At 42.9% G+C, this 60,948-nt stretch overlaps 1 protein-coding gene across 1 annotated transcript; it reads left to right on the top strand.

Moving 5' to 3' along the window:
* The first annotated feature begins 318 nt into the window (after positions 1–318).
* clic4 (chloride intracellular channel 4) lies at positions 319–31,532 on the top strand. The gene is made up of 6 exons (XM_020488172.2): positions 319–870; positions 22,037–22,146; positions 26,196–26,321; positions 26,492–26,598; positions 27,862–28,043; positions 28,782–31,532. The coding sequence occupies exons 1-6, from the start codon at positions 802–804 to the stop codon at positions 28,944–28,946; spliced, it is 759 nt and encodes a 252-aa protein (XP_020343761.1). The 5' UTR covers positions 319–801; the 3' UTR covers positions 28,947–31,532.
* Positions 31,533–60,948: the final 29,416 nt, after the last annotated feature.

Below are 60,948 nucleotides of genomic sequence, written 5' to 3'. Positions count from 1 at the left end.
GACACAGCCCTTAGCCATGGTATCCCCGAGGTGCCTTATTGCTGTTATGAACAGGTTTCCAACGTAATTAGAGCAGTAAAAATAAACATTTTGTCATACCCGTGATATACAAGAACAACCCTCAGCCGTGGTATATTGGCCATATACCACACCCTTGCCAAAGCATAAATGCTGAACAAAATTGCTTGGCTACAGTTGTTTAGATTGGTCTGCTAATACTAGTAAAGGCCCAGTGCACTACTTTTGTGCTAAAAAAATATTTTGGTTTATTGCAAGCACCCTCAGCACCCCTGCTTCCCGCGGCTGTGGATGCAAGGCTCTGCACTTTGCCCAAAGGCGCATGCCGCACAGAGAGCGCAGCAGGCATCCTTCCTCCATCAAGACTCCTCTCTGAAACCCTGCCCACATTTGTATTGTTTGCTCTGCAGAGGACATCACGCCTTTAAATATTCTTCCCTCCCGTCCTCCTCTCTTCATCCTACTCCAGCACTCAAGCAATCAAAAATACTGAAGAGTCAAAGGGATCAACGATCGCTGAACACCGAGGAAAGCGGTCAGTTTTGTAGACTGGCTGCACCAATAGCACATTGCTATATTCGTGGTCGACTTTCTCCTCCCAGCACCTCAGCACTCTTGTGTGAGAATTGCAGCGATTGTCCAGCTGGTCACTAGCCTTGGAAAAGCTGTTATCCGAATACTGCGCGGAAAGAGGGTGGCGAAGAAGAGCGAGTAGGCTCAAGATACCAGTTTGTTGGAAAATAATATATATTTCATTTGGAACATTTTTAAGTTTAGTTCACAATGTCTCTGTCTGTACCCCATAATGGAATCAAGGCGGATAACGAACCAGTTATCGAGCTCTTTGTGAAGGTACGTCCCTGAATAGATTGTCCAGTAGCAGGCTCTCTTTCGGGCCGTCGCATTCGGCATTGAGAAAAGTTTAGTTTGTTAATGATCAATATTCTTCTGAATAATAAGTTAGCATAATTATTATTAAGCCTAAATTGACAAATATGTTTAGTAGTTTGTGGATTTATCAGTAGAAAAATATATACTTGTATTTATTGGAGTGCGTAGGACAGTTACAAAAGTGGGCTGTCCTTATTTATGTACCATTTGGTTTTAGTTATATTGCTGCCATTTGCTTGCAAAAACGGTTGCCTGGAGAAGCGTAGTTTACTGTACATAGGTCTACACAAGTCAACGAGTCTTGCAAATAACATGGTGATAAGTTTGCCCAAGCGTTTTAAGATTTGTCACAATTTCAGTAGGTTCATTTTTTTTTTAAAGAAACTTCTCAATGTGTGGCCATGTGGTTTTATGTCAGACGTGTAGGGCGGATACCACGGCCCTCTTCTCCCATCATAAGAGGGAGAGGAAGAAAAAAGCATCTCCCCTTTCAAGTGTGTCTTGATTTGGTACACTTTTTTTAATGAATAAGCTTGAATTGTAAATGTAATTGAAAGTTCAGCAATAGCCCTTAAATCAGCGGAACATTGTTGATTTCAATCAATCGATAAACCATACATTGTAGCACGGTTTGGTCGCATTGTGGTCAAAATAATTGCTGCCCTAGACTTAAATACAAGATTCCGGTCGTGGGATATCTGGGAGCTTAGTTGTTATTTTGTCATGTCGAGGCATACTTGAAAGGGGGATGAAACTTGTGATATTTGTCAATTGGAGAGAGAATGAATATCTATACAACTACTGTCATATGTTTATTATTAGGTCCTGCTTAGGCTGATAGTGATGGTGTTGTGGTGCAAATAAATGCAACAAAACAGACTTTCCCCTCCTCAAGTTTATAAGAAGTCGGAGAGTAAACTTCTGAAATTTACACAGGAAAGGGAAAGAAGCATTTGGCCCCCACAATATTCTCCCTCACCAAGTCTGCCAGAATGAGGATACCTCCCCCTTCTTAGTTGGCATACATTAGCGATGAAGTAATACAGCTTGTAGTGTATGTGAGGAAGCTCTTTGAACTTGCATTTCGATCAATCTAAAGTTACTCATTTAAAAAAAGGTATATGAACTAGACTAGAAAGTTTGGGACATCAGACTGATATCTGACATATTTTATAAACTCCCATTAACCCTGTTTGTGATCTGTAAATGCTTTTAATTTTCTTCTGCCAGTTGCTTGGCAGAGCGGGAAACGAGCGGGAGAGGGAAAACAGGACGAGGGGGTGTGACCCCGGGGGAATGGAGGGGTGAGAGGGTTTGGGGGCCTGAATTCAATTAGGGGAAAAACGTCAGAGGCCTTTTGCCTGCAAACAAGCTTTAATGGTGATGTAAACTCACTGCCCCCCTCCAAGCAGTGTTTCACTAGTGATTATGATCATCACTGGTTATGATGCTGCTGACAGTGAGATCTTGATACATGTGTCTATTTTCTGCATGAAATGGGTGAATGGCAATAGACAGACTCACGATCTGTCAGATCGTTAACATTTTGTAACATGACTGCAGTTATGGCGGACACAGGATCTGGCAGTCTGCCTTCTTCATCGGCATGTGTGAGAAAGGAGACGGAGACAACTCTAGACCTAATTGTTATCACAGATTGGTCAAAAACTCTTTGCCCAGTTCTGTTCTGTGCTTGGCTTCAGTAGACAGATGGGATCTCTCTCTTTCTCTCTCTTTATCCTCCTTTGTTCCCATCTACTGACACAGAGGTGATCTTCAGCGTCCAGGAGAGAGGCCTTTGTTGAGGGAGGATGAGTGTTTTGTATTGATAATGCTGGACTGTTTGCCTTTGGCCACTGGGCTTTCACTGCATAACAGAAGACAGGGTGGTGTTAGCGACAGCCAGCTACGGCTAGCTAGCTACCTCAGAGTGAGCCACCCCTCGTATTCAGGAGCAGTTACATCATCCCTGGTGACGCCACACATGTGGCTATAACCACTCTCCCGCACCTCTCCCTCTGTTACTGTGTTGTGTGATCTTTCTCTGCTGCACTTGTGTACACAAGATCTTCCCCCATTGTCCGGGTGTGTGAAACATAGTAAACTAAAATCCAAATGCTAATTTGAGTGTCTGGGATTTTCTACTCACACTGTTTACTGTTGGTTTAGCGAGGAGTCTATGGAAATCGTTTGGATTGTAGAAGTGAGTTCAGACCTCAAGGCTTTATAGATGCGGAATTGCAGAATTAACCTGACGTCAATTTAAACCTTGATCCCCTGCAGATTAATTATTATTTTACAGTAGGCCTACACATACAAGGAGCAGTAGTGCTAGCTGGCATGTTGAGGAGTGTGAATTCTAAGTAAATGGTGTTCATCTCAGTTGGCTCTTGATTCCTCCTCATAGCAGTCAAATAGGTAGTTAGCAATGTCTGCCATCTGTTTGCTCATATGAGACAGTTGGTTTGCAAACTGTAATTGGGATATCTGGCCAAGAGAAAGTTGAACCCCACGTGGTTATGCAGAATGATACCCAGCCTGAGATTTTAATGAAGGCTTGAAGACTCCATTGGTGTCATTTTGATGGCTCAAATCCCATCTGACCCCTACTGTACCCATCCAGCCCTACCACACCTCAGGCTGAATCATCCCTCCTGACTACCCTCCCTGGAAGTGTGGTCACTTTTCCTTGATGACTCATATTATCTCGAGACTCAGGGCATCGGCCATTTATAGGCAGACAAATGCACAATGGCCTCTCAATCACCCAACACCCATATACCTTAGTTACTGAATGAAACATGAAGCAATACAGATGACTCCACAGATGAAACCAGAAATGACATGCTTTCAATCTTTAGTTTGTATGTTACATTTGTATGCTGTCTCTCTGCCAGCAAGTTTGCCAAGGGCAAAGCTATTTCATGCTGGGATAAAGGCACAACTCCACCGCCTATCAATAATGACAACAGTGACAATACACATCGGAAGTAATCTGCTATGTCCCTGTCTGTGTTATGTGCTGCTGGAGAGAGTCACACGGACACCATGGCAACAGAGCCCAATAATGTACCATTCACTGCTTTTTAAAGAACACCTGCAGGGATGTCTTCCCAGGATAACATCCTGAAGGTCAGCACACTTCTCCCTCAGTCTCAGACCAGAGAGATGTCACGGAAAGAGCTGCTCATGTCCTGCACTTCTCTCCCAGTACTGTCTCCGTGTCTGAAATGTCTCTGTATTTGTAAACTCAGAAAAAAACAAAAGTCCCTTTTTCAGGACCCTGTCTTTCAAAGATATTTAGTAAAAATCTAAATAACTTCACAGATCTTCATTGTAAAGGGTTTAAATACTGTTTCCCATGCTTGTTCAATGAACCATGAACAATTAATGAACATGCACCTGTGAAATGGTCGTTAAGACACTAACAGCTTACAGATGGTAGTCAATTAAGGTCACAGTTATGAAAACCTAGGACACTAAAGAGGCCTTTCTACTGACTCTGAAAAACACCAAAAGAAAGATGCCTAGGGTCCCTGCTCATCCGCGTGAACGTGCCTTAGTCATGCTGCAAGGAGGCATGAGGACTGCAGATGTGGCCAGGGCAATGAATTGCAATGTCCGTACAGGGAGACAGGACGGACAGCTGATCATCCTCGTAGTGACAGACCACGTGTAACAACACCTGCACAGGATCGGTACATCCGAACATCACACCTGCGGGGCAGGTACAGGATGGCAACAACAACTGCCCGAGTTACACCAGGAACGCACAATCCCTCCATCAGTGCTCAGACTGTACGCAATAGGCTGAGAGATGCAGGACTGAGTGATTATAGGCTTGTTGTAAGGCAGGTCCTCACCAAACATCAACGGCAATAACGTTGCCTATGGGCACAAACCCACCGTCGCTGGACCAGACAGGACTGGCAAGAAGTGCTCTTCACTGACGAGTCGCGGTTTTGTTTCATCAGGGGTGATGGTCGGATTCGTTTATCGTCGAAGGAAAGAGCGTTACACCGAGGCCTCTACTCTGGAGCAGGATCGATGTGGAGGTGGAGGGTTTGTCATGGTCTGGGGCGGTGTGTCACAGCATCATCGGACTGAGCTTGTTGTCATTGCAGGCAATCTCAACGCTGTGCGTTACAGGGAAGACATCCTCCTCCCTTATGTGGTACCCTTCCTGCAGGCTCATCCTGACATTACCCTCCAGCATGACAATGCCACCAGCCATACTGCTCATTCTGTGTGTGATTTCATGCAAGACAGGAATATCAGTGTTCTACCATGGCCAGTAAAGAGCCCAGATCTCAATCCCATTGAGCACGTCTGGGACCTGTTGGATCGGAGGGTGAGGGCTAGGGCCATTCCCCCCAGAAATGTCCGGAAACTTGCAGGTACCTTGGTGGAAGAGTGACGGTAACATCTCACAGCAAGAATTGGCAAATCTGGTGCAGTCCATGAGGAGCAGATGCACTGCAGTACTTAATGCAGCTGGTGGCCACACCAGATACTGACTGTTACTTTTGATTTTGACCCCCCCTTTGTTAAGGGACACATTGTTCAATTTCTGTTAGTCACATGTCTGTGGAACTTGTTCAGTTTATGTCTCTGTTGTTGAATCTTGTTATGTTCATACAAATATTTACACATGTTAAGTTTGCTGAAAATTAACGCAGTTGACAGTGAGAGGACATTTCTTTTCTTGCTGAGTTTATTTGTATTTCTCATGGTTCCCCATTAGCTGCTGCCAAAGCAGCAGATACTCTTCCTGGGGTCCAGTAAAATTAAGGCAGTTTATACAATTTTAAAAACATTACAATACATTCACAGATTTCACAACACACTGCGTGCCCTCAGGCCCCTACTCCACCACTAAAACGTATCTACAGTGCTAAATCCATGTGTATGTATAGTGTGTATGTTATCCTGTGTGTGTGTGTGTGTGTGTGTGTGTGTGTATGCATGGGTGTCCGAGCTGTGTGCCAGTAGTTTAGACAGACAGCTCGGTGCATTCAACATGTCAGTACCTCTCATAAATAAAAGTAGTGATGAAGTCAATCTCTCCTCCACTTTCAGCCAGGAGAGATTGATATGCATATTATTAATATTAGCTCTCTGTGTGCATCCAAGGGCCAGCCGTGCTGCCCTGTTCTGAGCCAATTGCAATTTTCCTAAGTCCTTTTCTGTGGCACTTGACCACACGACTGAACCGTAGTCAAGGTGCGACAAAACTAGGGCCTGTAGGACCTGCCTTGTTGATGGTGTTTTTAAGAAGGCAGATCATCGCTTTATTATAGACAGACTTCTCCCCATCTTAGCTACTAATGCATCAATATGTTTTGACCATGACAGTTTACAATCTAGGGTTACTCCAAGCAGTCATCTCAACTTCCTCAATTTCAAAAAAAAATTGTACAAGATTTTTTTGAGGTTTAGGGTTTGGTGAGTGTTTTGTTCCAAATACAATGTTTTTAGTTTTATAAATATTTAGGGTTAACTTGTTCCTTGCCACCCACTCTGAAACTAACTGCAGCTCTTTGTTGAGTGTTGCAGTCATTTCAGTCTCTGTAGTAGCTGATGTGTATAGTGTTGAGTCATTCTCATACATAGACACTATCTATGGCTTTACTCAAAGTCAGTGGCATGTCGTTAGTAAAAATTGATAAAAGCAAGGGGCCTGAACAGCTACCCTGGGGAATTCCTGACTCTAACTTGATTATATTTGAGAGGCTTCATTAAAGAACACCCTCTGTGTTCTGTTAGACAAGTAACTCTTTATCTACATTACAGTAGGGGGTGTAAAGCCATTACACATACATTTTTTTTCCAGCAGCAGACTATGATCGATAATGTCAAAAGCTGCACTGAAGTCTAACAAGACAGCCCCCACAATCATTTTGTCATCAACTTCTCTCAGCCAATCATCAGTCATTTGTGTAAGTGCTGTGCTTGTTGAGTGTCCTATAAGCATGCTGAAATTATGTTGTCAATTTGTTTACTGTTAAATAGCACATTGCATGTGACTCCATGTAATGTGAGATCTTCCATCAAAGGTTAATAATAGTTTGGCATGAGAATTATTAGGAACATATTTGAATAGCTTGAATATGTTTTGTTTAATCATTGCCTCTGCTTAGTCATGTCATTATGTTGTAAGATCCAGTTAAAACACCATCAATAAACGGAACTGTTTTTTGGCCTCACAAGTATATTCTAGTATTAACTTGCCCTCAACCTTTTTTTCTGCATGTCAATCTTAATTTGCCCCTGAATCTTTCAGCGTAAAGACAGTCTTTCTACCCCGGGGTGACAATTTGAAGCCAATTGAGAGTAGCCAGTTTTTATAGTCAAATCAATATAGCAGTTTATTCTCCCCAAGCACTATTGTACTGCTGCAGTCAGCATCATGAGTTAGGGGACAAAGATTAATGGTCTGTTGTTGTGTAGCGCTGCTGTTAACTGTGAGCAGTAGCTCTTCTCTGCACTATGGACTTGCTCCTCCAGCATCTGGGCTTCAAAATGCTTCATCAATGAAACTGTCAGGACTGGGCCTTGGCCAAATGGACCCAGCAATGTACCACAACACAAGATTAGGGGGATTTCTTATGATACTGTGTGTCTGTGTGCTCATGCCATCCTGTTCAGAGGAAAGGCTTGGTGCCTGTTGGGAGGAAGTTGCCATTTTAATCCTTCTGGTCCCAAGCAAGCCCTCTGCTAATGAGGCATTTCTCTTGTAGACCAATGACAGGAAACAAGATTGACTTAGAACAACAAGAAATGAGGGAGAATGATGGATAGGGAGTGAGAAAATGGAGAAGAGAGGGGGGAACATAGCAAAGGGTTTAGGATGTGTTGGGAAAGGGCAGGCAACAATTTGGACAGAAATACAACTTTATAGATCAGATTTAAACAAGTTTACAAATAGACATGGCCTCTGACATCTTTAGCTCTCTGTTACATCAACTTCGTTAAGAGGGTGCTCGAGTGCTCAACCTCAGAGATGAGGGGAATCTACCCTCGGGGCAGGCAGTGTAACCCAATCTGTCACTACCCGATCCCCTCTGCTCATGTTTCACATGCTGCCTGCATCCTCACAGCAACACACTAGTAAAATGAGCGACAGTGAGCCATGCCTAGTGTAGATAACCCTTAGTGAGCTATCCAAACAGAGAGTAGAGTAGCAAGGGACCAACCGGACCCATCCCTCCAACTCCCTCCTTCACTCTATCCACATCAATTTCTCTGTAATTTAAAACCATGTTTGGTTTTCAGTGTCAGTGGGTGAACTGTTCTAGCCACTAGGTCCATAGTATGGTAATTATACAATTGACCTTATACTTCTACACCTTTTACAATCGTGTGGATGGGCTACTCAAGTCAACCACTTACAGTACTTGGCATTGTTACTGTAAGAATGAGCTCATAAGCTTTGGGACATCTTTGTGTGTGTGCCAGACTCTGGATCAGAATGAAACGCTACAGTAGGTGAAAGGTGGGTTGTCTGGTGTTCTGGCCAGTTGGACCAAATGCTTAAAATGAGCAATGAGGCTAGTGTTTGTTTGTGTGTCCATGGTGCAGGCTTAGCTGCCATGTCAAACTGGCTAACCCCCATAGTACAATGTTTGAGCCAAAGGGTGGTTCTTTAAAGTGGTCTAGACTAGCCATCTTTTCAGGGAACCACCATATTTTGTATTGATGTTGCCTCTATCATATGCATGTTGAACAGTGGAGGCTGCTGATGGGAGGATGGCTCATAATAATGGCCGGAATGGAGTGAATGGAATGGTATCAAACACAGTGTTTTCATCTGTTTTATACCACGCCATTTCAGCCATTATTATGAACCATCCTCCCCTCCCCAGCCTCTATTAATGTTGAAGACTACATGTAGTGTTTTAATGATGTGTGTGTACAGAGTGAGTGGGACTGGGATGGTCGGTGAGGAATGCAGTGTGTGTCTCGGAGTCATCTGTCTGGGGTCTGTTATTTTGTAAGGCGGTGGGGAGTCACAGCACAGCCTGACCTCAGTGTTTGTGTTGGAACAAACTCTTTAAACGACAGTCACAGGGAGATGAGCAGAACGGTTTCATCTTCACATCTCCTGCACCTGTCTCTTGCTTTTTCTCCCTCCCCTGTTTCTGTCTTATTCTTTGCTTCTTACTTTACTTGAGTCATGTTTCACTCAACTTCATCCCTGACTTTCAGTTATAATTTCATACTGTGTTATTATTCTTAACCTGGAGAGAGTAATGGGTCATATTACTGATAACTCAGTCAGCTAAATTTGATCCCTCTCCACCCCTCGGTCAGTGTCCCAATTAACCTTTCATGTTGCAAGCCTAACCTCCACTACCTCTGTAGGCCTGTCTGTCTGGGAGACGTTAGGTTCTGTCTGTGAGATGTTTGGTTTCCACTCCATGACGTCCACATGATTCAGAGGCACACCAGGGTGTGTTGCATTTCCTTCCCTTAGGGTCTGACTCCTCCACACTCTCATCCTTTGGACCACAGACCTAGCCACAGCCACCCAGCCATAGCCAAGTCCGCCTTTGTCCCAGCCCTTCCCTTCCAAGTAACAGGCCCACCTCAGCCTACTCTGCCGATACCAGTCCACCAAACCAAGCCCAACTTCAGCCAGCCCAGTCCTCCCAGGCCAGCCCAGTCTGCATGCTTGTCCAGCCCAGAGTAGACGTGACATAACATGATGTGGCCCTTCCCAGAGGAAATTCCTCCCGTGTCACTGGGAGAGAGACGAGAGGAGAGCAGCAGAGCACTTGTTGGCCAGCCGGCCAGCTCCATATTTGGTAAAAGTGTGGCTTGAATTTGAGCCCACCCAATTTAGAATGTTAAGTGTGAGTGAAGGGGAGGATATGACCGTCATTTTACTAAAATTAGGCCTGGAGCAGACTGGGCAGAACTCTCCAAAGGAAAAACAACAGACATGCTACCAGTCCCGGTCTAAAGCTTTGATCTCCCACCACTTTGGTTGAGTGGAGTATTTTGGCCTCAATGATGAGGACTTTTTAAAAGGTTAGGTGGATGATCGTTATTACAAAGGCACTGATGAAAATGACCTGACTGGTAATTTATACAATCCCTAAAGTGAGTTGCTGAGAGAGAAGGAGGCGGAGTGGGACATCTCATGATTTTCTTGCTGATGTTCCTAGCCATAAAATGTTATGGGGCGTGAGAAAAATACACTGTTTGTGTATACCAGTTAAAGGGCTGAGTTGCCAGTTTATTAAAATATCCTGAAGCTAACTACAGTGCATTCAGAAACTATTCAGACCCCTTCCCTTTTTCCAAATTTTGTTACGTTACAGCCTTGTTCTAAAATGTTATAAAAAATGTTTTATCCTCATCAATCTACACAAAATACCCCATAATGACAAAGCCAAAACTAGTACATTTTTAAAAATATATTTTATTACAAATAAAAAACAGATACCTTATTTACATAAGAATTCACAACTTTTGCTATGATACTCGAAATTGAGCTCCAGTGCATCCTGTTTCCATTGATCAAATATTTTAATTTTTTATTTCACCTTTATTTAACCAGGCAGGCTAGTTGACAACAAGTTCTCATTTACAACTGCGACCAGGCCAAGATAAAGCAAAGCAGTGTGACACAGACAACAACACAGAGTTACACATGGAATAAACAATAAACAAGCCAATAACACAAAACAAGTCAATGACACAGTAGAAAAAAATAGTCTATAAACAGTGTGTGCAAAAGGCATGAGGAGGTAGGCAATAAATAGGCCATAGTAGCGAAGAATTGCAATTTAGCAGATTAACACTGGAGTGATAAATGAGCAGATGATGATGTGAAAGTAGAGATACTGGTGTGCAAAAGAGCAGAAAAGTAAATAAAAACAGTATGGGGATGAGGTAGGTAGATTGGGTGGACTATTTACAGATGGACTATGTACAGCTGCAGCGATCGGTTAGCTGCTCAGATAGCTGGTGTTTAAAGTTGGTGAGGGAAATATAAGTCTCCAGCTTCAGCGATTTTTGCAATTCGTTTCAGTCACTGGCAGCAGAGAACTGGATGGAAAGGCAGCCAAATTAGGTGTTGGCTTTGGGGATGATCAGTGAGATATACCTGCAGGAAGGTGCGCTACGGGTGGGTGTTATAATCGTGACCAGTGAACTGAGATAAGGCGGAGCTTTACCTAGCGTAGACTTATAGATGACCTGGAGACAGTGGGTCTGGCGACGAATATGTAGCAAGGGCCAGCCCACTAGAGCATACAGGTCGCAGTGGTGGGTGGTATAAGGTGATTTGGTAACAAAATGGATGGCACTGTGATAGACTGCACCCAGTTTCCTGAGTAGAGTATTGGAAGCTATTTTGTAGATGACATCGCCGAAGTCGAGGTTCGGTAGGATAGTCAGTTTTACGAGGGTAAGTTTGGCGGTGTGAGTGAAGGAGGCTTTGTTACGAAATAGAAAGCCGATTCTAGATTTGATTTTGGATTGGAGATATTTAATATGAGTCTGGAAGGAGAGTTTACAGTCTAGCCAGACACCTACGTATCTATAGTTGTCCACATATTCTAGGTCAGAACCGTCCAGGGTGGTGATGTTAGTCGGGCAGGCGGGTGCGAGCAGCGAACTGTTGAAAGGCATGCATTTGGTTTTACTAGCGTTTAAGAGCAGTTAGAGGCCACGGAAGGAGTGTTGTATGGCATTGAACATCATTTGGAGGTTAGTTAGCACAGTGTCCAAGGAAGGGCCTGAAGTATACAGAATGGTGTCGCCTGCGTAGAGGTGGATCAGGGAATCACCCGCAGCAAGTGTGACATCATTGATATATATACAGAGAAAAGAGTCGGCCCGAGGATTGAACCCTGTGGTACCCCCATAGAGACTGCCAGAGGTCCAGACAACAGGCCCTCCGATTTGACACACTGAACTCTGTCTGCAAAGTAGTTGGTGAACCAGGCGAGGCAGTCATTAGAGAAACCAAGGATATTAAGTCTGCCAATAAGAATTCGGTGATTGACAGAGTCATAAGCCTTGGCCAGGTCAATGAAGACGGCTGCACTGTACTGTCTTTTATCGATGGCGGTTATGATATTGTTTAGTACCTTGAGCGTGGCTGAGGTGCACCTGTGACTGGCTCGGAAACCGGACTGCACAGTGGAGAAGGTACGGTGGGATTCAAAATGGTCAGTGATCTGTTTATTAACTTGGCTTTCGAAGACTTTAGAGAGGCAGGGCAGGATAGATATAAACCTATAGCAGTTTGGGTCTAGAGTGTTACCCCCTTTGAAGAGGGGGATGACCACGGCAGCTTTCCACTCTTTAGGGATCTCGGACGATACGAAAGAGGTTGAACAGGCTGGTAATAGGGGTTGCAACAATTGCGGTGGATAGTTTTAGAAAGAGAGGGTCCAGATTGTCTAGCCCCGCTGATTTGTACGGGTCCAGGTTTTGCAGCTCTTTCAGAACATCTGCTATCTGGATTTGGGTGAAGGAGAAGCTGGAGAGGCTTGAGCGAGTAGCTGCGGGGAGGGGGGGGGGGAGCTGTTGGCCGGGGTTGGCGTAGCCAGGAGGAAAGCATGGCCAGCCATAGAGAAATGCTTATTGAAATGTTCGATTATCATGGATTTATCGGTGGTGACCGTGTTACCTAGCCTCAGTGCAGTGGGCAGCTGGGAGGAGGTGCTCTTGTTCTCCATGGACTTTACAGTATCCCAATTCTTTTGGAGTTAGAGCTACAGGATGCAAATTTCTGCTTGGAAAAACTAGCCTTTGCTCTCCTGACTGACTGCATGTATTGGTTACCTGACTTCCCTGAACAGTGGCATATCGTGAGGACTATTCGATGCTATTGCAGTCCGCCACAGGATGTTTTTGTGCTGGTCAAGGGCAGTCAGGTCTGGAGTGGACCAAGGGATATATCTGTTCTTAGTTCTGCATTTTTTGAAAGGGGCATGCAGAGATGGTGAGGTAATTACTTTTAAAGAACGACCAGGCTTCCTCGACTGATGGGATGAGGTCAATATCCTTCCAGGATACCCGGGCCTCCCACTTGGTAGCCAGACCCAGCCAATAAGAATCTGTTTTTCCCCACTTAAGTGCCCCTTCCAGATGATTCCACATGTGAAGAAGCCAGACGTGGAGGTCCTGGGATGGTGTGGTTACACATGGTCTGCGGTAATGAGGACGTTTGGACATACGGCCAAATACTCTAAAACTATGGTACAATTCTCTGGCAACAGCTCTGGAGGACATTCCTGCAGTTAGCATGCCAATTGCACGCTCCCTAAAAACTTGAGACCTGTGGCATTGTGCTGTGTGACAAAACTGCACATTTTACAGTGGCCTTTTATTGTCCCCAGCAATGTTCCCTCAAATTGTTTTCAGCACTGAGCAAACTTGAACATTGTAAAAATTCTGTGCAACTTCCAGCGCGCGTTTACTGTGAACACTTGAGGCTGTACCTGCTTTAAGTCAGTTTTAACAGTGGCCAAGTGGGCTACTGTGGCTATTTGGTCATAATGTAGGCCTACCAGAGTGGGCTACCATCAAAAACTATGGAGAAAATGTATCCCATAACATTTTAACATGGGAATAGCGGTTCTGTCATTCAGCCTACAGTAGCAGCCAATGTGGGATGTTCAATGTAGGCCTACATAAAAAAAACATTTGAAAAAAACATGCTTGGCTTGACATTAACCTGTTTATCTACTTGTCCTTCAGAGGTGACTGAACATGTTTTTTGTGTTGTTTAATGCAAGAAACCAGTTAACAAAATAAAATGCATTATTATTCCCATACCATTATTACAGAGAATCAGACAAATTCTGCTACCCTCTGACTATTGGCTACTTAGTTTATTAAAGCCTGTCTCAAAATACAACACTGCCCATTCAAGACAAAAAAAACTCTTTACTTGACTCGCTTTTCAAAGAAGTCTATAAATGTACACGTTTTGTGCTCTTGTAGGAAGCAATCACTCCCCTATTGCTGACTACAAATGATCTATAACTGGGCTAATAACTCACTAACTAGCAAAATATGAACAAAATGTGCACACGTGTCTACATGCATCTCTGCCTTTGATCTCAAAACAAAGGCATCTACTCACGACTACAGCTGTAAATACAGTCCAGTTCAAAGTAAATGGCACATATCCATATATGGCAAAGGTCTATTTGCATATAGACTTGCTGCAGCTCTGATTGGTTATTCTGCACTGGTCTGTGTAGAGTATTCAATAGAATCCTACTCTGATGCGTTCTGCCTACAACATTATCTCTTGCATAGTTTGTTTTGTTTCAGTATGTTGCATTGAAAGTGGCTAATTTTGCGTTGATTCGATCACAGTAAAGGGAAACATGAATAGTGTTAAATAACAGGGAAAACTCAAGAAAGTTGATTTGAGTTCAATCTCGTGCTTCTCTCAGTCTTGGGCCACTGTGTGCCTGCACACGCAAGCAGCTTAGAGGGAACGTAAGCCCCCAGCACAAGGTGCACCTGTGTAATGATCATGTTATTTAATCAGCTTCTTGATATGCATCACCTGTCAGGTGGATCGATTAACTTGGCAAAGGAGAAATGCTCACTAACAGGAATGCAACCAAATTTGTCCACCAAATTTGAGAGAAATAAGCTTTTTGTGCGATTAGAAAAATGCTGGCACTTTTTATTTCAGCTCATGAAACATGGGAACAACACTTTACATGTTGCGTTTATATTTTTGTTCAATATAGTTGTGACCTACTGTACCATCAGTCTTGACATGGCTCAAGATGGTCTTTACACCAGTAGCCCTACCATCAGACCGTGTCAGGGGGGAAGTGATATCATGATCTATGACCTCTCCACTGGTGACATGGCAGTATGTGTGTCTCCTGTAGATGGGGGACTGACTGAGGTCTCATTGTGCGCCGGTGGGCGTCCCTGGAAATTCTGTGACTTCGGCATGAGTCATCCTCTCCAACGGACAGACAGCTGTGTGTGTGTGTGTGACGTGACTGTTTATGAGCGTGTGTGTGCATACACGTGTCGATCCGTGTCTCTGTTGATTCAGGTTCTCTCATTACTTTGATATCAAAAGCCTAACGTTCATTGGTAATTGCCAGCTGTTGTAGCACGTGTTGCTTGCTGTAAGTGAAATGGGCCTATTCAAACCAAAAGAACATTGGGACAATGTGTAATCTCTGAGGAGTTTATGTGGAATATGATGCAATCATCAGCAACTCCTGACTAATTTTAACATGAAAAGTAAGAAGATAAATGGATAGTGCTAGGCTATTTCATGTAGTGAATGATACTTGTTCAGTAATATTTCGAAATAAGTACTGTGGGATTGATATATTTTTTTACCACATAACATGTGAAATTATGATTACTGTTGAATCCCAGATTCTGGTTTGTTTTCTGGAAACTGTGTGATCTCATGACCATATTAGGTGCTGGCCCAAAATAATTTCTTGCCTCACTTCAAATTGTATTGGTCTGTTTTTTTATCCATTGACACCCACAGAACTGTCCAACGAACAAAAGAGCTCTGTGCCTTTCCTCCATATTCCTGCTTGTTATTCCCCACAAGGACCTCTGTATTCACACTGGTGAATGTAACGGTTCTGAGACACTGCTCAGAGCAATGGAAACTTGAGAGAGAACAGTGTTAAGATGGCCTGTTTCAGCACTCAGAGAGACAGAACTAAGCCATGATTCATTGACAATTAAGGGCTTCAGACAGGGGTTACAGTGAAACTGAACTGTCTCATTACGCACGCCTGATTCCAATTCCCCTGATTAGTAATTGTATACATGTGCTCTCTTTTCACAATTGTCTTGTCGGTTATTGTTCCCAAATCTGTTGGTCTTGTCAGTACCTGTGGTTTTGGTTTTCGTGCTGAGTGTATTGTGTACTCGTTATTATGGGTCTAGTCCCGTGTATTGTTGTGCACTTGTTATTATGGGTCTCATCCTGTGTGGTTTTACCTCGCTCTTTTGTTTGGGTTACAGCCCTGTGCTTTTGTGTACGTGTTTATTTTGGGCTTCATCCCAGTGCCTTTCATGGCATGTTGTATTTTTGGGGCGAATATTAAAATCCCCTCTTACGTATTCCTGCTCCTTTCTCCAATCATTTATACAGCGTGACATTTAATGTGACATGTAGACTATTTGAAATTATGTGCGCTTCTTACATTCACCTTAATGTTTATTCAAATCATATGGTTTGGTTTCAATACTTCAAACCCAAATGACAGGTCCAGGTAGGCACAAAAACGTTGGTTAAATTGTGATTTTAATGAACGGTGCGAATTTGGAGCGGTATTTTTTTTTTTCCTGTGAGCGTGGAGTGAGCAGTTGGAAAGGACATATGGAGTGACTTCATGAGCTGGATTTCCAACCGCTCAACTCCGCTCACATACGCTGTTCCTATGTCATAAAAACAGTTTGAGTTTGTTGAAGAGGTTGTGGAAGAATGATGAGAGGAGAGTGCAAGGCAGCATGCTGCTTCTGAAGCTCAGTGTTGAGAAGGGTGTGGCTTGCGCTCTGCTTTCTTTCCCCTAGACACGTCTCACCCACTCAATCTAGCCTTTTTGTCTCCCTTTCTCCTTAACTAGGTTTATGCTAATTCCACCAGTCTATTCTATTCCTGTATTCCCTCTTCCTACACCATTCTCCCTCCCCTCTCCTCTGTCTCAGAGAAGGTAGGGCTGCAGGGAGTCTCAGTAGAAATAGCAGACTAGGGCTAGGTTCTTTGCCGGAAACACACATGTCAGATGGCTGTGTCTGCTCTTTGCTGCTGTAGCTCCAGTAGACAGCATCCCTGCCATGTTCTGACACAGAGAAAGGGTTTCTCAGCTGCTGCACTGTGTCTGGCCATCTCTGACCACTGGCTCTGCAGCCTGAGGAGAGGAGAGGAGCTCATTGCTAAAGCTGCTGCTCACTCCATTCATATACTAAACATGGCTGAAATACACGACGGTGTCCAAATACCAATAATTTCGTCCTAAAAAGTAGGCTGTTTTTGAGTATGTGACATTTTGAAAATCAAATATACTTGAAATGCCTGGATGTCATACTCATTTCGGATTTGACGACAGTTGATCATCTGCTGTCAATTAGATATGGTGATGCCGAACTGAAATGAACGAATAGCGGGAACAACGCAATGACGCATTCGCTGCACACTTTTTGTGAATTTCACAGACACAATGCATTGGAAGTGGAGGGGCTGCAAGTTTTGAGTAAATAATTTGGAAGATGGCGAATAGCAAAGCTTCTACGGTGGTGTTCAAATGTAAGTAGTTTTTGTTCTCCTTAAAATTATCACAACTATTTAATCGTACATAGATATTTGAAAACAGATATGCAGCCTGCTGCCTACCATGCCTTTAGCTAGCTACATGCCTAAGTAGGTCTAGAAGTTAACTGTTAGAACAGTAACCTTAGCTACAGGGTTACTTGCTGTTGAGCGACAACTATATTTAATGAGCTAACATATTTAATGTTAGCTAGCTAGCTGCTACTTGTAAATATCACTAGCTATAACGTTAGTAACGCGGTAGCCTATATTCCTATTTTCCACAGCGGTGCAGGTCCCAACAACTCTTCTAGTTCTCCTGACTTTGGTTCATCTGCGTTGAGCTGATTGTAGTGTTCATGCCATGCAATATTAGTTTATACCTGAATGGTTACCGCCTGAATGGGTCTAGTTTCATTGCACACATAACCTGTTATGGTGTAAGTAATGGTAACATGCACTCGTTACTGTTTCACCTTGGCGCTCCAATTTTATAATGTATGTGGCAGTCTGGCTATCTACAGAAAGTTCACACAACTCTACTTTGCTCATGTTTTGGTTAATGTTGTACTTGATCTTATGTCTTTTCAGGATCTACGTGAAGGAGTGTGAGCTGGAGGGGCCACTATTACCTGCATGGGTGAAAAAGAAGTGGGAGAACCTTAAGCAAAAATACACAGTATGCTACTGTATGTTAGCTTGACATATATTGCTGTGCTGTACTTGGCTAATAAAGTTACCCTTTTCTCTGAGAGCACCAACACTTTCCAAAAATATTTCCTATGCTTCAACTGCACATTCATGTATATAAGTGTGAAGAGAAACATGTTAGAAAGGTTCACGTATTCCAGAGAAATCTACTGTAATTGGCATAATACCAGGGCTTTACATGTAGTATGTTTGATGCTGAAAGTTATCATTTTTCAGAAGTTGAAAGCTCCCCCACTGGAGTCGACACTGAGGGAGGGGAGGCCACAGCTGCATCCTAGAAGTGGTGATGGATGAGGCGCTGGGGGGCTGCCACTCCATCACCCCACCGGTCATGAACATCATCTCCTCATCCTCCCAAGGTGCAGCTGTGGGCTCCTCTCCCTCCCAGAAAGGTCCAGTCTGGAGAAGGAGGTGACTGACAGGGAGGCACGTCTTATGACCATTTTAGAGGCCATGAAGTAGCTATGTATTTTGTATGTAATTTAATTTAGCTATTCATTTTCTAATGTTTTTGGTGAAGTCATTTTTTGGGGGATTTCAGTTTTTTTTCATTGAAATGTGTTTCTTGTTTGTAAAACATTTGATACCAGTACATCCACTGTTGGTGTGTTTTACTTTTAACATTCAAAAATACATTCGTACATCTGAGCTATCATGCTGCAGGTGACTGGTAACGATTAGATAACTTGAAAGGAAAAAGAAACATACACACTGCTCTTGCTAGCATCACTTTTTCTATTGAAGCTTACGCTTCGGCCTCTTGGCCTTTGTCAGAGATTTTTTTCAATTTTTTTGTTCTAAATAAACCATCTTTGGTATAGTAATTGATCATATTTCTATAGCGCTTTTCACCTCCCATTCCTTCTAAGCTTCAGTTGAATCTTCAATTGATACTTGCATAGACCTACGGTACAGAAGTTTACCCCAAATATGTTGTTCTAAATGCTAGCTAATTAGCTAATGTTAGCCCAAAACAACACTCCGGTGTTAGTGAAAGGCAATGGAGAAAGGTCCCTGGGTGGGGCTATAAATGATCTTGTCTGGTTCATATGTGAAGCCATAACAGAAGTTGAAAGCTCCCCCCACTGGAGTTCAAGACAACTGGGGAAAAACATGCTCTGACTTCTCTGAGCTGAAGATCACTGATGTCCCGATTTTTTTAAATTTTTTTTCTTATTTTTTTTTTCTCCCCCAGTCTGAGCTCGTTGTTTTAGAGTTCCCAGTTGTCTTGAACGCACCAAAAGTATCTGTTTCGCCTGTGGCATACTTTTTACCAAACAGTACGTGATAAATAGTACGTAGTACTGATAGTACACAGTATGCACTTTAAGTAAGTAGTAGGCAAGTCAGATTTCAGACACGGCCCATGTCCTTTATGTTTACGTACCATATTATTCTGAAAGATGCCATTCACATGGTTACCTCTGTGCAATGATAATCAGTTCTTTCTTATGAGTCTGGTTTCGATCGTCATGGGAATAGTCACCATGTTGTGCTGTCATTCCTACCCCTGACACATAGTAACCAACAAGAATACAATCTCTGGATAAAAGCAGAAAATAACACATTGTTGTCTCTATAGTCCCACAAGTATCAGCTACTGGTCTCTTGTTAGATAACAATTGCCTGAGGTTCCAAACAGAGCAATACGATTTGATGGCAAGCCTTTCATACACAGGAATCGAATCATATTGAACATTGAACAAAGGCTGTGATCTAATCTAACCTTTTGATTTATTGAATTGAGCTCTAACAACAGAACAGCAAATCCAGCCTGTAGGACAGCCAGCAGGCAGATCAAACAGAGAGAACACACTGGGCCTCCACACCACAGAGAGACAAACAGACTGTCTGTACACACCAGCAGAGTGCTGTTAGCTGGACACACTGCCAGGAACATTCTGGAAACAAAGTTCCCTATTCATTCACAAGATCACTTCAGGCCGTACCTCTTTTGAAAAAGGTTTTGGATATGTATTATTTATCGGATTTCTAGTGGTAGAGGGGGACGTTAGCTCCATGGGAATAAAACTAACGTTTTATAAATGTGTCATGAAGCCCAGCCCTATCTTGGCACAGGTCCGCCAGTCCATTACTCAAAAGGCTGTGGTGTGCCATTTTAATTAGTGTATTTGACATTGGAATGGGCCTGAATCTCAGAGAGGAATTTTCTCTTCCTCAAGATGCCCTCTGCACTGGCCAGAAGGAGAGACATGGAATGAGAAAGTGAAAGAGATTGACAGGAGGCTACAAAGTGACTGACAAGGAGAGACAAATTGATGAGCATGCCACCTTTCAGTGAGCCAAGACTTGCTAAAGTAATAGACAGTGAGAAAAGATACATACCTTTTCTTAATGCTCCTTTTACCTTCAGTCCCTGTCCTTCGGAATGAATGAATGCGGGGCATTCTTCAGAATTAACTGGCACTGAGAAGAATGGCATTCTTCTATGTGCTCACTGTCTATGGAACACTCCATAACCAGTTCTGTAAATCGAACGGGGGAAGATTTTGACAGTGTGAAAGGGGCTGAGACCATGCTTGAGTTGATCCTCTTAAAAGAGGAAGAGGCATAAGGAACTGGGACATTGGGGCCAATGTCAGATCATTTTTGTTTTGTTTTATTGAACCTTTATTTAACTAGGCAAGTCAGATAAGAACAAATTCTTATTTACAATGACGGCCTGGAGAAGACATTGTAGTCAAATTATTTGTGTTGTGTAGTTTGGGTGTCAAATCTACTAATTACTAGTAGGAGTCAAATCAACGGCGATTGGCTCCTCCAGCTATAATATGTTTGTTTACACAACCAAGATCTTTACTCATGAATATTTAATTTCACTTTCCTATTTAGTAATTACTACACACGTGTAACATATTAATGTTACATGAGAGGAGGATAGTTGCATCAAAAACTCCCTCTTCGATCTACCGTTTTTTCCTTACTCCCACAACTATTTCTGTACACACAACCTAAATCCCTGGAAACTGGGATTTGCTTGTACTCTAGAGCATCATTGATATGGAGCGGGAGTGAGAGAGGGAGAGTGTGCTGGCAGTGGTAGTTGGAGAGATCTCTGGTGTGTTTATAGGACAGTGTGTCTGCCAGCGGAGTGTTTAGAATATCTCTCTCACTGCCTCGTTTTTACTGCTGGGGCTGGAGGCCTGTGTACACTATCATAATGCACAGTAGTAGTTTGTCATGAAAGGGAGGTGAAGGTGGCAGATCTATTTTGGGTAAGGAAAATCCCCAACGTGAAAGTGGACCTGTACTAGTGGGTAGTTGCTTGTTTTTCCCCACGTCCAGAGATTGTCTGAGAACAGTTGCCTAGTTTGTCCATGTCTCTTGTTTGGATGGCATGTAGTCGATTGTTCATTTTATAAAGGACATTTTATGTAACCTTTATTTTAACAGGGACTCTCATGCTGAGACCAATTGTCTCACAGAATGGCCCTGTATACATGATTCAATACACATCAAACACATCAATATGCATGTGTTACAAATCAAAATACCTTCAGTGATGTTGTCATGGTGATGGTTGAGCACAGTGATTAGACACTGGCAGACATACTGTATCATCCCCCATCCCACTCAAATACATCAGACTCTCTCTTTAGGTCTAAAGAAACAAGAAGCTGTCCAGCTCCCTCTCAGAGTCCCTCTCAGTCACTTCAGGGGTTTGTGTTCCACTTGGCTGCCTAGTAGTGTGGATGAATGGAGGCGGCTGTGGAAGTGTGCTAAAGGGTTTGAGACAGAGGTTATCTGCTCTCTGGGACTCAGGGAGTTAGTCTCTAATCTGGGTGAAAGAATCATTGTCTGTTCAAAATAGGTCAGTGCAGTAAAACACTGCTGGTCATTGGATTGTAGAACAGAGGTCTGATAATATCAGTGTTCCAAGACTTTTATCCATTTTAAGGCTCAACCTTAACTTGATTGTGATCAGTTTACAAGAGCCATTTAAGTCTTTGTCAGCCATGTTGGATTCCCTGCCTCTTATCCTTCCAGCCTTGGTGCATTTTCTTTGTGGTTGTGTGAAAACAATGCCACGTGAATAATGCTGATGTAGTCTTACCTAATCTAACCTTCTTCTCCTCTCTCTCTCGGCCTCTCTTTCCCTCTCTCTCTCAGGCGGGAAGTGATGGCGAGAGCATTGGGAACTGCCCGTTCTCCCAGAGACTCTTCATGATCCTGTGGCTGAAGGGAGTGGTCTTCAACGTCACCACAGTGGACCTGAAGAGGTGAGGGAGACACCAGACCACCACGTCACATTAGCTAGCTTACTCTTCCACCAGACATCACACTAGTTCGCTTGCTCACTCCTCCAATACACGTCACACTATCTAGCTAGCTCAGTCCCCCAGCTCTCAACTAGCTCCTGGAAAGCCAGGGGAATATTCTCTCTCTGCTCTCCTCTTTCATTGGCTCTCAGAGCTTTTCTGGGCTCTCCACTAAGACCTTAGTAGCCTAGCAGAACACTTTGATCCAGCCACACCTCAAACAGGCACACCGCCCTAATTGCTTATTTGGTTTTCTCATGACCTTTCCAAACCCGAGAAATCTGGAAAATAAACAAGCTGCGTTTTGGAGGGGCTAATTGAGGTTGTGCTCACTTCCTCCCTAGATGTTATTTTTCTTACTCTAAAACAGGATCTAAAATGATCATCTTCCCCTCCCAAAGTAATTTGAACACTATTTAGCCTCGGCTGGAACTACAGCAAACTTTCTTCCCCATGTTCACTGTAATGCTGCCTGGCAGCTCTTTACCCAGCCATTATGTCCTTCTATGAGTCAACCTGATTATTTTTCCTCTTCCCAGGCCAAGGCTGCTGGCATATGTGTGATTATTTTCAGATATGGTCAAATGAACTCTTCATTTCCATGGGCCTTTCATCATTGCTGTTTGACTCAGACAGTCCAGTATAAAGCAGGCTCTCTGATGAAGTGTTTTAGAGGGGAAAGCTCATCCACGTAGATGCTTTTCTATCGCTTTGCATCTCTTCTCCTGAGAGAGCTCAGAAACACTGCTACCTCTGCCAGGGTCGGTCCTGAGGGTAATCTAGACAAGACAAGACTGAGTAGTACCAAGAGCAACCTTTTCACTTTTGAAGGTACTGGAAAGTTGTCTGTGAATGTTGTCTGTGGGTGTCTGAGAATGTTGTTGTTCGGTGTCTGTGAATGTTGTCTGTGAATGTATTTGCGCATGTACGTCTGTCTGTGGTGAGGGTGTGTAATGGGAAACAAGCTTCTGGAGGTCTTGTAAAAGGCAGTGGAGGATGTCCGCCCACTTAACAGTGTTTGTTTCCCCCTCTGTCAAACATGTCTTTGTTCAGACCAGGACTGATAAATGCTTCACTTTTTCTCCAGTCAACAGAAAGGCAAAGTATTGCAAAAGAATTTGTCTCATTTTATCCCTTTTTATTACTATATGGAACTCAAAGACATTACATTTGATTTACTACCGTGCCACATTGATGTGATTGTGAGTAGCCCACTTAGTAAGGAAAGATGTAGAATTCCGATTTCTAATCTTATATTTTGCAACCTTGGTATGGAAAACTATTTTTGGCCCAATTCTATGACTAACATGTCTATGATTTAAAGCCTTTTTATTTATCTTCTTGAGTGAACACTTTTACCTCCTCCCCCTTAATGTTGCCATGGGGCAAGTGTGCTTCCTGTGCTCATTCCAAAGGGTTGAGGTCACTTCCTGTTTTGGTGCCCCTGTGACTTGTTGGTCCTACAGTGCCTTGCAAAAGTATTCGGCCCCCTTGAACTTTGCGACCTTTTGCCACATTTCAGGCTTCAAACATAAAGATATAAAACTGTATTTTTTTGTGAAGAATCAACAACAAGTGGGACACAATCTTGAAGTGGAACGACATTTATTGGATATTCCAAACTTTTTTAACAAATCGAAAACTGAAAAATTGGGCGTGCAAAGTTATTCAGCCCCTTTACTTTCAGTACAGCAAACTCTCTCCAGAAGTTCAGTGAGGATCTCTGAATGATCCAATGTTGACCTAAATGACTAATGATGATAAATACAATCCACCTGTGTGTAATCAAGTCTCCGTATGAATGCACCTGCACTGTGATAGTCTCAGAGGTCCGTTAAAAGCGCAGAGAGCATCATGAAGAACAAGGAACACACCAGGCAGGTCCGAGATACTGTTGTGAAGAAGTTTAAAGCCGGATTTGGATACAAAAAGACTTCCCAAGCTTTAAACATCCCAAGGAGCACTGTGCAAGCGATAATATTGAAATGGAAGGAGTATCAGACCACTGCAAATCTACCAAGACCTGGCCGTCCCTCTAAACTTTCAGCTCATACAAGGAGAAGACTGATCAGAGATGCAGCCAAGAGGCCCATGATCACTCTGGATGAACTGCAGAGATCTACAGCTGAGGTGGGAGACTCTGTCCATAGGACAACAATCAGTCGTATATTGCACAAATCTGGCCTTTATGGAAGAGTGGCAAGAAGAATGCCATTTCTTCAAGATATCCATAAAAAGTGTTGTTTAAAGTTTGCCACAAGCCACCTGGGAGACACACCAAACATGTGGAAGAAGGTGCTCTGGTCAGATGAAACCAAAATTGAACTTTTTGGCAACAATGCAAAACGTTATGTTTGGCGTAAAAGCAACACAGCTCATCACCGTGAACACACCATCCCCACTGTCAAACATGGTGGTGGCAGCATCATGGTTTGGGCCTGCTTTTCTTCAGCAGGGACAGGGAAGATGGTTAAAATTGATGGGAAGATGGATGGAGCCAAATACAGGACCATTCTGGAAGAAAACCTGATGGAGTCTGCAAAAGACCTGAGACTGGGACGGAGATTTGTCTTCCAACAAGACAATGATCCAAAACATAAAGCAAAATTTACAATGGAATCGTTCAAAAATAAACATATGCAGGTGTTAGAATGGCCAAGTCAAAGTCCAGACCTGAATCCAATCGAGAATCTGTGGAAAGAACTGAAAACTGCTGTTCACAAATGCTCTCCATCCAACCTCACTGAGCTCGAGCTGTTTTGCAAGGAGGAATGGGAAAAACGTTTAGTCTCTCGATGTGCAAAACTGATAGAGACATACCCCAAGCGACTTACAGCTGTAATCGCAGCAAAAGGTGGCGCTACAAAGTATTAACTTAAGGGGGCTGAATAATTTTGCACGCCCAATTTTTCAGTTTTTGATTTGTTAAAAAAGTTTGAAATATCCAATAAATGTCGTTCCACTTCATGATTGTGTCCCACTTGTTGTTGATTCTTCACAAAAAAATACAGTTTTATATCTTTATGTTTGAAGCCTGAAATGTGGCAAAAGGTCGCAAAGTTCAAGGGGGGCGAATACTTTCGCAAGGCACTGTATGAGTGTGTTTCACATCTCCCCTTATAGGGACATCTTAACCACTGTACGTACGCACATCACATTGCATTTTGACTTGGCTTGCATGTGAAGCACTCTTTGGATAGGTCAGTGGTAGGCTGTTCTCTGCATCAAAGTTAATTTGCTCCACATTATTTTGTCACTTAACTCAGTCAAGGCAATGCTAATACTTCTACACTGTATGACCTAAAAATGTTTTTTTATTTTGCTTTGTAATTTAGTGATTTGGTTTGTGTGGGTCATTATAAAACATGGGGCTTTGTGCTGTTGACAGGTCCTTCATCACATCCTCATTATGTTGTGTGTGTTCTCATCATATCTCACCTCCCAGACACCTGGAACAAAACAAGCCTGCTCTGAGCACTGTGGACAGAGGAATGAACTTGGCATACACACACATGCACAAACACACGTACACAACCCTGTTGAAAATAAATTCCAGCCCAGGGTCTGTGTGTGTGAGGGGAGCGCTAGAGAAGGCTAGAAAAGTCTGGAACAGTTCAGCATGGGACAGGGAATTGTGTCCTGTCCGTGGGCCACAGCCACCTCCAATGACCCGAGAAAGCAATAGAACTGGGCCCTGGGAAGAAACAGAATAACACTAATGATAGTTGATGATTGTCAAAGACTAGACCGAGACCAGATGGATTATAGGGATATAAAGTGAAAGGTTAGTGAGTAATCAGTGACGTCTCAGTTGTATAGTAGTAGTATAAAACTTTATCCCCAGGGGGAACTTGGTTTTGCGGCAAAGTCATCCATACAAACGAGACAGACATTTCAACAACATTAAGGACTTTACACAGTATAAGGTATGCATTGCATTTGGCTGATATGGGTATTTACCAGTGTGTTGTGACATGCCCACTAAATCCCCTGTCTTCTCCTCTTCCCAGGAAGCCTGCAGACCTCCAGAACCTGGCCCCAGGCACACACCCTCCCTTCATCACCTTCAACGGGGAGGTCAAGACAGACGTCAACAAGATAGAGGAGTTCTTGGAGGATGTCCTCAGCCCACCCAAGTGAGTCATCTCGTCTGGGTGGTAACAGCTCGTCACGCCCACTAAGCACATCACACTGCCTCCAAGTGTAGATACCTAGGTTTTGTTATTATTATATTTTTTTTACAGTATACACTCTGCTTGTTTGAGATCTAACCAGGTGTATCGTGTGTGTGTGTGTGTGTGTTTAGGTTCACCAAGCTTAGTGCCAGACACCCTGAGTCCAACACAGCTGGGATGGACATCTTTGCCAAGTTCTCAGCCTTCATCAAAAACTCAAAACCCAATGCCAACGAAGGTGAGCTTCCACTCCCTATAACAGAATTAACAAGCACACACATAAACCTATGTGCTTCAACAGTTTTGTGGTTGCTAGGTGACAGCAGTAGCCTGAGGTCATTGGTGGCTGGGTGACAACGCAGAGGAGGGGGGGGCTGGCTAACATGTCAACATAGAGCTTTTGTTCTCTGTGGTGGCCTCTCTCTGTCCCCAGTACCATTCCTGCCACTGTCCCCCTGTACCCCATGTCACCTGGCTGGGCTCTCTAAAGAAACAACCGAACAGCCTGGTAAAAACAACAGAGCGAGATAGTCTGGAAATGAGCTCACAGCAACTCTCTTGTCTCCCCTGGCTTTTGTTTAACAGGCATGCCACAGCTATAAATATATTGCCAACAGACATGTTTTGTACAAGACAACAGATGACAGTATACTGTAGCTTTGCCTCAGTCATATTGGCTATTGTTTCTCTGTCTGTATGCCATGTTAATCTGGGGTAAGCTGTTTATGACACAGTATCAGTTCATGTCCTCTGGTATCTTGGATGGTATGGTTTCTTTCTATTCTCCACCCTGTGGAAATATTGACCTATCGTTATGGTTGGCTTTGAATGTCTTCAGGGCTATGTCAACAGTACTTTATTGCTGAAAGTCATATCTGAATGATAGGCATGCCCTATTTATAGGACAGTCACACTGTAAAATGTAAAACACAATATGCCCAGTCACACACTCTCCAACTGGCTTGAATACATAACATTCCAATAAGTTGAATTTGCTCAGTGAGCCACAATTAGTCCAACCCCAGCTATCTATTTTGGTTGTATGAACTACTCCTTATTTGGGCTCTCAAGATAATGCCAAAAACTGGGATCAAGGAATGTACTCCCTCAAAATACTTCAGCAAGGCAGCTTAAGTTCTGCCATCTTGCTATAAAATGCCGCCCTCGCGTGGCATACTACAGAACTGCTGTGTGTATCCTGTGGTGTCGGTTTGAAAAGTGGTCTAGAATACTCAACACAATGCAGGCAGGCTGGTTTGTGATTGCTATATGCAGTTTATAGTTGTTGTGCTAGTGTTGTGGTAATTACCACCAGGGACACCTGAAGTCAATCTTAAATGAATCATTATTTAGTATCAGCAAGCTGGAGAGGTTCCAACAAACTTAGTTAGAGATGATAAATGTTAGAGATGATAAATGTTAGAGATGATAAATGTTAGAGATGATAAATGTTAGAGATGATAAATGTTAGAGATGATAAATGTTCCTTTTTTTGCTGTAGGTCTGGAGCGTGGGCTGTTGAAGACCCTGCAGAAGCTGGATGAGTACCTGCGCTCCCCACTGCCCGACGAGATCGACCACAACAGCATTGAGGACGTCAAGACCTCCTCTCGCAAGTTCCTGGATGGTGACAACATGACACTGGCTGACTGCAACCTTCTTCCCAAGCTGCACATCGTCAAGGTAAGAGCAGAGGCCAATAAACATGACATTATACACTGAGTGTACAGAACATTGTATACTCAATGCTCTTTCCATGAGATGGACTGACCAGATGAATCCAGGTGAAAGCTATGATCCCTTATTGATGTCACCTGTTAAATCCACTACAAGAATAATTGTTAAGCCTTAAGACAATTGAGACGTGGATTGGTGTGTATTTGTGTCATTCAGTTGGTGAATGAGCAAGACAAAAGATTTAAGTGCATTTGAACGGAGTATGATGGTAGGTGCCAGGTGCTCTGGTTTGCGTCAAAAAACTGCAACGCTGCATAGTTTCATGTTCAACAGTTTCCTGTCTGTATCAAGAATGGTTACCGACCAAAGGACATCCAGCCAACTTGACACAACTTTGGAAAGCATTGGAGTCAACATGGGCCAGCATCCCTGTGGAACGCTTTTGATACCTTGTAGAGTCCATGCCCCGATGAATGCCCGTCCATGCGCAACTCAATATTTTGAAAGTGTTCATAATGTTTGGTATACTCAGTGTACACACACAGTTGAATTCTTATTGTAAAATGGAATGCTTATTTTGGACAAATAGAGTACATCTTGACACAGCAAAGCCCAGAGCACTTAGTGATTTATGCATTCTGCTACCCAAATCATTTTGTACCATCCTCGGCCTACAGAGGGACCTCTTCTCTAGAAGTTTATCTAAGACTACATTAATTAGTCAATGTCCCCCTCCATCCACAGGTGGTGACCAAGAAGTACAGAGGCTTTGACATCCCCAAGGACATGATAGGTATCTGGCAGTACCTGCAGAACGCCTACACACACGAGGAGTTCACCAACACCTGCCCCAGTGACAAAGAGATCGAGATCGCCTACCAAGACGTGGCCAAGAGGCTGATCAAATAGGCCCCCCCCCCCCCCCCCCCCCTTACACCCAACACTGGGACTGGTCTGTTTAGACACGAGAAAGAAAACTATGGACTACCTTTCCTTCTCTCCTAATTTCGAGCAAACACAATGCATGAGCTCCTTTGTTCTTACTTTTCCCTTTTATTTTTGGAGATCTCTTGAGCACATGAAGCAGCTCAGAAAGTTTACTGACGGTCCATTGTTTCTAACTTTTTTTTTAGGTTTTCTCTTTGATATGATGATTTGAATGGCGATCTTTCAGATCAGACGCAGGCTGGTGTGTATCAGAGCTTATCAGTGTTGGAGGGCAATCTAAACACACTCCTTATGAAGTGGCCTTCTGGCTGACCCTCTGTCTCCTCATGGGAATATGGTCACAACCTGTGTTTTTCTGTTCAGCTGTTCAATATTAATTTGCTTTTTAGGCTTGCTATGAAAGTGAAAATTACAAGGCTGAAATTGTGTTTTGTGTTTTGGCTACAGAGTTGATTTATGCAGTGTTGAAAGACTCAGTGTTTTTGGCTCTAGAGGATAAATGAAGGCAGGTTTCACTGCATGTAGACAGACGCTAGGCCAAACCACCGAGTTTGACATACTGGTGCGATATGCTTCATTTTACTGTTACATTGCTAAAGTAAATTGCAACAACTATAATAGAAGTAAGGCTACATGTTTTCCATGCTCTGATACCATTTTCCTCCTTGACCTTACGCTGAGCTCAGTCAGGGCTTTCCGAGATGTACCTGTAGCAGGTGCTTGGATGAGATGTTTTCAGCTCAGAACAATGGAACCTGAGATTAATGAAATATGTAGCAATGAAATATTAGATCATATCTAGCAGGGAAAAAAAACCATTTAGACTTCATCACTGCATTGCCTCACATCACTGCTCCATATAGACACTGACACTCACTATTTTACCAGAAATAACATCTGTTTTTTATTTTCTCCTGTAAAGCATGAAGGGAAGTCTTTAGCTTGTGTTGTTCTGGCAGCAGTGGTAGCTTATATTATACTTCAGCCACCAAAAAGGGCACATTAATTCTGGTCTCACTGTGGATTGAATGACTCCTGCTATCTAAACTAGTGAAGTATAAAAACCACACACTTTCTCTTTCTCCCATAGAATACAGAGGAACGGTAATGTGCAGTCAGGCATCAGGGAAGATGACACTAAAGATATTTATGAGAAAAGGAATCGGGGCGAGGAGAATGGTAATGTAATGAATATCATGTAGGATTTCATTTTCTCATTATTTCAAATGCTCTCAAAAGGTAGTGAATGTATTCTTTCGTAGTTCCAAAATGCTTTAGTGTGGATAAAGCAAAAATATATATTGTTTTGTTTTTTATCTCCTCGTGTTTTGCCGCCATCTTTTCAGACATTTGTTGTAATACACATTTCATAAAAGGAATTGTAAATATTTGTTTTGATTATTCAGAATTCAATGTGTACATTTTGTACACTTATTGGTTTGATTTTGGGGAAAATAGGCATTTTTTACCTGCTTGGGTTTTAATACTAGAAGACATCTCCTTTGGCCTTTTTTGTTTTTTCCTGCGCAGAAGGTTTTCCAAAATCACTGTAATGACGTGTATGTCAATGTCAGAAGAAAATATCCAGATTTTTTAAAAACAATATTGACTTTATTGAAATAAACCTCTTATTGGCACTCTGGTTTGTAGCTGTGATTGCTAGGGGCTGTTCCAGAACGCAGGATCAATAAGATCTAAAATCAGTTACCTAGTGGGCCTACAGTCACTGTACATGTCATTATGTTATGGGTGATTGAGGGGAGACAGAGCAGAGGGGAGTATACTCCAAAGCAAGATCAATGCATTAGCCAGGTAACTTGCCTTAATATTCTGAAATCACTTTATATTTTTTCACAAAGATGGACCATGCCCATTTCAAGGTTAACTGCTTCAACAACCAAAAATGCATATCTAAGTTTAGCTTTCTTAATGAGTTAGAGAGGTATCTTCGGTCAACTCTGATCAGGATAACCGGGTCATATGAAAGTGGCTCACCTTTTAGCCAGGTAAGTTTATATGGCAACGAATCCTTCAGAACTAACCTGCTCACAGCTAACTCCACCAGTGGAGTCTGGTGGGAGGAGCTATAGGAGGACAGGGTCATTGGAATGTAATAAATGGAACTGAGTCAAACATGGTTTCCATATGTGTGATACGTTCAATTTATTACTATAAGCCAGCCCTCCTCTAGCTCATCCCACCAGCCTCCACTGAACTTCACTCACCCTGAATTAAATGACTGAGCCACGATTTGAGGACCAATGAAATCAGATTCCTTCCCTCTTGCAAAGATTGCGTCATCATCCCTTTCATTTGAGATAGACTACTGATTGAATATTTTATGAATCAATTGTTTTTGTGTAAAAAAAAAAGTTATGTTAAAATATGACATTACACATTTAGTAATGACAGAATGCATTTTAAACTTCACGCACAGTATAAACACTTGTAGGATGACAATTTTTATGATAAAAGTTGGAGAAGATGTATTGAGAAGCACACCAAAGTCGGTGTTAAAGATATGTAATAAAAGCCTATTTCAAACTATAGCCTGCTGAATTTGCACGATGACTTTTCTTTCGGCACAAATTTAAATGCGGAATTGACTCGCCCATGGAATAACGTTTCAGCATTGTCTCAATGAAGAGTTTAGCGTTCGACTAGCCATGTGCGACATGCACGCGAAGTTACAAGCCTGCTAGTTATCAGCAGGCTGACGAGCAATCTCCACCGTTGTAGTATAGATGAAGTCTGAGCTGGAATGTGAAGCTGGTTAGCTTTAGGAAACCCTGAGTAGATCTAGCTTGCTTCAGTGGATACCCCTCAGTTTGTTCATTAACTGACCTCCTCATAGTTTTCACTAAAGTGGAATGAATGTCCACCCTCCTTCCAACTGAAGATGCCTTCACATTCAGACTTCAGCTGCTTCATCATGTTTTGGACCCTGTCTGCTCCTAATTGGAACTATTTCCTTGTTGCACTGCACAAACAAGTTCTACTGGCAAGCAGGAAGAGGTGCAGGGGTGTCCTCCAGATCATTAAAGTGTCACGTTTCACTCCCAGACATTCTCTTCTGGCTAAATAACATTTTCACACTGTCTCTGTCTTTCCTCATAACTCACACAGAGGAAATCCACCCAGACATAAACAGATGGATTGGAGCTGTGTGTGTGTAACCAAAACAAGGCTGGCTATCATTCAGTCAGACCACAGTTATTAGGGGTGAGGTGAGTGTGGTGTATTATGGTAATTGTGTAATGAGGGAGAAACCAGGAGGGGTTGTTGTGTGTCTGATATGGTAAGCCTTTTCTGTGTTCCAGGGGAGAGGCTATAAGGACACTCCTGACCTGTAAAACGACTAACTAAACTCTAAAACTGACCGTAACCCTAACTGTAACCTAATTTGAACAAATTCTGAAATTAAATATCGCTTTGCAGGTCAGGAGTGTACATATAGCCTTTTCTGTGTTTCAGTCTCTGCTCTGGGCGTGAACAGGAAGGCAGGAGCTAGATCACCAACAGGGGGAGCTAGTCACCATAACCATAAGCATTGTGTCAATGTGATGTTATCTCCTGAGAGAGACAATGACATGTTATGAGTGTATCTCTGGTTACTATATGGTCATAAAATATGTTTTTGAGCAAGTGGTTGGAAGGATTTTTTTAACCAAACAATATTAAATGCACTAATATGACAATTGTTCAGCCAATACCCTTGTTCTTTAGAACTGAATATGTATTTAGTTTATATGTTGGTATCTGTGGTCACATAAGAATCCAATAGAGACTATATATTTTGCCATATTCCCAATTAATGTCTGTTATCATAGTGACTGACTGGTACCCTATGGCGTGTTTTCATGGATGCCATGGGAAGCCAGGCTTCCCCAAAAAAAAGACAAAAAAGAAAAACATTAAAAAAAAAATTCTTTCATCTTTGTGTTTCAGAAATTTCCTTCAATTTGCAAGAGGCTGAATGTATCTCACTGGAGTGATTATCCAAGCGAACGGAACAACGCCCCGCTGTCTCTGTATGAGCTTCACTCAAGCCGCCAAGCTTACCCTAGTAAAACTGACTATCCTACCGATCCTCGACTTCGGCGATGTCATCTACAAAATGGCTTCCAACACTCTACTCAGCAAACTGGATGCAGTCTATCACAGTGCCATCCGTTTTGTCACTAAAGCACCTTATACCACCCACCACTGCGACTTGTATGCTCTAGTCGGCTGGCCCTCGCTACATATTCGTCGCCAGACCCACTGGCTCCAGGTAATCTACAAGTCTATGCTAGGTAAAGCTCCGCCTTATCTCAGCTCACTGGTCACGATGGCAACACCCATCCATAGCACGCGCTCCAGCAGGTGTATCTCACTGATCATCCCTAAAGCCAACACCTCATTTGGCCGCCTTTCGTTCCAGTACTCTGCTGCCTGTGACTGGAACGAATTGCAAAAATCGCTGAAGTTGGAGACTTTTATCTCCCTCACCAACTTCAAACATCAGCTATCCGAGCAGCTAACCGATCGCTGCAGCTGTACATAGTCTATTGGTAAATAGCCCACCCTTTTCACCTACCTCATCCCCATACTGTTTTTATTTATTTACTTTTCTGCTCTTCTGCACACCAATATCTCTACCTGTACATGACCATCTGATCTTTTATCACTCCAGTGTTAATCTGCAAAATTGTAATTATTTGCCTACCTCCTCATGCCTTTTGCACACATTGTATATAGACCCCCCCTTTGTTTTCTACTGTGTTATTGACTTGTTAATTGTTTACTCCATGTGTAACTCTTTGTTGTATGCTCACACTGCTATGCTTTATCTTGGCCAGGTCGCAGTTGCAAATGAGAACTTGTTCTCAACTAGCCTACCTGGTTAAATAAAGGTGAAATAAAAATAAAATAAAAATGTGTAGCCCATCTATGCTGTCTGGTAAAAAATTGTATGACATTGTTGCCCCCAGTAGCATTGAATTCAAGGGAAGTCAGCAAGCATTTGGCCTCCATTGAATAAAAATAAAAAATAGCAAATCAGCTTTGAGCTAAGCTGAGTAAACTCAGCTGTGAATGGTCCTGGGGCACCAAAACAAAAGTCTCAAGGGATGCCAGTTTGTCTGAAGCTTAATCCAATCACATCACATTAGAAGCCAAAGGTCATTGACAGAACTTGAATTGCTGCATCCCGTTGTGTCATTGTCCTCCGGTGGCTAGCTAGCTAGCTAGCTAAAATGGTCCCTTTCCTAAATTAGCAGTGGATGGGGATAGGGATTTGGACTTGTGGTTTTACTTAATTCTCCACACTGACAAATGGTTATAACGGCGATTCTGATCCAACCATACGTTCTTACATTGTGCCCCTGGCCTGAGAGGATGGAAGTTCAACATGTAGCTAGATGTAGTAATGTTAGGCTAATGTTAACTAGCTGGCCTGGCGCATCGTTGGCCATGAAAGGAAGTTAAGCGTTGCCATCAACATTGTGTCAATGTGACTTTCTACCTGCTACCCCAGAAACAAACTGAAATCAACTTTTTTCTCATTAATTCCATTCATAAGGTATAATGAACGTGAGCGTTTATCTTTGAACTTCAGAATTGAACCTCGGCGATTCCTGAGCTTGGACGCTGCCATTGGACGTGAGCCAATGCGGACAGTATAGCAGCTTTCATTGATTTCCATGGAAGCATTCCGTCCATGGCTGATGGCAATTGAGTGCCACAGTACGAGTCATAATACCCACAAAACCTAGTGGTCAAACACGGAAATGGTTCCAATCGTTTTTCCACAATACATTTTTCCATAGGGGATTTTAGAACGAGTTCATATAAGGTCTGTGTATCGTGTAGGCTTACCCTGGCTTGACGTTTTGATAACCAAGTAAACCTCTCTCGGACAAGGTATTGCAACTCTTATCAATATATTTGACTGTAATTACATATCATAAATGAAATGCTAATTAGCTACTACTGTGGCTAATATGCAGAACTACACATCCTGTCACAGGCTTTAACGTCATCACTCAAGGCAGTGTTGCAAGGAACCTAACAAGTAAAGTCAAATAGAATAACTAGTGGTTATTATAGCCTTTTTTTAGTTTCTTGTTTAAATTAATTCATTTTTGTATTTCTTGTGTGTATTATTATTTAGCATCTTTCAAATTACCTACCGTAGCATTTTATGACTTAAATTACTCTGGCCTTTGTAACTGTCTAGCTAACCTTAGGTCTCTCTGTTGATCAGCAGCAAGGATGGTTCTGTGCTATGTACCGGATTGTAACCACTACTCCAATAAGCATATGTACATTTTATCATTTTCCGACCTCTGTAAGCGAGAGGCATGGCTGGAGCCGTGTGATAAGGTTTGCTAGCTGCTAACAAGCTATTTTTATTAGGCCAAAAAATCTGTGGTTAGCTAGGTGCTTATGAACAGATGCTAAATAACCCCTGACTATAGTTAAATGTACAACGCATATTCCTCACAAGTAAAAAGAAAACCAGCATAATGACTGTTGTGACCTCTTTAGAGAGCTAGCCAGCTAGTTCAAGTTAGCTCACAGTTTGTGTAGTCATACTTTTTCACATGGTGACATGCTAGCTAGAGTTAGCCCACCAGAGAAGGGATATTTAGCTAGCTAGTTAATGTTAATTCACTGTTCGTGTGGTCAGACTTGCTAATTAACGTTAGGCTGGCACCATGGCAAGGATAGTTGGTTAGCGCGCATGACACCACTTAGAAAAGTCTGACTACACAAAAGGTGAGCTAAATTTCACTAAATATTGCCTGGTGGGTTAGCTAGTTAGGTACCTTGGTTGGCTAGTTATCTACATTAGCTAAAGTTAGCTGGCAAGTTAGCTCATAAAGGACTTGTGGGCTCAATGTTTTCCTCAAACAAAACACAAACGATTTTGTTCATCTGTCCATCTGTTGTACATGTCTAACCAAATGACCTGTGAAACCAGTTAGACATGTCAGCAGGGATGTAAATTAAGCTAGCCCGAGGCTAGTATTTTTCAGACTGGGCTAGTAGATGTGCCAAACTAGCCTGACAGAGCACCTCGTAGGAGATTCCGGTCTGTGGCCCGTCTTAGGAGGTTCCGGTCTGTAGACTGTCGCCGGACGCTCTGGACTGGGTACTGTCGCCGGACGCTCTGGACTGGGTACTGTTGCCGGACGCTCTGGACTGGGTACTGTTGCCGGACACTCTGGACTGGGTACTGTCCAGGGTACTGGACTGCCGAGGAACACTATAGGCCTGGTGCATGATGCCGGCACTGGTGATACCGGGCTGGGGTACACGCACCTCAGGGTGAGTGCGGGGAGGAGGAACAGGGCGTACAGGGCTCTGGAGACGCACAGGAAGCCTGGTGCGTGGTGTTGGCACTGGTGGTACTCGGCTGGGGACACGCACCTCAGGGCGAGTGCAGGGAGCAGGCACAGGACGTACTGGGCTGTGGAGGCGTACTGGAGGTCAGGAGTGTAGAGCTGACACAATCCGTCCTGGTTGGATGTTTGTGCAGACTCACAGTACGCAGAGCCGGCGCAGGATATCCTGGTCCATGGAGGTATACTGGAGACCAGGAGCGCTGAGCCGGCACCCTCCTTCCTGGCTGGATGCTCATTCTAGCCCGGCCAATGCGAGGAGCTGGAATAGAGCGCACCGGGCTAGAAATGCCACTGGAGACACCTTGCACATCTCTGCATAACATGGTGCTTGACCAGTTATACACTCCCCACGGTAAGCAGAGGAGTTGGCTCAGGTCTCCTACCTGACTCAGCCAATCTCCTCGTGTGCCCCCTCCCATTTTTTTTTTATTGGGGCTGCCTTTCGGGCTGCCGTGCTAGTCGTGTCTTCATATATCGTCGCCGTTCCTCCTGTGCTCTCTCCACCTGCTTCCATGGCAGGGTCTTGTCCCCTGCCATTACCTCCTCCCAGGTCCAGGATGTCCTCCACTCCTCTTTCTCCCGAGTCCACGATGTCCACTCCTCTTTTTCACGCTGCTTGGTCCTTGTTTGGTGGGTTATTCTGTCACGTTCGTTGAATGGAGGAGACCAATGCGCAGCGTGATGTGAATACATTCTTCTATTTATTAATGAAGAAACACTAAACAAACTATACAAAACAACAAAACGACCGTGACGCTATATATAAACAAGTGCAGACACAGGCAACTAACCATAGATAATAACCCACGAAATACCCAAGGAATATGGCTGCCTAAATATGGTTCCCAATCAGAGACATGATAAACAGCTGCCTCTAATTGAGAACCAATCTAGGCAACCACAGACATACAGAACACCTAGACTAGTAAACACCCATAGACATACAAAACCCCTAGACAGGATCAATAACACATACATCACCCATGTCACACCCTGACCTAACCAAAATAATAAAGAAAACAAAGAATATTAAGGTCAGGGTGTGACAACTACTGAAGTTGTTTTTGGGGTATTTGTACATTACTTTACTATTTATATTTTTGACAACTTTTACTTCTTCACTACATTCCTAAAGAAAATATTGTACTTTTTACTCCATACATTTTCCCTGATAAGTACTCTTTATATTTTGAATGCTTAGCAGGACAATAGTCAAATACACAATTAGCAATTACATTTACTTGTGATACTTAAGTATATTTAAAACCAAATAATTGTAGACTTTTACTCAAGTAGTATTTTACTGACTCACTTTTACTTGAGTAACTTTCTATTAAGATATCTATACTTTTACTCAAGTATGACAATTGGGTACTTTTTCCACCACTGCTGGTCACCTATAGAGACCTACAAAGAGAAAGGATGTTAAGTGCCACATGCCTTTCAATGCCTGACTTTGAATTTGCCTGATCTTGAAATGCATTTATTTTAAGAAATGTGCTATATAAATAGTTTGATTTGATTGATGACATTATAGCTGTAGAATATTTAATAAACTGCAATTTTCACGAGGATACATTGCATTCGGAAAGTATTCAGACCCTGTTACGCTGTATAATGATAGGAGACAGGCGCAGGAATACGTAATAGTGGTATTTATTTCTTCACCCAAAATAAAGTACGTCATGACAGGGACGAAGCCCAAAACAAACAAGTGTGTGTGTGTATGAATATATATATATATATATATATATATATATATATATATATACATACATACAGTGGGGCAAAAAAGTATTTAGTCAGCCACCAATTGTGCAAGTTTTCCCACTTAAAAAGATGAGAGAGGCCTGTAATTTTCATCATAGGTACACTTCAACTATGACAGACAAAATGAGAAGAAAAAAATCCAGAAAATCACATTGTAGGATTTTTTATGAATTTATTTGCAAATGATGGTGGAAAATAAGTATTTGGTCATTAACAAAAGTTTCTCAATACTTTGTTACATACCCTTTGTTGGCAATGACAGAGGTCAAACGTTTTCTGTAAGTCTTCACAAGGTTTTCACACACTGTTGCTGGTATTTTGGCCCATTCCTCCATGCAGATCTCCTCTAGAGCAGTGATGTTTTGGGGCTGTTGCTGGGCATCACGGACTTTCAACTCCCTCCAAAGATTTGCTTAAGCCAGTTTTTCCTCATTTTGTCTGTCATAGTTGAAGTGTACCTATGATGAAAATTACAGGCCTCTCTCATCTTTTTAAGTGGGAGAACTTGCACAATTGGTGGCTGACTAAATACTTTTTTGCCCCACTGTATATATAGGGATGTAACCCAAGCAAAAGAGCGAGGTGTAAACTTCTAAATAATACATGGGACGAGACCTGTAGTAACAAGTGCACAAACACGTAGCACGAAAGCCGATACAACAGAGCACAGGTACTCATAAGACCAACGGACATGGGACAATAATAGACAAGAACAATGGGGAACAGAGGGCACAATTATACACATACTAATCAGGGGGAATGGGAACCAGGTGTGCGTAATGAGACGACAGTCTGGGGTTGGTGGTAATGAATCCAGTTCAGTGACGCCTAGAAGGCCGGTGACGTAGACCTTCGGAGCTGGTGAACAGAATGAGCAGCAGTACCGGGGGATCCGTGACAGACCCCTTGACCTTTTCTACATTTTGTTACATTACAGCCTTATTCTAATGTATTTTTCCTCACCCATCTACACACAATACCACACAATGACAAAGCAAAAACCTGTTTTTAGAAATATTTGCAACTTTGTAAAAAAAAGACATACTGTAAGTATTTAGACCTATGTGACTCGAAATTGAGCTCAGGTGCATCCTGTTTTCATTGATCATCCTTGAGATGTTCCTACAACTTGTTTGGAGTCCACCTATGGTACATTTTATTGATTGCACATGTGGCCTCCATCATTCTTAAATGGAAGAATTTTAGAACCACCAAGGCCTCTCCTTCACTGCAGCCGAGGTGAGTAAAACATTTAAACGTGTTAACCCTCGCAAGGCTGTAGGCCCAGACGGCATCCCCAGCCGCGCCCTCAGAGCATGCGCAGACCAGCTGGCTGGTGTGTTTATGGACATATTCAATCAATCCCTATCCCAGTCTGCTGTTCCCACATGCTTCAAGAGGGCCACCATTGTTCCTGTTCCCAAGAAAGCTAAGGTAACTGAGCTAAACGACTACCGCCCCGTAGCACTCACTTCCGTAATCATGAAGTGCTTTGAGAGACTAGTCAAGGACCATATCACCTCCACCCTACCTGACACCCTAGACTCACTCCAATTTGCTTACCGCCCAAATAGGTCCACAGACGATGCAATCTCAACCACACTGCACACTGCCCTAACCCACCTGGACAAGAGGAATACCTATGTGAGAATGCTGTTCATCGACTACAGCTCGGCATTTAACACCATAATACCCTTCAAGCTCGTCATCAAGCTCGAGACCCTGGCTCTCGACCCCGCCCTGTGCAACTGGGTACTGGACTTCCTGACGGGCCGCCCCCAGGTGGTGAGGGTAGGCAACAACATCTCCACCCCGCTGATCCTCAACACTGGGGCCCCACAAGGGTGCGTTCTGAGCCCTCTCCTGTACTCCCTGTTCACCCACGACTGCGTGGCCACGCACGCCTCCAACTCAATCATCAAGTTTGCGGACGACACAACAGTGGTAGGCTTGATTACCAACAACGACGAGACGGCCTACAGGGAGGAGGTGAGGGCCCTCGGAGTGTGGTGTCAGGAAAATAACCTCACACTCAACGTCAACAAAACTAAGGAGATGATTGTGGACTTCAGGAAACAGCAGAGGGAACACCCCCCTATCCACATCGATGGAACAGTAGTGGAGAGGGTAGCAAGTTTTAAGTTCCTCGGCATACACATCACAGACAAACTGAATTGGTCCACCCACACGGACAGCATTGTGAAGAAGGCGCAGCAGCGCCTCTTCAACCTCAGGAGGCTGAAGAAATTTGGCTTGTCACCAAAAGCACTCACAAACTTCTACAGATGCACAATCGAGAGCATCCTGGCAGGCTGTATCACCGCCTGGTACGGCAACTGCTCCGCCCACAACCGTATGGCTCTCCAGAGGGTAGTGAGGTCTGCACAACGCATCACCGGGGGCAAACTACCTGCCCTCCAGGACACCTACACCACCCGATGTCACAGGAAGGCCATAAAGATCATCAAGGACATCAACCACCCGAGCAACTGCCTGTTCACCCCGCTATCATCCAGAAGGTGAGGTCAGTACAGGTGCATCAAAGCTGGGACCGAGAGACTGAAAAGCAGCTTCTATCTCAAGGCCATCAGACTGTTAAACAGCCACCACTAACATTGAGTGGCTGCTGCCAACACACTGACTCAACTCCAGCCACTTTAATAATGGGAATTGATGGGAAATGATGTAAAATATATCACTAGCCACTTTAAACAATGCTACCTAATATAATGTTTACATACCCTACATTATTCATCTCATATGTATACGTATATACTGTACTCTATATCATCTACTGCATCTTTATGTAATACATGTATCACTAGCCACTTTAACTAAGCCACTTTGTTTACATACTCATCTCATATGTATATACTGTACTCGATACCATCTACTGTATCTTGCCTATGCCGCTCTGTACCATCACTCATTCATATATCTTTATGTACATATTCTTTATCCCCTTACACTTGTGTGTATAAGACAGTAGTTTTGGAATTGTTAGTTAGATTACTTGTTGGTTATTACTGCATTGTCGGAACTAGAAGCACAAGCATTTCGCTACACTCGCATTAACATCTGCTAACCATGTGTATGTGACAAATAACATTTGATTTTATTTTACTTCCTAGAACTGGTCGACCAGCTAAACTGAACAATTCGGGGAAGAAGGGCCTTGGTCAGGGAGGTGACCAAGAACCCAATTGTCACTCTAACAGAGTTCTAGAGTTCCTCTGTGGAGATGGGAGAACCTTCCTGAAGGACAACAATCTCTGCAGCACTCCACCAATCAGGCCTTTATGGTAGAGTGGCCAGACAGAAGACACTCCTCAGTAAAGGGCACATGACAGCCCGCTTGGAGTTTGCCAAAAGACTCTCAGGTCTGATGAAACCAAGCTTGAACTCTTTAGCCTGAATGCCAAGAGTCACGTCTGGAGGAAACCAAGCACCATCCCTATGGTGAAGCATTGTGGTGGCAGAATCATGCTGTGGGGATGTTTTTCAGGGGCAGGGACTGGGAGATTAATCAGGATCGAGGGAAGGATGAACGGAGCAAAGTACAGAGAGAAACTTGATGAAAACTTGCTCCAGAACACTCAGGACCTCAGACTGGTGCAAAGGTTCACCTTCCAACAGGACAACTACCGTAAGTTTTTTTTCCAGTAAAAAAAACAACTGTTTTTGCTTTGTTATAATGGGATATTTATTGTGTGTAGATTGATGAGGGAAAAAACTATTTAATCCATTTTAGAATAAGGCTGTAAAATAACAAAATGGGGACAAAGTCAAGGGGTCTGAAGTCTTTCCGAATGCACTGTAAGTAAACAAACTGTTATCAATCATACAGTGGGAAGGATACTATAAATCAAAACTGTGAATGCATGTACCAATCCAAATAAATAAATACTCTGCCTTTGAGATTAGTCTCTGGTCATGTGACTACAATACAGACTGGATGTCTTAACAAAGTCAATCATTCTGAATATCAATAGATGTTTTTATTCATTCTCATCAATGACAACATTCTAGAACTGAGTTATCATTCATCTAAGTCTGGTATTCAGGGTAAACTGGTTAATGACTATACAATTGATTAAGTTCCTTGTAGAATGTTGACCGCTGTATAGAAAACATTGTATTTCTAAGATGCTCAAGCTTAACTTAATAGCTACACCCACCAACACGGGATAGTCTTTATCCCTCATGGCCCTGACAAAACTGGTGTGTTGCCCCTCGCTGTAGCTGCCCTTCTCCACATTGACAGACTTATAGTGGTCTTCTCCCCTTTAAATGCTCTTACACTCACCCTTGAAAAATGCCATAAGGTCTGGACTAGACAAATAGTCGACATACTGTACAAACAATTATCTAGGCTAAAAAATGTTGTTGTATCTACTGCTCTTCTAACTAGCTGGCTAAAGTGTAGTCAGTGGCTAGCTAAGAAAGTGAAGGGGTGTGTAAGAAGTTCCACACTTTATTCAATTCACTTTATTCACTTTATTCAATTCAATACAGCACATGGATTCATCATGGATTGTGCATAAGTCTCTGATGGCGCTGGTGAACGGTAGCTGACACTGTTGCTAGAGATGACGTTCAGGATCTTCCTGCAGGAATTTGTGGTCTTGCTGAGGGCTTCTGTTGCTAATTAGCATTTCACATCATTCGTGGGGGACAACATGTTTATCTTGATTATGTGACCTGTTTCACTCTTTCTTGGAGTAAAATATTTAGTTTTGTCATAAGATTGTCTTTAGTCAGGCCTAATCTTATTGAAGTATTTTCAACATTGGGGGAGAGCAGGCAATCTTCAAAATCCACCCTCTTCTCCAGACCCATTAGAGGTGTATTATGTTGAGTCCAATTTAGTTTGATAGAGCCAGACAGTCTAAAGTGGATTGTAACTGTTGTGTTGAAGTAACATCATGCCATTCATACTCAATATCTGGCCTTTCTCATCCCATTACTCCTGATGAAGGACCGCTTTATATTAGAGGCACGGGAGACGGGTGTTAAATGAACTTTTATGGACAAATATTAATTTCATGATCGTTTTTGCTCTGCCACTTTGGCTGCCAAGAGCTGTTCACCGTTGATTTGTGCCACGGGCCACGATACAAAGCACAGTGTTCAGCTTTCACTGTATAGGCCCAAGCTGCCCTGCTGAAAAACGTTAACGCACCCCTCACACGCACCAACCCACCCGAGACGCGAAAAAGCGCCCGCTTCTGGCATGGCGGGCACGCGGTGTGTTGTTGTTCTTGGAAGGCGTCGGGGCAGAAACATTCCTCCCTGACTCCAGTTCTGTAAATCTCGCAGTCCCCTAATGCTTTCCATTCACTTTATCTACGCTTTACATCTTCAGCAGCGTTGGCTTTCAGCAGAAAATATGTTGGCATCCGACACGTCCCTTAAGAAAAAAACACCGTCTGCGACTTGTTAGCGAAAACCAAAGCGCCGGGGGTTTGAAATGTTGATCCTCCAACAAGGTGTGTTTTTCTATCCGGCTTTATGAAAATCATAAGCACCACGTATCATGCTCCTATATGTAGGCATATTAGTTTTGGTCTGTGTTAGTCCTAACGGAGGCCTTTTATCTGTTATCAACTGCATAGGCCTAGCCTGCTCTAAATACAGTAAGAATCACCATAAAGAACAGAGATATAGGTCTTTCTCCGTTGGGGTATAGGCTATTTACTGTATGTCTCTGCTGTTCTGCTAATATGAAGTATTTTAAAGTTTCGATTTGTATGTGTTTTGGTTTATATCAGAAGTCAATGTTTTCTTATAGGGCTATCTGATGTTAACTGCAGTTGACTGATTGGTTGTGTTTCTTCTGAGGGGTTGACAGTGTCTGGCAATGTGACAGTGTCTGTGAGTGAGTGACTTTCCTGCAGTCTCTCTTTGATGACAATGTGCCAGTGGCTCAGTGACACACAGTGGATGTAACTGGGGCACAGCAGGGTGCCAACAGCAGTATGGGTATGTACATACTGTACAAGGTGACGCCGTGTCACCCCTCCACCATCTTAACAGGGCGGTCTAACTGGAAACCAGACTTTTCTATTATTTTCAGAGCAGCCGTTCTCCGTATGGTCTGCAGTAAACCAGGGTGGGTTTGTGTGCATACTGTTTGTTTTAGTGTTAATTAAAATGTGGGAGAGTGGGTAGGTTTCTCCCGAGGGCTCGGGGGAGACTGTGGTGGGAGATAGGACGGTGTGGTGGTCCCCTTGAGCTGTCCAGTGAGGTGGTCTGGTCTCACCCCCTTCTGGCCCCTTCACTCATACACTGTGGCAGGGCTGTGGTGACTGCGGGCTCTGCGCTGGCCTGGTAGTGAAGGGCTTATTACAGTCTGTGAAGGGGAGACAGCGAGACTGCACCTCAGGCTCCACTATGGTATTATTCAACAGAATGGCCACTAGAGGACACTCTGCCACAGCCAGCCTGGAGGGTTCGGTTTTCCTGACCTTGCAGAAACTGTTCTGCTTTTATCTTATCTCCTCTATATGGTCAGCACTTTTTGAGGTAGTGTGTGTATGTGTGTTCAGGTAGTGTGTGTATGTGTGTGTAAGTACGTGTGTGTGCAAAGTTGCTTATACTTGAGTTAAGTATCTTCTTCTTGTTTTGTATGTCTGATCATGTTGCGTGGGTTGTTTTATGAGACTTCAATAGCAGTCTGTTTTGTTATGTCTGATCATGTTGCGTGGGTTGTTTTATGAGACTTCAATAGCAGTCTGTTTTGTTATGTCTGATCATGTTGCGTGGGTTGTTTTATGAGACTTCAATAGCAGTCTGTTTTGTTATGTCTGATCATGTTGCGTGGGTTGTTTTATGAGACTTCAATAGCAGTCTGTTTTGTTATGTCTGATCATGTTGCGTGGGTTGTTTTATGAGACTTCAATAGCAGTCTGTTTTGTTATGTCTGATCATGTTGCGTGGGTTGTTTTATGAGACTTCAATAGCAGTCTGTTTTGTTATGTCTGATCATGTTGCGTGGGTTGTTTTATGAGACTTCAATAGCAGTTTGTTTTGTTATGTCTGATCATGTTGCGTGGGTTGTTTTATGAGACTTCAATAGCAGTCTGTTTTGTGTCTGTGACCAAAAATTATTAGACATAAAAGACTTGCTCTGTAACACCTTCCTTTTCTACCCACAATGAGAATTGCCTTGCAATGTATTACGCTAGTGTGTCATAGTTGCCCTCAAGGCATATCTGTCTGGTATGTGGCATACTATATTGCTGTGTGTGTGTGTGTGTCTGTGTGTCTGTGTGTGTGTTTAAGTCTGTCTGCATTTGTTTATCAAGTAAAGTGTTGTCGAACACACTATATTGTGCTCCACCATACTCTATTTACTTCACTGTAGTTCTCTAAATTGTGTTCTGCCCGACACTAAAGCATTCTGACAATATAATAATTTCCTCACCATATCATTCAGTTGTGCTGTACTCTGTCTCTGAGTCAGTGGCCTAGGACTCTAGTTATAGTTTCACCATGGAGATGTGGTAGGGAGGGGCAGGGGCCAAGTGAGCGTTTCTCTTTAATATCCCTGGCCTCTACAGAAGCTGGCATGAAATGAAAGCCCGCAAGCTGGAGATGGATGGCAGACCCAGCACTTCAAAGACCTCTATCCCCCTGTATGTGCCACGGGTCTAAAATGGGAACCTGCTAGTTCACTTTAGTACAAAGGCACACACATACACACACACTGACACATACTTCCAGACACACACACACGTTGGATTATCTGTTTGTTCAACATACTGGTGTTTCCTGATTCTTTCGTTGGAGTAGGTAGGATTATATTGCATTGACACACAAGACTCAGCCCGTACTCTACACAGACCAGTGCAGCATAACCAATCAGAGCTGCAATAGGCCTATATGCAAATAGACCTTTGCCATATATGGATATGTGCCATTTACATTGAACTGGACTGTATTTACAGCTGTAGTCGTGAGTAGATGCGCTTGTTTTGAGATCAAAGCCAGAGATGCATGTAGACACGTGTGCACATTTTGTTCATATTTTGCTAGTTAGTGAGTTATTAGCCCAGTTATAGATCATTTGTAGTCAGCAATAGGGGAGTGATTACTAGTTAGTGAGTTATTAGCCCAGTTATAGATCATTTGTAGTCAGCAATAGGGGAGTGATTACTAGTTAGTGAGTTATTAGCCCAGTTATAGATCATTTGTAGTCAGCAATAGGGGAGTGATTACTAGTTAGTGAGTTATTAGCCCAGTTATAGATAATTTGTAGTCAGCAATAGGGGAGTGATTACTAGTTAGTGAGTTATTAGCCCAGTTATAGATCATTTGTAGTCAGCAATAGGGGAGTGATTGCTTCCTACAAGAGCACAAAACGTGTACATTTATAGACATCTTTGTAAAGCGAGTCAAGTAAAGAGCTTTTTTTTGTCTTGAATGGGCAGTGTTGTATTTTGAGACAGGCTTTAATAAACTAAGTAGCCAATAGTCAGAGGGTAGCAGAATTTGTCTGATTCTCTGTAATAATGGTATGGGAATAATAATGCATTTTATTTTGTTAACTGGTTTCTTGCATCAACCAACACAAAAATATTTTCAGTCACCTCCTTGTCTGAAGGACAAGCGGATAAACAGGTTCATGTCAAGCCCTTCAAGTCTCATGGTATGTAGGCCTGCATTGAACACCACACATTGGCTGCCTCTGTACTGTAGGCTGAATTATAGAACAGCTATTTCCATTGTTTTTGATGGTAGGCCACTCTGGTAGGCCTACATTATGATAAAATAGCCACAGTAGCCTACTTGGCCTCTGTTGAAACTGTAACTTAAAGCAGGTACAGCCTCGGTGTTCACAGTAAACGCGTGTTGGACGTTGTACAGAATTTTCATATCATTCACAACTTTGTGCTCAGCAGGCCTGAAATTTGCTCAGTGCCTCCAAACATGTGAGGGAACATTGGTCATGACCCATAATGAATTAATTCTTTACAGTCATGTTTTTTTTCATCATAATTTAAATAACTTATAGAAATACACTTTATGACACTGTCATGAGGCATTATGACCACCCTGTGTCACTTTACTTGGACTAAGAAAATACACTTTGTGACACAGTTATGAAGCATTATGACCATCATAACCATATCAGCCAGATAGGTCTATCACATACATGCCCTTATATCAGTCATCAGTCAAAAAGAGGGTGTCTTGTCCTGCTACGAAATCTACTTCCGCATTCCTCCCAGTCATCAGCAACAGAGCATTGGGGTAGGTGCATGTCCGACATCAATGTGTGCACGATTACAATGATAATGTAATATGGTCAATTTCAAAACATCTGATATAGTATAAACATACTGTTGACACATAGGCTATGGTGTAAAGGAATGTTTTGCCTTGTGAGGTAGGTGTTGTGGGTTTTTACACTCTTATGTAGGTGTCATAACTAGCCATAAAATAATGCAGTATATGTCACAGCAGGCCTAAATATGTGTCATGACAGTGTTATCACCATATTATAAAAAGTTACGTAAGTTGTTATGACATATTGCGACATGGTTATGACCGTGTCAATAACGTGTTATGACGTTGGGTGTCAAGTAAAGTGTTGTCGTGTGTTCAGTAGAAAAGAGTAGAGTGGAGAAGACTATAGTTCACGAGAACAGAATGGAATAGAGTTCAATAGAACATGGTTTAGTAGAGTAGAGCACGACAGGAGCATGACATCAGTACGATGTTCTCCAAACTGAACCTCTGATCTTACCTCTCACCGCAGGTGCTCCTCCGGCCCCCAGTTTCTCAGTCCTTTGATCTGAACCAAGGTGTCTACTTTACTCACCAGGAGCCATATTGCCATCACATTTCAAATTAACACTGGAGGAGGAGAAGGAAAAGCCCTATCGATTGCCCTGCCGCTTTACCATAGTAGACAATAGAGGCAGGTTGTCTCTCCTAATGGCTTTTAGCCATCCATTAGGCAGTGCAGGGTTTAAGTAAGTAACAGAAGGCCTGTCAGAATGCTTTAACCATTAATAAGACAGCAAGTGTTACTCCTGAAGGATGTCTGTTCACCAGGAGACCTGCTCTGAACATAAGACCTCCACAAAGCCCAGATTAGCCTGCTCCTTTGTTGCAGGGAGCCGTGGCCAGACTCAACCCTGTCTGCTGATAATCTCACCGGACATGTTACAGTAAATGCCTTGGCTTGGCCCGGGACCTCTTGAAGTAAAAATAGGAGGTGGAACAATGGTGTGGTTCTGTACCTTTAATGATGGAAGGGAGGGTGGGGCGATATGGGTAACAGGGTCTGAAGTGAGTCAGTGTTATATGGTACCAGAACCTTGAGCAGGACCGCAGGGCTGGCGTAGCTTTAAAGGTAGGATAGGTTGGAGAAGCCTGCTCGATTTTGTTGTTCGCTTGTGTCTGGCTCTGCTTTCCTGGACGGCGAAGCGGACATCTTGTTTTTATTAAAGTTGTTTATTAGGAGTGAGGTCCCTCTCGGTTTTAGTGAAATATGTTGTAGCCGACGCTGTTTCAAATCACAGTGATTATTGGGTAAGTGGCTTTGATGGTACAACAGCCATGCCTCAGACACTTAGGCTGTTTACACATGGTGCCTAATTCTGATTTTCTTTTCCACTAATTGGTCTTTTGACCCAATTAAATCAGATCTTTTCACATCAGATATTTTTCAGAGCTGATCTGATTTGTCAAAAGACCAATTACTGAAAAAAATATCAGAATTGGGCAACATGTGTGAACGCAGCCATATACTCACAGAGAAACACATTTCGGTACACACACACACACACACACACACACACACACACACACACACACACACACACACACACACACACACACACACACACACACACACACACACACACACACACACACACACACACACACACACACACACACCAGTCCACATGTATTTCATGATACTTCCTTGATGTAGTGCCTATGAGTTGAGCTAAAAGACAGCCTCACAAAATCAGTGTATTGGTTTGATCCTCTCTCACCAGCCCAGTAAATCCTCCATAGAGAGTTCAGAGACCTGGGATATCCTGCTCCAGTTTGCCCCTCTAGGTTCTGTCCCAGCTGGGCACGGTGTCTCCTACCCTGGCCTGTCCCTGAGAGAGAGACTCACCATGCTATTCTTGCTCTGGCCTGCTCTCCCTCTGGCTCCTGGGCTTTCACTCTGTGACCACATTTTTCCACAGAGACGTCTGCCGGGGATGTGTGTGTGTGTACCATTTTTGGAAGAGTCCCTGTGTTCTCTCTGCTCCAGCGCTCAGGAGAATCATAGAGCTACGGAAGCCCTGCGGGTCCATTTCTCCTGCGGCTCAACCGCATGCCCTGGGATGGAGCATCAGTTGGAAATGTTTATTTTTTTTCTCCACAGTTCATAAAAAGGAGAGCCTCCTCCGTTCTCTCCAGTCCATATTAAACAGATCAATTGGCCTGGTTGCTGCTGGTTACAGTAACAATCAACACCTCGCCTGCCCCAGAATGAGGCATTTCAGTGTGTGTTTATCCGGTTTCCCCACGCGCACTGTGTCTGCTCAGTCATCAGCAAGGCCAGTGTCTTTGCCAAAACTCTCCTCTACCTCTGAAGGTCTGTAACTGCAGCCTCTGAGGGTGTGTGAGAGAGGGGGCTGTAGTTTTCACTGTAAACGTGATGATGAGCATGTCTTTGACTTGAACCATCTCATCAGTGGTAGACCACAGTGGCAGCCATTGCATCATACTATACCTGAGAACAATTATCTGTATGTGATGGATGATGACCCAGTGAGAGTCACTTTCTGCTGCGCACACCTCATAAAGTGGCATTCATGATATACTGTAATGGTGTTGCTCAATGAAAAAAATGACTCCTGTAACACTCTATACCCATTTTATTTTCATTGTCATCATTTTTATTTCCTGATTTTCCTGTTTATGGCATGGGTCCTCAGATCCTCAAAAGGTTCTACAGCTGCACCATCGAGAGCATCACTGGTTGCATCACTGCCTGTTATGGCAACTGCCCGGCCTCCGACCACAAAGCACTACAGAGGGTAGTGCGTACGGCCCAGTACATCACTGGGGCAAAGCTCCCTACCATCCAGGACCTCTATACCAGGCGGTGTCAGAGGAAAGCCCTAAAAACTGTCAAAGACTGTTCTCTCTGTTACCGCATGGCAAGTGGTACCGGAATGCCAAGTCTAGGTCCAAGAAGCTTCTAAACAGCTTCTACCCCCAAGCCATAAGACTCCTGAACATCTAATCAAATGGCTACCCAGACTATTTGCATTACACCCCCCCCCCCACCCACTCCTTTACACCGCTGCTACTCTCTGTTGTTATCATCTATGCATAGTCACTTTAATAACTCTACCTACATGTACATATTACCTCAATTACCTCGACTAACATTTGCCCTCGCACATTGACTCTGTATATAGTCTCGCTATTGTTATTTTACTGCTGCTCTTTAATGACTTGTTACTAAAATTTCTTCTTCTTATAATAAAAAAAAACTGTGTTATTGGTTAGGGGCTCGTAAGTAAGCATTTCACTGTAAGGTCTACATCTGGTGTATTCGGCGCATTTGACTAATAAAATTAGATTTTACTTGATTTTAGTATTTACTGTCTTTCCACTGTCATGTTGATGTGCCAGCACCTCCCTCTCTCCCAGCCAAGTACTCTGCCTACACTGCTAGCCTGTCTGAATCTGAGACCTGTACAAGTACTGTATAATGTTTGGTGGGCAGTGGGCTGGTATCCAGTCTGAGAGCAGTGGTGGAAACAATAGCTGGGCAGAACAATGGCCTGGCTCCAGATCTGTAGAGCTGTGCTTGGCTTCGCCCAGACGCTACGTCTTATTTCCTCTTTGATTACTCATGTCTGCCTCACAAGCAGCAGGCGCACTCATAGGCTCGTCTGTCTGTCCGTGAGAGAAATTACAAAGAAAAGGATTTTTGTCAGTGACTGGTTTTGATTTTGGAGGCAAGGGGTGTGATATGTGTGTGTTTGCTTGTGTTTGTGTGTGTGTGTGTGCATCTGTTTGCTTTTGTGTGTGTGTGAGTGAGTGATTAGCGGAGAGAGTGGAAGATGTCTGCATTCGTGATTCAGACTCATCTAGACAGGTTTAGCCAGACTGGCAAAATTAGAACTGGAAAAGTAAAAGTGTGTGTGTTCTTGTGGGTAAGTGTGTGTATGAGGAGGTTGCTGTGTAAATTTATGTCAGTTTCCAGTGATGGGGTTCCAAGGTCTGTCCATAAACAGCATTTAAACAGGGGACTGGTAGCGCTGCCATGGAGGCCCAGACTGTAGAGCCACCCAAGCGTGCCGATCGCCTGCAGTGGGCTGGGTCTCCTTCACCACCGCCCTCCACCCCCACCCTGCCTGCCACCAGAACCCCCCAGCACCCCCTTCGCCACAGGGCCGGAGGTAGGAAATCAAACCAATTAAGGTCGTATTTAAAGAAAATTGGAGCAGGGTCGGAAAAGTGGGGTCTTTTCCAAAAACCACATAAAGAAAAACTCCAGGGCTGCTCCTAGGCAAAATATGGAATGGCATCGGGACTGATATGGAATGGCATCGGGACTGATATGGAATGGCATCGGGACTGATATGGAATGGCATCAGGACTGATATGGAATGGCATCGAGACTGATATGGAATGGCATCGGGACTGATATGGAATGGCATCGAGACTGATATGGAATGGCATCGGGACTGATATGGAATGGCATCGGGACTGATATGGAATGGCATCGGGACTGATATGGAATGGAACTCTTTGTGGTTGATGGTGTTTCTCTTACTCTTTACTAATACAGCATTCCCTGGCCTCGCATAACTCTAGCTTTTGACAATTGAAAGTTTAGCTATTTCGGCTATTAATCATGTGAATTTGTTCTTGTCAGTGGTGTTTCTTATTCAAACAGAGGTTCGGGGAGAGATGGATGTTAAATAATGATTCTGAACAGAAGGCGTGGCTGCTTTTCCACTCAGGTTGTCTGTTCCCTGCCTACTGTGAGATTTGGCCCAGTGTAGAGTAGAGACAGAAATTCGCTCTTCATAATGAGTGCATCGGGTGTAGCCAGGACACTTCAGGGGCTACTATCTAAACCCCTGGTTGGAAAAGAGGGGCCTCTGTGAAAACACAGAGGAGTGTGGAGTGTGATATTGGTGTCTGATCCAGTGGTATGTCTGTATGAATGTGTTTGGAGGAGTATGTGATATGTGTGAGTTGATCTGAGGGGGATCTTTACAGCTAGAAAGCTTGTCTGGGATCAGCAGTAATTGCCCCCCTTGGTCGGGGACGTTAGCACATTTCTAGCGCTCTCTCTCTCTCTGATCTTCCTTATTGCTGTCATCTCTCAGGAAAATCCCCTCATTACTGAGCCCAGAGTGTAAATGCACCATTTTTATTTTCCCCCCATAAGAAGGCTTTGTTCCCTCTCCCGTTTTGCTTTTTTATCTCAGCACTTAAAAGCAATTATTCCCTAAATATGAATGCTTTCAAACAGACGCAGCTATTCAAAAGTATTTTTTTCTCCCTTCATCTTTCTCTCCTTTGCCTTATGGGCAAAAACAAATGGAGGAAAGTAAAGGTGTCTGGTGTCTGAAGAGCTCTCTCCCCGGCTGCAGAAAGAGAGTTGTTGTAATGTGATCTCACATTAAGGATGAAAACAAAACAAAGAGAGGGTGGGGACCCCTGAGGATGCGCCCCGTCACTACAGAGGAACCATGGGAACTGCTTCTGAGCCCAGCGGCTGCCAGACGAGGGGGAGTGGAGCACAGTCGCGCGCCGGCCACATGATGAGATAGGACTCTATAATGCAATAACATCGCTGTGTTTAGGAGGGCCACACAGCAGTGTCTGATGTTCACACCTGCAGACGCAGGCTCAAGATTACCATTCTTGTCTGGGATGTTTGTGTGATACTGCTGCGCATGATGATGATAAAGATGATGATGATACTGACAATGATGATAATAGTAACTAGAAAAGGATGTTACAGTAGAAACTTTATGTGCTTGCTCAGCTTGCTGAAAGTATTCATATTCGTGGTTGTGAAAGAAGTTTACATAGTGAGATAATTAGGCTTATATCATTGAGATATCTTCCACTAAATATTGGTGACCATTGAAACAAATCTTCCAATGTTGATTAATGCAACTTTAAATGCTTACATTTATTTAAAAAAACATTTAGTCAACAATCTACACAAAATACTCTGTAATGTCAATGTGGAAGAAAGATTATAAGGGTAAAACTAAATCATGAAAAATAAAACACTAAACATCTTGATTAGATAAGTGAGTCCCTCAGTCAGTACATGTTAGAATCACCTTTGGCAGTGATTACAGCTGTATTTGGATTTGTTCCAAACATAACACTTTGTGGACAAAAAGTGAATTGCTTTACCACATTTTCTTCAGTATTACTTTAGTGCCTTGTTGTAAACATGATGCATGTTTTGGAATATTTTTATTCTGTACAGGATTCCTTCTTTTCACTCTGTAAATTAGGTTAGTATTGTGGAGTAACTACAATGTTGTTGATCCATCCTCAGTTTTCTCCTATCACAACCATTAAACTCTCTAAATGTTTTAAAGTCACCATTGGCCTCATGGTGAAATCTCTGAGCGGTTTCCTTCCTCACCAGCAACTGAGTTAGTAAGGACGCCTGTATTTTTGCAGTGACTGGGTGTATTGATACACAATACAAAGTGTTAATAACGTCACCATGCTCAAAGGGATATTCAATGTCTGCTTTTTTATTTTGACCCATATTCCAATATGTACCCTTTTTTTGCGAGGCATTGAAAAATCACCTTGGTCTTTATGGTTGAATCTGTGTTTGAAATTTACTGCTAAACTAGGGGACCTTACACATAATTGAATGTGTGGGGTACAGAGATGAGGTAGTCATTCAAAAATCATGTTAAACACTATTATTTGTTAATTGACTTGTTAAGCACATTTTTACTCCTGAACTTGTTTAGGCTTGCTGTAAAAAATGGGTTGAATACTTATTGGCCAAAGCCAAGTCATTTTTTATTAATTACTTTGACATTAAATATTGTGTGTAGGCCACTGAGAGAAAATCTCAATGTAATCCATTCAAAATTTGGAAAAACTCAAGGGTTGTGAATACTCTCTGAAGGCACTTCAAATGTAATTTTAAAAGTGAACCCAAACCTTTCTCTGTCCAGTTTCAACAGAAATGGTCCAATATGAACTGCACTATCTAGCTAGCTAGCTAGCTTAGCTCATCGTTAGCTTGGTTTGCTAGCTAGCTAGCTTAGTAAAACATGGTTGGCAATAGGCAACATTTTGGCTAGCTAGCTATATTGTACAGACATAATTTTCTGTTACATTTACCAAACGTTTGAATGAACAAATAATTTATGGAACCATGATGTGATGTAGGACAAGATTGGATGTTGCATGTAATTTCAATTGCATTTTAATTGCTTTGCGTATCAAGTTCCATGATATGATTTCACTTTCAACTTGCATCCGCACCAGAAATTGTGTCCAAATTGGCTTGACAGTTATCAAAATGCTGCATCGAAGCAGCTAAACTAAGAAAAAAGTGTGTTTTGGATGTCTACCTTAAAAGTGGAAAGCGACAGGTTTAACCGTCCTTGTCTTGAACACACCTGCCGTATTATCACCCCTGGCGTCACCATAACTACACATGCAGGTCACCATAACTACACATGCAGGTCACCATAACTACACATGCAGGCTTGACAACTTGTCCGTAAAATGCAGTTAACAGTAGAGATCACACCTTAGAAAATTCTGTAGCTAGATGTCATTGGGCACCCCAAGGTGCGTCTGCTCTGACCAACACAAACTTTGCACCAATATTTAGCTGAACAGTAAATGGAAGTGTTCGAAGCGAGTGGGCAAATGAGCCATTCCACATTCAATAATTAACAATAGGCAAAACTAGATACTTATTTGATCATAACAGGCACACCATTGGTCGGAGATATTCTCTAAAACATTGAATGACCAATGCTGCATATATCGATCGACTCTGCTCTCGGTGTCAATTACTAATGAAATCATGCAACTGTGCATGATAGGGTATCAAATGAAATAGGATAATGTCTTAAACATTGCAGGCTATACTGTAGACTATCCTAAAAACTAGTGGCCCCTCCAGTGGACGGTCAAAAATCATTACTTTAACTCAATGTTGTCAGGCTACCATATATTTTATACAGTAGAGCGGGCCATTTTTACAATGGCACTGTCACATTGGGAAAGCAGACAGTGGCATTGGTAATGAACAACTCTCCAAAGGTGTTATGTCATTCTAAGAATAGCCTACAAAAAAAGTTTTTCCTAAGCCCACCACCAGACATTTTTCCTACTGTTCCATTCATCCCGTCAAGACTGTCACGTTGGATCATTAGATCATTGGAACATGCACATCGCTGTCTTAACAGGTTCAAACAACCACGTTTGTGTATCCATTCCACAATGATTACGCAATGTATTGTTTTTATAGGGTGTCCACCCAGGCACAGGCTCATAGTGCAAGAAAATGCAATTTAGTGAGGAAGTTTCACTTTCTTATAATATAAAATACATTTACCCCCCAAAATACGACCATCCAGTTTCTGAGTCGCTCAGTGCTGTATTGTGTGGTAAGTAGTTGTGTGTTTGTGGTCAGTAGTTGTAGTCATTGGTTGTGGTCCGTAGGTGTGGTCAGTAGTTGTGGTCAATAATTGTGATCAGTAGTTGTGTAGTTCAGTAGTTGTGGTCAATAGGTGTATGTTTGTTTTCAGTAGTTTTGTGGTTGTGTCAGCATTGTTGGTCAGTAGTCATGTGGTTGTGGTCAGTAATTGTGTGGTTCAGTATTTGTGGTCAGTAGTTGTGGTCAGTAGCTGTCTGGTTGTGTTCAGTAGTGTTGGTCAGTAGTGTTGGTCAGTAGTTGTGTGGTTCAGTAGTTTTGGGTCAGTAGTTGTGTCATTGTGTTCAGTAGTTTTGGTCGGTGGTTGTGGTTTTGGTCAGTAGTTGTGTTCAGTAGTTGTGATCAGTAGTTGTGTGGTTGTGGTTAGTAGTTGTGGTCAGTAGTTTTGGTTAGTAGTTGTAGTTGTGTGGTTGTGGTTAGTAGTTGTGGTCAGATGGTGTGGTCAGTTTGTGTGGTCAGTAGGTGTGGTCAATAGTTGTGGTCAGTGGTTGTGTGCTTCAGTAGTTGTGGTCAATAGTTGTATGGCTGTAGTTTTGGTTAGTAGTTGTAGTTGTGTGGCTGTGGCCAATAGTTGTGGTCTGTATTTGTGTGGTTGTGGTCAGTAGTTGTGTGGCTCAGTAAATTTTGGGTCAGTAGTTGTGGTCAGTAGTTTTGGTCCGTGGTTGTGTTGTTTTGGTCAGTAGTTGTGATCAGTAGTTATGTAGTTGTCATCAGTAGTTTTGGTCAGTGGTTGTGTTGTTTTGGTCAGTAGTTGTGTTCAGTAGTTGTGTGGTTATTGTCATTAGTTGTGTGCTTGTAGTCAATAGTTGTGGTCTGTATTTGTGTGGTTGTGGTCAGTAGTTGTGTGACTCAGTAGTTTTGGGGTCAGTAGTTGTGGTCAGTCGTTGTGTGGTTGTGTTCAGTAATCTTGGTCAGTAGTTTTGTGGTTTTCGTCAGTAGTTGTTTTCAGTAGTTGAGATCAGTAGTTGTGTGGTTGTGGTTAGTAGTTGTGGTCTGTATTTGGGTGGTTGGGGTCAGTAGTTGTGTGGGTCAGTAGTTTTGTGGTTTTGGTCAGTAGTTGTGTGGTTGTAGTCAATAGTTGTGGTCAGTAGTTTCAGTTGTTTGTAATTTGGAGTGTTCTGAACATTTTAAAGTTGGTAGTGTGTAGCTTAAAATGTGTATGAATAGCACAGTTCCAAAACTTTTGGTCACCGTAGACCTCTATATTAAAATGAGCATATTTCAGTGATTTTATTTCCAAAAGTAGGATGATTATCACAAATAAAACTTTAAGCAACTCAAGTTAGACCTCTCTGCACTTTATAACTTCCCATTAAAGCTGTAGGAGGAGTGGTGGTCGGAATAATATGAATAATAATTAACTGGAGTATGTCTTGCTTTGCAATCACACTAATGGTGGCAGTGATAATGATGAAGAGGAGTCAAGAAAAGAAAGAAGAGCAGAATGATTTTGGTGATAATTTTGCTCCTGTAATCAGGGGTGTTTGTTGTTGTTATACTGTGGTTGTAGGTGTTTACAGTGGTCTGTTTTATCTTAGGCCTAGGATAGGTTGGGAATGATCCTTCTGAGTAAGTCCTCAGTGATTAGAAGACGTGACATTCGGTCTACAGATCACCCTTGAGTGGCATCTAGCTGCATTTACAAAGGAGCTGATAGTCTACAGAGAAGAACAGATAATATCAAATTCATTCAAAATCATGCTTCGTAAACAACAGATGTAGACTAACAGTGGAATGCTTACTTACTGGCCCTTCCTAACAATGCAGAGAAATGACATTTTTTTCTATAAAAATAATATCACAAAGAATAAATTCACAATGAGTAACGATAACATGGCTATATACACGGGGTACCAGTACCACTTCGATGTACAGAGGGTACGAGGTAATTGACTTAGATCTGTACATATACAGTAGGTAGGGGTAAAGTAGCAGCTGCGTAGGTGATGAGTCAAAAGAGTTAGAGCAAAAAAAGGTCAATGCAGATACTCCGGGTAGATATTTGGTTAACTATTTAGCAGTCTGATGGCTTGGGGCTAGAAGCTGTTCAGGGTCCTGTTGGTTCCAGATATGGTGCATCAGTACCGCTTTCCGCTCGATAGCAGAGAGAACAGTCTAGGACTTGGGTGGCTGGACTCTTTGACAATTTTTAGCCCCTTCCTCTGAAGGTATAGATGTACTGGATGGCTGGGAGCCAGGCCCCAGTGATATACTGGGCTGCATGCACTAGCGGCTTGCAGTCGGATGCCATGCAGTTGCCATACCAAGCGATGATGCAGCCAGTCAAGATGCTCTCAATGGTGCAGTTGTAGCACTTTTTGAGGATCTGAGGGCCCATGGAAATCTTTTCAGCCTTCTCAGGGTGAAAAGGGGTTGTCGTGCTTTCATCACGACTGTGTTGGTGTGTGTGGACCATGTTAATTCTTTAGTGATATGGACACAGAGGAACTTGGAGTTCTCGACCCATACCACCACAGTTCCGTCTATGTGGATAGGGACGTGCTCGGCCCCCCTTTTCCTGTAGTCCACGATAAGCTCCTTTCTCTTGCTGACATTGAGGGAGAGGTTGTTGTCCTGGCAACACACTGCCAGGTCACTGACCTCCTCCCTATAAGCTGTATCATTGTTGTCGGTGATCAGGCCTACCACCGTTGTGTCATCAGAAGTGGTGGAGCAAGTACCCAATTGTCATACTGGAGTAAAAATACAGATACCTTAATAGAAAGCTATTCAAGTAAAAGTGAAAGTCAGCCAGTAAAATACTGCTTGAGTAAAATTCTAAAATGATTTGGTTTTAAATATAGTTAAGTATCAAAAGTAAATATAATTGCTGAAAATAAAAGTATAAATCATTTCAAATTCCTATTATTTAGCAAAGCAGACATCACAATTGTCTTGTTTTTTTAAATGTTCTGATAGCCAGGGGCAACACTCAGACATTATTTACAAAAGATGCATTTGTGTTTACTGAGTCTTCCAGAACAGAGGCCGTAGGGATGACTACTTGTTCTCTTGATAAGTGCGTGAATTGGACTATTTTCCTGTCTTGCTAAGCATTCAAAGAGTACTTTGGTTGTCATGGAAAATGTATGGAGTTAAAATAACAATATTTTCTCTAGGAATGTAGTGAAGTAAAAGTTGTCAAAAATATAAACAGTAAAAGTACAGATACCCCCAAAAACTGCTTAAGTAGTACTTTAAAGTATTTTTACTTAAGTATTTCACACCACTGGTCATCAGCAAACTGGTGTTGGAATCTTGCGTGGCTACGCAGTCGTGGGTGAACAGGGAGTACAGGAGGGGACTAAGCACGCACCTCTGAGGGGCACCTGTGTTGAGTGTCAGCGTGGCAGATGTGTTGTTGCCTACCCTCACCACCTGGGGGCGGTCCTTCAGAAAGTCAATGGTTCAGTTGCAAAGGGAGGTGTTCAGTCCCAGGGTCCTGAGCTTAGTGATGAGCTTGGAGGGCACAATGGTGTTGAATTCTGAGCTGCAGTCAATGAACAGCATTCTCACATAGGTATTCCTCTTGTCCAGGTGGGAGAGGGCAGTGTGGGGTTCAATAGAGAGTGCGTCATTTGTGGATCTGTTGGGACGGTATGTGAATTGGAGTGGGTCCAGGGTGTCTGGGATGATGGTGTTGATGCGAGCCATTACCAGCCTTTCAAAGCATTTCAAGGCTATAGATGTGAGTGCAAAGGGGCGGGTAATTCTTGGTAGTGTTAAACAAATCTACTTTGAAACAAAAGTATACACCTCACACACATGGTTATGGGCTTAAAAACGAAGACATCTGAAACATGTCAGGTATAGAGTTTACATTTATTAAATTCAGTTTGCATCCCAATTTTACACAAATTTTACACTACTACTCACCATTTGCTTTTGGCCATTGACTGCAGGAAAGTGCTACACAGGTTATCTTGCCGTTCTTGGACACAGGGACTATGGCAGTCTGCTTGAAACAGGTAGGTAATATACAGACTGGGTCAGAGAGAGGTTGAAGTTGTTAAGACACTTGCCGGCTGGTCAACGCAAGCTCTGAGTATGCGTCATGTTAATCCTTCTGGCCCCGCAGGCTTCTGAATGTTTACCTGTTTAAAGGTCTGACAACAACTACAGAGAGCGAGATCACACAGTCGTCCGGAACAGCTGGTGCTCTCATGTATGGCTCAGTGTTGAAGCGAGCATAGAAGGCATTTAGCTCGCCTAGTAGGCTTGCATCACTGGGTAGCTCACAGCTGTTTTCCCTTTATAATCCGGGATAGTTTTAGAGCCTGCGTAGTAGGATTCGATTTTAGTCATGCATTGACGCTTTGCTTGTTTGATGGCTTGTCAGAAGTCGTAACGGGATTTCTTATAAACATCTGGATTGAAAGCGGCAGCACTAGCCTTTAGCTTAGTGTGGATATTGCCTGTAATCAGTGGCTTCTGGTTGGGATATGTACGTACGGTCACTGTGGGGATGACGTTGTCAATGCACTTATTAATGAAGTCGGTGGAAGGATAGAGTTATTGGCAGATTTGCCAAAGGAAGGGCGAGGGAGAGCCTTGCATTTCTGTGTGTAGAGTAAAGGTAACCTAGAGTTTTGTTGCTTCTAATGCACAGGTGACATGCTGGTAAAAATGATGTTTCATGGATTTCAGTTTCCTTGCATTAAAATCACCGGGCACAAGAAGCGCCGCCTCTGGATGTGCATTTTCTTGTTTGCTTATGGCCCTTTACGGCTCGTTGAGTGCAGTCTTTGTACCAGCATTGTTTTTTTAGTGGTAAATAGACAGCTACGAAAAGGTTATGCACAATAAACAGTAAACATACAGTACGATATTTGAAATTGAAATGGCCTCTGTATAGCAGTTCCACTGGGAAGCATTATTGAAAGGAGGAAAGTTCCAGTTTTAACAAGCCTTTGTCTTCCCATGTGACTCAAAACAGACATCATAATTGTACTCACTGCCTGTGCACACAGATGTAAAAAGAAAGAAAGAAGAAAGAAAAATAAAGAGAGATTGTGTATGTGAACTAAAGAGAGAGCATGTTCAATTCTCATGCAGGAAGTGAAAAGAGAGCTGATCCGTAGGGATCCCCGTTTCC

This window comes from Oncorhynchus kisutch, linkage group LG7 (assembly GCF_002021735.2).
Source record: "Oncorhynchus kisutch isolate 150728-3 linkage group LG7, Okis_V2, whole genome shotgun sequence".
NCBI classification, from domain to species: Eukaryota; Metazoa; Chordata; class Actinopteri; order Salmoniformes; family Salmonidae; genus Oncorhynchus; species Oncorhynchus kisutch.
This window is presented reverse-complemented; position numbering and strand designations above follow the sequence as displayed.

What these genes read in the sequence shown, in the direction of transcription:
- clic4 (XM_020488172.2), top strand. Translation starts at nt 802, where the DNA reads ATGTCTCTGTCTGTACCCCATAATGGAATCAAGGCGGATAACGAACCA. An exon ending in TTATCGAGCTCTTTGTGAAG is followed by an intron (nt 871 to 22,036) that starts GTACGTCCCTGA and finishes TCTCTCTCTCAG; the next exon opens with GCGGGAAGTGATGGCGAGAG. An exon ending in GATGTCCTCAGCCCACCCAA is followed by an intron (nt 26,322 to 26,491) that starts GTGAGTCATCTC and finishes GTGTGTGTTTAG; the next exon opens with GTTCACCAAGCTTAGTGCCA.